The sequence below is a fragment of the Psittacula echo genome (assembly GCF_963264785.1).
Source record: "Psittacula echo genome assembly, chromosome: 1".
Taxonomy (NCBI): domain Eukaryota; kingdom Metazoa; phylum Chordata; class Aves; order Psittaciformes; family Psittacidae; genus Psittacula; species Psittacula echo.
In genome coordinates, this window is record NC_137735.1 from 84,359,228 (window position 1) to 84,430,587 (window position 71,360).

The window sequence follows — 71,360 nt, forward strand, 5'->3', positions numbered from 1 at the left end:
CGAAAGCTATGTGATGAGGAACTTCTGTTCTAGATAGCAAGGACTAGAAGAGATTACACACAAGAGAGAGCTTTAGGGCTATAGGCTGCAAAAATAGGTGGTTTCTGTTGTAAGAGCATCTCATCCTCTATGGGAATAGCAACAGAAGAATAGACAGGCATGCAGGCAGAGTATGGAAGAAAATAGTAAAGTCTTTTAAGATACCAAGATGCTAATACGTGACGGCGTGCTGGTCTGGTGACTGAGTAAAGGCTGTCACAGGTTCTGTGACGAGTCTGTTGGCTTTGTTTTCAAATGTGCAGATCACCAAAAATGCTTCCTGTATGTGTGATGTGTTTTTAAAACTCAGGCTTTCATGTGCTTCGAGTCTCACTCCTTCTGTAAAATGAGTGGCAAACTACTTTGGAAATTCCCTATCATCAACTTGGATAGGATTTATTTGAATGTTAGAAAAAGTCTCTTTTGCACAGGGCTGTTTTCTGATCTGAGCTGGTGATGACATTCCTCATTCAGGGCTGTGTTGTCACTCAACTGGCCCATACTCATTAGTGGTAATGTACTTTTGCTCTACAGCAGGCTGTGTACAAGGGCAGAGAGTACATCTACGTATCCTGTTGGTATGCTTTCCCATTTAGTGGCCAAAAGCAGCTATGGAAAGAAGAAAATAAGAGCAGGGCAGTCATACACTGATACTACCTGTGGTCCTACCACCCAACTCTTGGCAATCTATTAATTAGTGACTTTACATATCAAGATTTGCATATCCCTGTCTACTAATCCTCCAGGGAATTTCACTTTACTGAATTCTCTTGTGTAGATGTAAGTTTTGCGGTTGTACAACATCCTGTGACTATGTGTTTGACAATTTAGTTTAACAACACTGAAAAATCCCCTGCTTTTGTTTATTTTGGCCCTGCCACCTTCTGAATTCATATACACTAGATCTGCTAACCAGAAATGTCCCTTACTATCCCTGTAAGACAAGTGTGTTTAGACTGGTATCTTGCTGGTCTAAACTAGTTGGCCACTGCTAGTTCAGAGCTGATCAATCCGTATCTGTATGATTGTTTTTCTTGATGTGCATCTGTGCATTTTTAAATAAAGAATACATGCTGGTTGATTGTCTTACTGTTTCTTAACTCTTCACAGTCTGCTTTTGGTGTTATGGTCCTAAGCAATTCAGTATCAGTAGATTTTTCATCCTCACCTGTACCCACTTTTCAAGAGCATTCACAAACAGATAAAACACAACAGGCTATAGCCAAGTTCCTTTTAGGACATAAATAGTCATCTTCATCCTTTGTGAAAGTGAACAATTTTTTTCTCCTCTTTATTTCTTATTCTTAACTAGACAATAATACAGAAAACTACTATTTTAGGTCATTTATCTTTTCCTTGGGATACTCCAAGGGATTTCCTTGTAAGCATTTGAAGACATCCAGAAGTACTATGTGAACCAGATCACCCTTACCTATACAGAGTTCCAGCACATTGATGAACCATGATTGCCCTTGTTAAAAGCTATGTTTGCTCTTCTCCTTATATCGTACTAAAATCTCATCAACTAATGTCGCGGAAATGGACTCAGTCGGAGATCAATGTGATCAGACAATGCCATTTATTATAGAAAACTAACTCTTCATATACTATTTCTTAGTTGTTTTCACTAACTTGGCCCATTGTGATTGGATACATATCTGTGAGGCCCTTAACAACTAACATATAATTGGTTAAGCACAGGTGTGAGAAGCTGACCTTCAAAGTTTTCCAACAGTCCTCAATTTATCAACTCAGTAAATTCCAGCTCCTTCTTATCTTGCTGGGATTCTCACTCCCAGTGCCTCGCTCCCATCCTCCTTCACCTTTTGTTGTTCCTTGGTTCATGTCAAACTCCACATAGGTACTTGCTGATCTGGGCAAACTAATATTTCAGTTTGAGACAGGTCTTCTGCTGCACCCCAGTTGTGATATTCCAACCTTCTCCACAATACAGGCTTAGAGTTCCTTTTTTTTATTTTTGCCACACTTTTGCCTTTTTTTTTTTTTTACGTTTCTTTAAAGAAGCGTTATTAATTGGCCTCACAGCACCTCAGGGAGGGTTCCTTACTCTTCAAACTGAAAGAAAATCTTCAGTTAATTTCATAGAATCATGGAGTGGTTTGGGTTGGAAAGGACCTTAAGATCACCCTGTTACAACTGCCTGCCATGGGCAGGGACACTTCACCCTAGACCAGGTTGCTCAAAACCCTATCCAACATTTGAACCCTGCCAGGGATGGAGCATTCACCACTTCTTCGGGCAGCCTGTGCCAGTGCCTCACCACCCTCACAGTAAAGAACTTCTTCCTTATGTCTAACCTGTTGAAGTTTAAACCCATTACCCCATGGGGAAGGTTTTTGTGAATTCTCCCCCCTCCGTATTTTATTTGTGGTTTTCTAACCTATTTGCCACAGTATAAATTCTTTTTTTACTTTGTTTGCTTGGACATCTTTTTAACTGTTTTCAGGATTGCTTATTACCATAAATAGTAATGTTGCTTATTTCTACTTTACTGGGGTGCTTGGCCTCCCATAGTCTAGAAAGGAAAAAATTAGGTGAGAACCTTCTTGAAATACGTTCCTTAAGCCTTGCCCTGATTGCTTTGTAAAACAGTGGCCATGCTGCTTTTGAAGTATTTGATCACTTTAGTTGATGGTATTGATTTCACTGTAGCTCTTTTTATGCAGTTTTTCCTGAAAGTGAACACCAACGTAGCAGATTTTGGAAAGAACGCCGAGTTTGTGTACACCATGGTCATTATTCCAGAGCATCTTCCGGAAGCTGAACTGCAAACTGTGAAGATTTTTCAGCAGCTGTTGCTGTGTTAAGGCCCAGTTGCTGCTGCCCTCCACTGGCTGAAACCTCGCATAAATACTGAGGCTCCTTACTGTGCTTGCAAAGAAACTGAATGCTCCACTTTCAGTACAAGAACAGAAGTGAGGGTGTTTTTCAGAGACAGCCCTTAGCTCTTGTCATCTGCTGTCCAGCTGAATGTTTTAAAGCATATACTGAAAAAAGTGCTTTTAGGTACAGCAAACCCTTTTCCTCATTGCTAATGTGAGCATGTGAGAAGTATAGTTCAGGTTAGTAAAGATGCATTTGAGCTGTAAGACCACTAAAGGCTTTTTGGTACAGGCCAGTAATGGCTTGGGGTTATTTTAAAGAAATTTAGACTGTTTTCAACTCTCAGTTTTCAGTTCCTCTCTGGCATTCCTTTGGCTGTGAAGCAGTAACCCTCACTTTATGCTTGATTAAACAGGTATCTAATGTACAGAAGAAAAACACAATATACTGTGTCTTTGTCTGTCAAAAAAAACCCCAAACAAACAACAAACAAAAAAGCTGTATAAAAACCAGGCCAAATTCCCCTCAACTCCTGAGAGAAGTGACTGAGTAGCAAATGGTTCTATAATCATTTGGAGCAAAAGAGAGTTTCTAGTGACTATAAAGCTGTCATCTTGTTTGCTGGTATTGCATGAGTTCATTCACAACATCATGTAAACAAGCAACTTGGAAAATGTTCTTTAAATTCAGAGTTTTTTAATAGTTTGGGAGTTTTGTTGTCTTGCTTTGGTTTTGGTTGTGGGGTGGGGTTTTTTTTTCTCTCTATAGCTATATTTCAAATGAGCATCTTATTAATTTCCTGTGAAGCTTAAGAGGACAAACTGATCTCCAGAGCATTCTCATATAGCTCCTTCTGGACTGTGCAACTATGCATTGCAAGTAAGGTTTCACTCACACTGTGTAGTGGGCATTTGCATAGCACTTGTGGTCTCCTCCTCATTCTCCACCATCTCCGCAGAACATGGTTGAACTTTTCAGAGAGGAAGTAGGAGCGCTGTGGAAGAAGCAAGGATGGAAAGGTGGACAGAGTCCTGAGGTGAGAAGCCTCTCAAATGCCACATGTAGTTTTGCCACCTAAAGGGATTCATCTGGGAGACCTGTGAGGAAGGCCACGTGGGTGTCCTCTGTGGAGCTATAAAGAAGGCCAAAACACAGGCTTTGGTGCTGCAGCCAGGAGGTCTGTTGTTAAAGTGATCACAAGGTGAAGAACATCAAGAAATGCTGATGACCTGGACTGAACCTCTTTAACCAGTAATTCATGGTTTTGCTTCCCAAAAGATTATCATTTCAGAATAAGGGTAAATGAAGGGAAACAGATTCTTGCTGGTTGGTTTTGCATCCATTCTTTTATGCTGTTGTTATCTCATGAAAGAAAGCACATGTGAAGCAAAAAACATGTCTGATTGCTTGGAGTTTTAAGTAGACTATTTCTAGCTGGCCTCAACAGTGAAATGTCTGGATGGCTTCTCAGTGATAAGAGGTATGGCTGCATCCAATGAGCCTCTTCATTTCCAGGGAAAAAAAGTGTTAAAACTGAAAATAATACGGGGAATCATTCCCAAGGAGATGACTTCTAATGTGATCTTCTCATAAGAGCATCTCTTCTCATTTCAATTCATTACTCTAATTTGGACCGCCAGATGGAATTGATACTCAGCAGTCTTCTGTCTGAGAAGTGCCATTTTACAAGGTAGGTCTGATCCTGCTTCAGCCAGTGGCACTTTTGTATATGTCAGGGTGGTGGCATGTGAAGTGAGAAGGGTGGTAAGCAATATGTTTGACCTGACTCTAGTTTCTATATTTCTCCTGGGTTCTAAGAAGCAGGAGTCAGTGAAGACAAAAGAAAGAAGCTGAGCAGTAATAGATTAGGGAAAAAAATGGAAGTGAAAAAGACCAATTGCACTTTATCTTCAGCTGGCACAGCAGTGTAGTCAGTGGTGACCTCTAAACATATCAAACATGAGTCATGAGAAAACCTGGGAGTAGGGTTTTACTTAGCCCATAATTAAATTTATTAGGTTTCTCTGAAGCCCTACAGGAATTAAGTACTAATCTCATTGGATTATCTCTGAAGTATTCCCAGGCAAAGAATTTATGAACTGAGGGTGAAGGATCCATGTTAAGAGAAAATTTTCCTAAGACTCACAGGACTCATCCAAGTCCAGAAGCTTGGATGGACTAGATTGTAGGGTTGGAGCGTTTGGGAAGGTTTAATCTAGGATGTGGAAGGTTTGGTAGCTAGGAAAGTGGATCAGCAGGATGACAAGTGGTACAAGTAATTCCTTTTCTTCTGGGTGCATCACTTAACACATTGCAGACTCACAACTTGATTTCACTTCTTATTGTAATTACTTTTCTTCTGGGTGCATCACTTAACACATTGCAGACACAACTTTTTAATTTCACCTCTTATTGTAAGCTGCCTGTTGCAGAAGGGTCTAACTGGTTTTGCTTGTTTCTTCCTTTACCTGAGAGAAAAAAACCTTATGTCATCAAAAATCCTAGCTAGAAAGTTAGTAGAAATATGGCCCAGTAGAAGTATCGCTCAGTAGAGAGAGATCATAGTTGCTAGAAAGTATATGAAATGGGATTTAGTGCAAGGCTGGGATGTTCAGAGACCACTTGAAAAGATGATCTGTCACAAAGAAGATGACCAGGGAGCAAAACAGTCAATTATTTTTTATACATATTTGCTGATGACACCAAGCTGTGTGGTTCAGTTGATACCCTGGAGGGAAGGGATGCCATCCAGAGGGACCTTAACACGCTTGTGAGGTGGGCTGATGCCAACCTTATGAAATTCAGCAAATCAAGTGCAAGGTCCTACATGTGGGTTGGGGCAATCCCAGGCACAGCTACAGGTTGGGCAGAGAAAAGATTCAGAGCAGCCCTGCAGAGAAGGACTTGGGGGTACTGGTCAATGCCAAACTGAACATGAGCCGGCTTCAGTATGTGCTCACAGCACAGAAACCAGCCATGTGCTGCGCTGTATCAAAAGGAGCATGACCAGCAGGCCGAAGGAGGTGATCCTGCCCCTCTACTCTTGTGAGACCTCACTTGCAGTATTGTGTGCAGTTCTGGTGTCCTCAACATAAAAAGGACATGGAACTGTTGGAACAAGTCCAGAGGAGGGCCACGAGGATGATCAGGGGACTGGAGCACCTCCCATATGAAGATAGGCTGAGAAAGTTGGGCCTGTTCAGCCTGGAGAAGAGAAGGGTGCGTGGAGACCTCACAGCAGCCTTCCAGTATCTGAAGAGGGCCTATAAGGATGCTGGGGATGGACTATTCATTAGGGACTGTAGTGACAGGACAAGGGGTAACGGGTTCAAACTTAAACAGGGGAAGTTTAGATTGGATATAAGGAAGAAGTTATTTACTGTAAGGGTGGTGAGGCACTGGAATGGGTTGCCCAGGGAGGTTGTGAGTGCTCCATCCCTGGTGGTGTTCAAGGTCAAGTTGGACAGAGCCTTGGGTGACATGGTTTAGTGTGAGGTGTCCCTGCCCATGTCAGGGGGGTTGGAACTAGATGATCTTAAGGTCCTTTCCAACCTTAACTATTCTATGATTCTGTGACTCTATGATTCTATAATTTCCTGTGTATACATGGAGGCTGTAGTTGCTCAAAGAGAATATGCGAATGACCACATAAAACAAGCTATATAACAGTGATAGCAGGTACTACCAGCTAATGGTCACAGAAAGAAATAAGAGTTAAAAGGATTTATCATTGGAAGCTATTCTGTAGCAGTTTCTTTGGTGACAAAAAGGATGCCATCAGCCAAAGAAGCCAAACAAAACTCACAAGCAAAATGGTATCTCAGGGAATATGATTCCATTGAACCAACTCTGCTCAATTCTGACACTTGGGAACATCAGGCTGGGCAATTTATGGTGTATAGACTGTGGTAGGAAACCCACCACCATCGGTGGTTTCTTTAAATGTGAATGAATCAGGAGGAAACTACTCTGCCCTGTCAGACCTGGCAGAGGGAAGACAGTTTGAATATGATTTTACCGAATGTGAGATACTTTTGCCAAATCATTTTCAAGCTCTGTGAGATATATTTTATTTCCTCTCAGCCCAATTGCTGTTCCTAGTACTTTGGTGCAGCCAGGGCAGACTCTCAGTACCTGAACCTGAATTTACTGCCGTGACCTGTTGTTGCTCTGGTTTAAGGCTGTATTGCTTGAGCCACAGAAGTCCACCTCTTCCAGATAATAACAGTATCATTCACACTGACTGTTGTAATTTTAAGAACATTTGAGCATGTCCTAATTATCTAAGGAGCTGGAGGATAATAAAACTGTGCTGTGATGACAAGGTACATGCATGTCATTGGGTCTTGTTAAGAGGAAAGCTTGTTATGCTGCTTTCATGCTTTAAAGCACTGTTGCATTATAGGCAGAACAGTGGGTCTGGAGATAAAGCATGAGTATGGGTGGATATTTTGCCTGGTGGTTCATAAGCGTGTGTCAGAAGCTGAGTACTGGGATGAGTCAGCACAGAAGTGTCATCAGACAAAAATAGCTCTAGGACATAGCAGGGTGTGGTAGTTACCAAACAGATCATTGCACAGCACTCACATGCAGGAAAGTTCTTCTGCCATTTCTACTCTTCCCTTCCCCTCTGGTTTCCAGACTTCTCATTTTCCCTCTACCTCCTACCTGCCCTAGGTCTTCAGCTCAGGTACAAGGGTCTGGGTTGTGGCTGCAGCAAAGGGTTTGACACCCCAGAGCAGTTACTGGGGTTCCTGTAGATACCTCAGCTCTGGAGCAATAAATGCCCAGGCTCATAGCCCAGCTCCCAGACTTCTAGGCGGACATCTGAACCCCATGGTGGCCAGAGACAGCGCAATGGTCAGGTGGCTGGCTGCAGTGTACTGCCTGGTTGAAGCCAGCCAGAGGCTAGAAGCAGCAATAGAGCCTGGCAGAAAGCCTTCTGGGGACTGGATAACTGCCTAATTGTTCATTTCTGAAATAAGCTAACTTGGTCCTGAACACCTTCTCCTGATGGAACGGAAAAGCCATTCAGTACAGAGTTTACTGGTAGGATGCCTAAACATGAACATCTAGAGCCATCTTATATCACCTAGGTCTTCCTTCTAGCCTCCAGAAGTACCTCCAGAAGGGAGAAGGTCTCCTGTAAATCCTGTGTAATGTCTGCCAATCCCTTGGAGTTGTGTCAGAAACAGTAAGTCATCCCAAATTAAAGTATATGCCTCTGTTCAAGCAATTGAACCTATCCTTACAGCTCTTCATGGGATTCCCATGTCATCTTTTCAGAGAGAACATTTAGAAACCACTTTTTCTAGACTTTTTCCAAGTGAAAGCCTAAATCTTGGTGAAAATATCATGATGTAATAAATTCATACGGAGACTTGCCCCCTCAGGAGAGCAACATCCTTCCCAAAGGTCTGTAGGATTTGTGAAGGAAAGCCAAGGAGCACCTGGCTAAAGCTGGTCATCAAAGGCTGTTTCACCAGCTCACACTCTGCCTGCTGGAGCTCACTAAAGGAACAGCCTTGCTACCCATGAATTGTGTCCTGGCAATGCTGGATGCTGGGAGATGGTGCTGTACCCCTGGGTAAAGATTTTCCTCACCCATAAGAATGCAATGCCTTGCTGCTCAATGCAGAGAAGCACTAAAGTAAAAACAAGGAAAATAAGCGTTTACTATATTCAGATGCTAACAACACATTTACTGTGTGCACTGGAGCAGCAGTAGCCAAGGCCCTTTGCTTGCTGCATCATGGCTTGCTACTGCTGCTGTACTTGAGGGTCGGCTTGGGAACTGATCCCAGAGGATTGTGCCAGTGGGAAGCAGATGCCACCCTCTTCAGGGAATAGAAGGATGAGAATATCCAACCCTGCTGCGCTCTCTCCTCGACCTCTCCATTCCAGCTCTGCTCCTTGTCTTCTGCATTCCACTTTCCAAGTCAGGAACAATCTAACCTTACCATGGGACCACAGAAACGACTAGCTGCAGAGCTCAGAAGACTTGAATGGCTCTGTGTGTACAGAAATTGAAGAAGTGTGTTTATTCAGCTTACATATAAATGTAGATCAAACCAGAAGGTTTTCATATCCTTTCCCAGCAGCTGTCCAGCCACTTATACAACCTTAAGGCTACACTTTTCCACTGAATTAAAATCCTTGTCCCAGCACTGTCAAGTTATCCCCAGGCAGATCCAATTCAAATGCAATCCTTGCAGCCCAACTCCAGAAGAGATTCCTGTGATTCATACCTTAATCTGGTATTCACTTTTAACATTCCTCCAGAGAACTGAAGATCCCCGAAGTTAACTTCAGAAAGCACCTGGTAAGGTAAAGTCACTTTCCCACCAGACAACAAACAGAAACTGGTAACAGCCGTCATGGCATTAAACAGCAGACAAGTCACTACTGGCATTAAATACCTGTCTGGGTATCTCAGTGCATTACTGCTTTATACAATGCAATCTATGTTTTACATAAGCATGATGCAAAATGATAGTCATACTTTATATATACCATATGTGCAGCTGACACTGCTTCTTTATAGTCTGTAACAGGGGCCACACAACTCTGTTAATAACACTGCGTCAGTGAACGCCTTCAGCTCTCACTTAAAAAATTGCCATGACAAAGTTTCTTTGCCATTCCATGTGCTTTTCTGTTGTCCTAGTTACAGGATTTTATTAGATTTCCTAGCTCTACAAGAACATCTGAGTGACTTTATCAAACTTTGAAGTCAGCTCTGCTCTAAGCGGGGAGCAGGACTAGATGACCTCCTTCCCACGTAAAGTTTTCTGTGATTCTAAAATGGTGACGGTTGTGAAAAGCAGAACAAAAGGAACAACAGTACATTTCAAGGGCAAATCCAAACAAATTGGGATTTACCAGAGGGCCTTGTTGAAGAGTCTTCAGGGAACACATATCCCTCTAGGGTATCGGGCAGAAGCCACTAAACTAAGTTGAGCCTCAGACAATGTGTGTGAGGTTAGTTTAATTTAAACCCTCCTAGGGCCATGACACGAGAGACTCCACACTGTCAGCAGGGCAGGCCCAGAATATAAAGTCCAGGAGCCCCTGTGGCTGCTGGTGACCCAGTGGAGGATGCTATTTCCTCCAGGTGTTACATATAGCTTGTGATTAAGCAGCTGTCTCCTGAGAAGACTTTTCAGTGGAATTAATGCTTCGGTTTTCATTGCAAAGGTTTCTTTGAAAAGTTTTATCTGCTGAAAAAGTTTTAGATTTTGAGAACTGTGAGTTCATTTTTCACTTGTCAGAAGCCATTTTCCATGAGCAGTGTCAATCTGCTTCCAATGTGAACTAAATACAATGTTTGTATTTAGACTTCTTAAGGAATTTAAGTTGGAATAATTGCATCAATTCTATATTTTACATATTATATAATACAAAATACGATTATATTCATTGAATATATAGAACTACGGTATGTGTCATTGCTAGAGCAAAGTGCAGCCTATGGGATACTACAGGTGATAATCAGAGGACATTTATGGGAGCGAAAAGGAGAACAAACTAGTTTTGGGATGGAGCTTGATATATTTCCTAAGGATATAATGTGATGATGATGCAGAGCCAGGGTGATGATGCAGAGCCTAGGACTCTCTGCAGACTTGTGCTCCCATGTTGCACCCCTCTCAGCGTGACAGATGAGAGTCATAGCCCCTAATGCCCAGGTGGGAATCACAGAATCATAGAATGGTTTGGGCTGGAAGGGACCTTAAAGATCACCTCTTTTCAAGTGCTCAGTTGTTGCAGGGTGGCATCACAACTAGTACAGACCACAGTGCCGAGTGTTTCATTCAGCTCACATAATGCAGGACTGCACAGTATTCTGCTGTACAAGGTTTTGCTTTGTATTAAAGTGCACAGTCTGAGTTTTGATCACTACACTCAGTGAAGGTCCTCAGATGGTTTTTCTTTGCCATATTCAATTTGCTAATCCAAATGCTGACCAGACGTTACTGTGGACAAATGAGCTCTTGGTTACTTCAGCTGCCTATCTGTATGTCAGCTGCCTGTTGTCTTCCCTTTCTTCATGAGCTGTTGTGGATCATACCCACCAGTGCCTTCAGTGAGAGGGAGCTGACTTTCAGCAGCTTGGGTGCTGAATGCAAAATGATAGTCATACTTTATCCTACCAACAAAACAGACATTTTGCTTTCAACTCTTCTCCAGGGGAACTTATTTGAGAGGTTAAATCCTGAAATCATAAATTTACTGTGCAGATACATTGGCATTTCCTGCGTGTCCACAGAACCTACGGAGAAAAGCATGAGGCATAAGAAAAGAAAGGCTCTCCAAGAAACCATACCTTCCTACCTGCAAACAAAGTATGGTACCAGGTTAGTGAAGTCTGTGCACTGAAATGAGAACCTGCCTGCTGTTCCAAAGTTCCACGTTTAATCTTCCTTATTCCCCACCTTTTACTGCCATCTGCTGTCTCTGACTGAATGGCTTCATTGTTGGACCTTGAATAATACCTGTTTTACTCTGCTTAGTTAAAAGCTACAAGTTTTGATAAAACCAGTATTTATGCTGGTCTTAGAGGGTTTGTCTTCCTTTCCATTTTAAATCTCTTTGACTCCCTGTTAGCACTTCAGCACAGACAAATCATATTGAGTTACCACTAGTTTTTTGGATCAAAAGGTGGAGGTGGAGGCAATGTAGCAGCCTTTCTGCATGTGACAATGGTCCTGTCAGGATTCTTGTCTGAGTTTGGATATTCCTGGGAAGAAGCAAGGAAAAGGGTTTAGGGCAGGGGAACAGGATTTGTTTTCATAGGAACTGGTTCGCATTTTACCACCTCAGACAATGCCGAATACATCATGTTTTCAGAGGAAAGTAAATCCATCACTGCCTCACATCTTCTTGTAGCAGTGGGGTGGAGTGAAGGGGGTATGTCCCTCATGTTCATAAGGATGGCTGCATTCACCCCCAAAAGGTTATAATCACAAACCGTCAGAGGTTAGGGCAGGAGATCTGAGTTGCTTCTGTTGGCAGGGACCCTCATGAGACATGTAGCACTTCATATGGAGTGTAACAGCAGTGCCGCAGAGAGCGCTTTGGGGATGGATTAACTGAGAAACATAGTGCTTGTGTAACAGCAAGCTTGGGCCGTACTGAAGGAGAAGCCATGGCTAAAGAAATGAGAAGATAATCAGCAAAAGCCAAGTATTGCTTTTCAGCATCTTGAAAACAAAGGGAGTTGATTATGTTATTTTGAAGCAAGGCTTTTTTTAAAAAACAGTCAAACAAACAAAAACCCCACAACCCTCCCAAAGTCTAATTTAAAATAGGGCTTTATAAAAGGGGCCAAAATAACCTCTTGAGAGTTGGTCTCAGAGCATAACAGTTTTGTTACCTGCAGCCAGGACTAGCAAAATGACTCCAAGAAGCACCTCGATGCCCTCTCAGATGAAGGAAAGCAACTGCCTTGTTGGACAACAGCATCCTGCAGTGTGTCTCTCTTTATATGTGCTGTCAGGCAATCACATTATTTGGGTATTGGCTATTTTCATTACTCCAGGAAACTGCAGGTAATGTTCAAACTCTGCAGTCTCTTGTAAATTGTCAGATAGGCATTAAGTCAGGCAGAAATCATTCAGAAAAGGTTAATGCTTTGATTTTTGCTGATCATAAAGGGAGGCAAGATTGGATGGACTTTTATTATGGTCGGCCTTTGATGGGTTTCTTCTTCTCCTCTCTTACCTGCAACCATTAGGTAAGCCCACCTGAACACACTGGCGCTCCCAGTGTCAGAACAAAAAGGCAAGCAGGCTACAAATCCAGTCTCTTCCATGCTGATGCAACACAACCTCCAAGAAAAGCAGTCTTGCTATCTTGGGCTGCCTGTCCACTGGGAGCTGTTGTGAGTCCTACAACCTTTAGCTCAGGCTGCAACATATGCATTTCACAGGGTCCCATAAATGCCTACTGAAAAGGCACTGTAGCAGATCATACTTTAGACACTTCCCTTCTTGGCAGAGCAGGATTCTTCTCTGCAATCTATTATTTGAAGCTCTGGTTTGCTTTAATGCAATTTAGCTTTAAATTAAATGGGATTTTTGCCACCCCACAGAGTCTCACGCTTGCTTCTATGAACAAAGTATTGAACCACTTAGCTAGCAGCATGATTCCTTCTGGCAAGCACAGAGTTACCACCTGCCTGCAGATACCCATCCCACAGGCCAGGATAATTTTCCTTTATTCCAGTGCTTTCTCTCCTAATTATAAACCTTTTGCACTGGCTCAGACAATTCCCCTCTTCACTTGCCACTTTTAACTTTTAAAAATCTTTAATTACTTGAGGTAAAACCTTGAACTGACTATCTTCACTGTCTCACAACCCATTTTCCTTGTAGGCATGTGCTGTCATATGCTACATCACAGCTAATGGGAGCAGGCTCCTAGAAAAAGGAGAAAGCTTGTTTCAGAAAAGGAAGGCCCAGACTTAAGAATTGAATCACAGTGTCCAAGTCTGCTTTGACACATATTTTTTCCATGAAACACCCTGAGGACAAGAAACAAAAAAAGCTGATGGCATACTTTGGAGCAGAGAAAGAATTTATTAATTCTGCAGTTTTCCTTTGCCTTCAGAGGCAAAAGGAGAACCCAGCACTATAGGTGGATGTCATAGCACTCTTCATCTTGGTATAGCACTTACATATAATGCACTTTCTAAAAGCGCATGGGTAGATACTCCTCACATGGGCAGACTCATTCCTCTGCATCCATTATTTTCTTCTTATTATTCATAATGTTGGTATAGTACTTATGTAACTTGCTTTCTACAAAGTAGAAGATACTCCTCAGCAACGTGCGTCTCTGAGTGTGTTATTTACTCTGTGTCATAGGCTAGTTTACATTCCTTTTACACTTTTCCACTCGTACTCCCACAAACTTTACTGCAATTGTACTCTCCATAGTGATAGGAAGATTATCACTTTAGAAAAGATTACTATGGCAGTCAATGATCATGACTTCAGAAATAACCCTGAAATGCAAGGGAAAGACCATTTCCAAGAGAGATGCTGGAGAACACAAGATTGTTCTCATGTCCCCTAGGGAGTGCAGCGTGTTCTGCACCTCTCCATTACATTCTCACCTCAATCCTTCTCACTGCTGTACTGAGCTGAGCTGCTTACACTGAGCCCCTGCCTGGGGTTTGAGAGCAGATCCCCACTTTAGTATGATCAAGGCTCAACAGAGGTATCTTGTGGCTGCTGCCTTGTCTTACTTGACCAAGCAGGGAGGCGACAAGGTGTTCTGCCAATCTGAGTTGTTTTGTAATGCAGGAAAATGCACCTTCACCTGTGACCTAAGAAAGGATGTGTTGTATAGTTCTCTCTGTGTGTAGTCTCTGTGTTATATGTACAGTTGAATTTCTGAATGTGTGGTTTGTGGTGTGGTGTTTGTGGCTGAGGCATGGATTTCTGAGTTGAAATTTAGGTCCCACGTTGTATACTTGTTTGCAACTATAACACAAATTACAACTTGTAATGTCCTTTGCAAATGTAGACATCTTGTTCCTTTGCCTTCTTACAGAGCCAACAGCTGGCTGTCATCCAGTCTTTTTTATGGTAAATAAACAAAGATCCGGAAGCAAGCCAGTTTAACTGTCACTACACAATTCGGTGCCTCAGTGAGCTAATTCCTTATCTTGATAAGGTCCTTCCAGCTATACTTCATACTCTGTTAGAATAACAGCATCTATTGTGCATGTGTGTTATGTCACCTTAACCCCTAAGGCACCACAATAAGCCTTGGTTGGAGCAACAATATGAAGGAGCATCCAGAAAATAGGAATGAAGAGGGCTGACCCACTTCTGCCACATAACAAGAAGCAGGACACTGAGCCCAAGAACAGCTCTGGCAAGCACATGCTTAACTCCTTCCTCAGTTTCTTCATTAAAAGTCATATTTGCACAGTAGTACAGTAATATATTTAAGCCTAGTCAGCTACCCAGTTTTTGACACACTTGGGATCTGATGAAAACTTCATAGATGTCAGTCCACCAACAGAAATTCATAGAATGGTTTGGGTTGGAAAGGGCCTTAAGATCATCCAGTTCCAATCCCCCTGCCATGGGCAGGGACACCTCACCCTAGACCATGTCACCCAAGGCTCTGTCCAACCTGGCCTTGAACACTGCCAGGGGTGGAGCATTCACAACCTCCCTGGGCAACCCATTCCAGTGCCTCACCACCCTCACAGTAAAGAACTTCTTCCTTATATCTAACCTAAACTTCCCCTGTTTAAGTTCGAACCCATCACCCCTTGTTCTATTGCTACAGTCCCTGGTGAAGAGTCCCTCTTGGGAATCCCCAGAAGCCAGGAACATAAAATAGCCCCATAAAATAGCTCCCATGCCACATGTCCCAGGCTCATGCAAGTGTCCCATATCCTACCCAACTTGTAAAAACAGCAGGTTTTCTGGAAAAGAAGTGCATGTGTGTTCAAGGCAACTATCCAGAATGAGCAGATACTTGAAAGGAGTAGTTCTCTTTCTGCTTTTGTTCCCCATTCCCAGAATGCAGATGATAATCCCAGCTCTTTGCACATGATGCTGGATAAAACACATTCGTCGGTATTTGTGATCCATGGGTACATAGAGGTAAAAGCCCCACAGGATCCTGAAGAAAGAAGGGAATTAATAATTATGCATTTAGTCTGAGGGTTATGTAACATGCATTAATAAATAATAGCTTGAGCTGCACATCAAGTGAGGAGGATGAAAGGGACTATTGAAAACCAGCTCATTTGCTGAAAAATGGCAGGATCCTGTGGGAAGATGAATATGAATATCATCTAATTAAGAAATACATAATTGTGCCTATGCTTAAGGGGGCTGAACTTCAAGATCACAAGTAACCTCATTCCTAGTGGTTCTTACCTTTTCCTTGACTAGCTTTGCATCTTTACTGTCTTTTGTTGTTGAGTTTCAGTTCTCTTCCAAAAGTAAAACAGCAACAAACCCCATTCTGGGGAATAGCACTTTGGTCCCATTTGCCACTCTAACTAACCTGAGGGAGAAACAGGTCTAGCTCTCCAGGGCTTCAGCTTGAATATCTTCCACTTGGGTTGAAGCAGCAAAAGGCAAAGCACATGGAGTACGTATCAGAGGGGGATAAACACCCATCACCAGGCCTTCCTGCTCTCTTTCAGCCACCGTTTTCTCCTGGCTTCTGCCTTCAGTATTTAGAATCATAGAATCAACTAGCCTAGAAAAGATCTTCAAGATCATCAAGTCCAACTGTTACCCCACTAAACCATGTCACTGAGAGCCTCATCTACATGGATTTTGAACACTTCCAGGGATGGTGGTTCCACTGCTCCCTGGACAGCCTGTTCCAATGCCTCTCCCCTTCTGACAAGTATCTTCACCCTGGATGTTTCAGTCCCTGGTCTTGCCTTCGGTGTAGCTCATGCTCCTCAGCCATACTCTGCTTCCTGCCCTTGTTACAACTTGGGCAGCAGGAAGCATACAGAAGAGCACCAACAGGATAGTCCTCTCCAAACACTGGTGACTGATGCCACAGTCACACAGAGGAATTTCAGTTGCAAAGCTGACCTGCTTGGCTGTCCCCAGCTGGAGTGTCTCGTGGTGCTTGTGCCAGAGAGACAGACATGGGGCTCAAGCAGCAAGGAAGGACTGAAGCATGCTTGGCCCACCTCCAGATGGCACCTTCAGATCATTTCTCTATTGACCATGTACTAAAGATATCTTTTCAGAAGTTCGTTACTTGGTGAAATTTGATTTCTAGTAGTTTTGAGGGGTTCTTTTTTGTGCACCTACCAATAGGAACTGTAAAACATGTACCTCTATCACAGCTAAATTTCAACTTTCCACTCAAAAGCACAGTCACTGTAACTCATAAAGACAAGTCCTAAACCAAATTCAAATGAGGGAAGTGTCACTGTCAGGACTGAGCATCTTTAGCTGAACTTTTCAAACAAGAAGTACAAATTTCAGTCCAAGCTATCACTTTGACTAAGTTATGAGCAACTTAGTGTATTAGATTGCTATTTCCTGCATTCCTGCAATGTCAGAATGATGTGGTTTCCCCTCAACCCTGCTGGTGAGGGGAAAGGAGGTGAGGAGGAAGAGGAGACAACTCTGTGTCAACTGGTTGAGGAGCTGGTGTTGGCAAAAGGGTTTTGGTTTCTATGACAGAAGACCTCGTTTGAGGATCGGCATCTGCTTGGGAGGGATGGGATCCACTTCATTTAAGCAAGACAAAGGCATCCTTGCCAGCAGGATGGCTGACCAGGTAAATAACGGCTTTATAGTAAGAATGATGTGGGAAGGAGAGTCACCAGCAGCCACCAGGAAGGGCTCATTGGGAACATGAAGGTTGAAAGCAGCCTTTGCTGCAGTAACCATGAGATCCTGACAGGAGGGAGCAGGACAAAATGTAAGCTCCCAACTCCAGAGAGACCAGACTCTGGCCTCTTCAAAGGTTTGCCCAAGAGAGACCTATGGGATACAGCTCTGTAGGAGGGAAGATAGGCCCAAGAAAGCTGATCAATATTCAGCAATCAATTCCTCCAAGCTCAAGTGTTCTCCATCCTGATGAGCAGGAAATCAGGCAGAAGCAACTCCTGGCCCACAAAAAGGAAAGTCCATTCAAGCTTAAAAAGGAAGTATACAGAGGGTGGAAGCAAGGATGCCTAACTTGGGAAGAATACAGACACCCTGTTCAAGCACACAGAGATGAGGTTAGGAAAGCCAAAGCCCAAGTGGAACTGAATCTGGTGAGGGGTGTCAAAGGCAACAAAAAGGGTTTCTGCAAGTAATAGGTGACAAAAGGAAGACTAGGGAAAATGTGAGCCTACTGCTGAATAAGACCAGAGATCTGAACGTGGTGGCAAGGGATGTGGAAAAGGCTGAGGTGCTGAATCTACCTTTGCTTCAGTCTTTACTAGCAAGACCAGCCTTCAGGAATCCCAGGTCCCTGGAAAGTTCTGGAGCAAAGAAAATGTACCCTTGGTGGAAGAGGATTAGGTCAGGGAATACAAGACCAGAGGCAACGGATACAAACTGGAACACAAAATGTTCACTGTGAACATCAGAGCAAACTCACAGTAAAGAGAGGGTTTGGAGTCTCCATCCTTGGAGATACTCAAAAGCTGTCTGGACATGGTCCTGGGCAACCAGCTGTAGGTGGGCCTGCTTGAGCAGGGGGGTCGGACCCAGATGGCCTCAAGAGGTCCAATCCAATCTCAACCAATCTGTGACTCTGTACTGTTCTAAACTGTATAAAATAGTTATTTACAAGTAGTTGCTAGGAAGTATTCAGCAAATGTAGAGATGCAGAAATTAATCTTCACATGCAACATTTACATGCTTTTATTACCCAAGTTGGCGGCTTAATTTTTTCCAACATAATTTTTGAGAAGAGTTTGAAAGGAAATGTATTACCAATTGTCAGCAAGAAAAGGAAAAATGAAACTACTTTCTAATTCTTACATTTTCTCATTATTAAAATCATTGGCAAAAAAACCCCCAACAAAACCCAAGAGGAGAACATTGCCAATTTTCTACAAAGGAATGGAATCAAACACTGTACATTTCAATGGCTTGTACACTGTAGGTTTTTTTTTGAACGGGCTTTTCAGTAAAAGTCTAAAATTAGCTTGAGGAAGAAAAATTAATTAACAATGCCATTGAAAATGAATTTGATGTCCTAACTGCATGCCAGTGTCTGAATTTTGATAACACATTTGACTCAGCATAATAAAACTTCCTCTCAAAATTCATTCAAATCAGCATCCTCTAGAAATGTTCACATACCCTGCAAATGTAAGAGGACACAAAGTGACAAAAGCTTAAAATAAGAAAATTAGCATAGTATTCATATTAGTAACAGTAATGTAAATAATCTTTAATAGTGGTTTGCATGTGTCCAGTGCAATGTGATGAGGAGAACTGTAATAGTAATTTCCATCCAGGGTTTAGGAAATGGTGTAAGTAAATGAACTGGGAGCAGTGATGCCTGTGTGGGTAGAAATACTTCTGAATGCTCCAAAAGCATTTTGAATTCCAGAATTTCTGGTCCATTATCAGTCTAGAAAGTAGCTAAGCCATAGCTTGTGCACAGTTGTGTGAGGGTCCACTTTACAGCTTTGTAGCATCTTTTTCTTTTGGCTCTGATACTGAGCAGCCTGGTCTAGTTCCAACCTGTGGCTGGGGACTTGGAACTAGATGATCTTTAAGGTTTCTTCCAACCTAAACCATTCTGTGATGCTATGAGTTATCAACCCCAGGTTCAAAGTTTCTGAGGAGCTCCAGCAGGTGAGACCTTATGCCGTTTAAATCATATCCTAAGGAGTGCTTTCCCATTGAACACTTCATCTGGGGCTGCTTTGGAGCTGATGTTGGCATTGCTACCTGAGCAATGTTCAGCAAGAGATGCCCTCCAAAGACCTTTATTCTTCTTGTGAGAACTATTGAGGAACTGCCAAGACAAGGAGATTAGGAGGGGTACAAAGTGAAAAACAAACAGAATCATGCTCCTGGAGTGCTCAGGTATACAGAGAAGCAAAGCAAAACTTTGAGGAAGTAGAGAAGATTGGGTGCATGAAGCTTCAGTTCAGGCATCCACCTCGTATGGAAACATGGATGCAAGGCAGAGGCAATTAGGAAAAGTGATGTGGTAGTAGTGTGGAAGAAGGATGGGTGTTAGTGTGCAGACTGCAAAAGGGCACAGAAACATTGCCAAAGAAAAACACACAGGGAGGCTGTACAAAAACTGAGGAAAGGACAGGAAAAAGCAAGAAGAGTTAGGAAGGCAGGTGAGGGATGTGTGAGGGCAGTGTCAAGGAAATGAGGCAGCAGTGAGATGGCAGGGGTGAAAACCAGGCGTTGAGGGGGGGATACAAACCGGAGGGTGCTACAGTAAAGAAACTGTGAACATGGAAAAGGTGACAAGGAAAGAATCATAGAATCAACGAGGCTGGAAAAGATCTGTAAGATAAAGTGGAACTGTTGCCCCAAGACTGCAAGACCATCACTAAACCATATCACTAGAGGCCTCGTCTACATGGTTTGTGAACACTTCCAGGGACAGTGATTCCACCACTGCCCTGGGCAGCCTGTTCCAATGCCTGACCACCCTTCCAGTGAAGGAATTGTTCCTAATATCCAGTCTGAACCTCCCTGGTGCAGCTTGAGGCTGTTTCCTCTTATCATATCGCTTATTGCTTGGGAGCAGAGACCAGGCACCTCCTGCCTCCATCCTCCTTTCAGGTAGTTGTAGAGAGTGATAAGGTTCCCCCAGAGCCTTCTCTTCTCCAGACTAAACACACACACACACACACACACACACACACCCCCACACACACACACCAGGTCCCTCAGCCGTTCCCCATCACACTTGTGCTCCAGACCCTTCACCAGCTCCGTTGCCCTTCTCTGGACCCGCTCCAGCACCTCAATATCTCTCTTGTAGTGAGGGACCCAGAACTGAACACAGGATTCGAGGTGCGGCCTCACCAGTGCCCAGTACGGGGGGATGATCAGTGCCCTGCGCAGCAGTGACGCTGCCAATGCATCCCCGCTCACCAGCACGCGTCTGTCCCCCACAAGACGCTCACTGCTGCACCCACCCCACCCGGCTGCTTGTCCCCGCGCACCAACATCATCGCCCGGCCCCGCAGCTCCACGTATGTGCGGGCCCGACCGAGAGCTCGGCCGCTCCGAGCCCCCTGTGCGCACGGCGGCAGGGGCACGCCAGTGTGTGCCCACGGGCGGGCAGGCGCGGAGCTCGGTTCCACTCCGTCCCCACGCACGTCCACTCAATCTTGTGTACACAGGCGGCCACGTATATACCCGCAGAGACACTCACCTATCTATTGCCATGCCATGCCATGCCATGCCATGCCATGCCATGCCGTGCCATGCCGTGCCATGCCGTGCCATGCCGTGCCATGCCGTGCCATGCCGTGCCGTGCCATGCCATGCCGCGCGTCCCGCTCGCTGTCGGCGCGGTCCCTTTAAATGCTAATGAGGCGGTGCGAGTGCCGGCGCCAGCCCCCGCTGACTGTGTTAAAACTTCGGCGGGGCCATTTTGGGGGCAGTAAGACCCAGCGCGGGCCTGAGGGACGCCGACCGGCCCGCCGCGCACCCGCCTGCCATACACCGCCCGCCTGTCAGCCACCATGAGCGAGGCGGCGGAGACCAGCACCGCCAGCACGGCACCCGCCACGGCCACCACCACGACTGCAGCCGCCGCTCCTCCGGCCGGAGCCCCTGCGCCGCCGTCGCCCGCCGCCCCGGACGTCAAGCCCAAGAGCCCAGTCAGCACCGCCGCGCCGGGCGCGGCTGTTGGTGAGGCGGCCCCCGGCGCTGCTGCTGCTGCTGCTGCTGCTGCTGCTGCCGCCGCCGCTGCTGCCACCACAACTGCCGCGGCCGAGACGGAGAAGAAAGTGCTGGGTGAGTGACGGGCCGTGCTCCCAACTTCCCGGGGCACCTGCGGCAGGAGCGGGGGGGACATACGGCACATGGCTGCCTCCAGGGGCCCAGCCCGGCTTCCCCCCCGCCGGCTCCCCCCGCGGCTGTGAGTCAGGCAGCGCTCGGGGGAGGCGGCCGTGCCTCCTCCTCTTCCCACCCGGCCGGGGGGGCCGAGCGGCGCCTGTCCGGGACGCCAGCTCCAAGTTGGGCGGTAGCACCTGTGTGCAGCGGCGGCGGCGCACCCGGCCCGCCCGGCCCCGCGGAAGAGCCGGGGTCCGTCTCCCCGCCGATGCTCTGGTGCTGGGAGGGGATAGCGAGTGAAGTGCAGCCATGCTGATGGGCTCCCCGGCACCTGCTGCGGGCCCCGTGCCCTGCTGGGGCATCTCCCCGTGGACGGGGCTGCTGGCAAACTCTGTGTGACTCCCCTTCGGGCTTTGCACAACTTCTGTATGTGTCAAGAGTCCTGCTATAGTGATGCTTCTAGATTTAGTGGTTGGTTTGGGGGGGAAGGTATTGGTGGGGTTTTTTTCGTTTTTTGTTTTTCTCTCGGTTTTTACTTTATCAGTAAAGGGTAAGCCATAATGTCAAGTTGCCATCTCTGTGCTCAAGCCTAGTGCATAGCTAATGCAGTGGTTTTTCTCCATTGTGATTAAACAGGATCAACCTGTTGAAAGGAACAGTACTTCAATCTGCAGTGGAAATAGGGATTTAGTGTTGATAACTGTGTAAGACTTTAGTAAGAGCAAAGTTGAGGCTGACTACTAGTGCAGAGTCCTGAGCTTCATAAAGAAAGACAGCATCTTCCCTTCTGAAAGGAAAGACTGAGGTCTTACTGCAGCAGACAGAGGAGCCAGGTAAAGGATTTCTCTGCAGCTCAGGTAGGAGGGATTCAAGCAAAAGAGAAATTGGAGGTACAGTTCATGTTTTTCCCTGCTCTGTTATCAGATTTGTTGGTAATCAGTCAAGGCACATCCTGTCATATCTGTTAGTGTGTCTGTCTGCTTCTGGCCTTAACATGGCTTGTTCCACTCTTGGTAATGTTTTTATCTTGTTCACCTGTTGCTATTGCTTGGGGCTGGGGAGAAGCAGAGGCGCAAATGCCTTTCCTAGTCTGGCAGGGAAAAGAAAATTGCCATGGTGTTGGTTTTGCACGCTGGCCTTATGCTGGGCAAGCTTTCTATCAGGAGCTCTAAGGAAAATGATCATTGATAATGCTAATTAAAAATAAACTTATATTCAAGTCCACCTCAAATGTCAGTGTTAATGGTCTTGTAAGAAGAGACTTAAGTGAATATAATTACAAAGATTCCATTAGACACAAGGTCTAACTAATGCTTGCCCAGGGCATCCAAATGTCTGACTGAGGAATAAGGATAAAGGTTAGTCAACTTTCTACTCTCTTGGTCATAGGAAACTTTGGCTTTCTCTGTCAAAACTAATGAAAAGGCTATTTTGTCATGGATAGGTTGCTTCTCCTGATAGCATCAGAGTACAGCATTTTGTAGAAATATGTGGGCTTTCACTTGCTGGTGGGATAGGAGCGATCACATCACCTACCTTCTCTGACACGTGTGTAAAACTGGTTATGGCTTCCTCTAGGCTTGCCCTCCTCCTTTCCTCATCTCCCTGATATGACAACTCAGGTTTAACAATGTTAACAATGGCTACACCACGGCCACGTGGATGTTGGGTGCCATGCTGTTGTGTCTGATGTTCTTTTCCCCCTTAAGGTGATGCTTGAGGGAGACTAAGACTGGTGTGGGTAGGGAATGGTATCTCTCCAGAACACTGTTTTAGGGAATCTGTTGGACACTCCCCTGATATCTACCAGCCTGTGCAAAGGAGCAAGTGTTGCTTTGAAGCTGTGTGCATGGACATCTGCTTAGCAGCAGCCATCTGGCCACATAGTGTGAGTTTTATTTTCCCTTCTTCCAGCATTCTTACTCCTCTGAGGATTTTTGTCAGGCTTCCTAGGCTTCTTGCCCTCTTCCTAATCTGATTGAAACAGGCTAACAGATTCAATAGCTATTTAGTGGGGGAGGGAAAGGATGGTGGTGGGGGAATCAGTGGTATTAGCCTTGTTTCTTAAAGCAGGCTAAAACCTGAATGTGCCATTGGCACCTGTTTCTGGGCCTTCCCCCCTGCCTTTCCTCCCATGTTGAGCTTAGTGTGGTGAGCTCTTGCATGTAGCCTGTGTGGTAGCAATAAGTGGATGTAGTGATGTCCCCATTAAACTAAACATAAAAGCACAACTATATCTGTTGATGCTCAAGACTGTTGTGTGAAAAATCAGTGCTAGGCAGTGAATCTCTGTGAACAAGCAGTGTTGGGAATGGATGCTGTACTAGGTAGAGCCCTTTAGTAACTGTTTCAGTCTTAACATGATTTTGCTGATTCTCAATACAAACATTTTCTACTAAAAAAATGTATTGAAGATCAAAACCTTCACTTCTAAAAGTGCAGTGAGTAATGGCCTGTTATTAGCTTCAATAACAGCAACAGTACTACAATGGACTACTATCAGCAAACATTCCTGCTTTAGTTCTGTGTTTGGGGAAGGAGGAAGAGGTTGCTTTTCTTGTCTGTCAGAGGGCTACATATGAATGCCAAGGCTGCATGAGACCATGGTCTCACAGGAGATGACACACTCTCACTAGGAGATGACACAGTCTGGCTGTGTCATCTCCTAGTGGATGTGTAGGGAATAATGCAGGTGTAGAGCAGATGGTGGTACCTATTTGTAGTGTGTTTGAGGTTTTTTTTTTAACAAGACAAGCAGTCATCTGTAGGTGACTAGACCCTTTTCAAATAAGTACTGTGTAGATTACTTAGTTGTGATCATGCTGTGTGATAAGTAACATCTATTAAGTCTAAGACCCAAAAGTCTCCCTTTCCTACAGGTTTGAAAAGTACAAGTTTGTGGTCTCCACCCAGTTGCTGAGAGGGAAGGAGAGGTTGAACCACCTCCATCGCTGTTGAGTTCCTCCCACATGTTCCTGTATTTTGGAGGAACAGGTTTCGCCAGGTCCTGTAAGACACTGCAGTCTGGTTTCTAAGCAAGATGCTGTTTTGGTGTTGAGACAGGAGCTTGTCTTGATCCTAGAAGCCTTGGAACATAAAGTTGGTCAGTTTGTAACTGGTAAATCACAGAAGATCTCTAAAAGTAGAAATATTAAACACACATACACACACAAAAAAAAAAAAAAAAAAAGCCCCCAAAACACCACAAACAAAAATAAGCTTGCCCCAGAAACTTCTTATGGGGTCTTGTTTAGTTAGAGTGATGTTGGCCAGTTCTGGTTTCTAAGGAAGAAAGAAAAAGTAACTGAGTCAAAGAGAGGACTTTTAAACAACTGTCTATTTAATGACTAGCTACTAAGCTAAAGAGAACTGATGATTTTCAGCATCCGTGCCCATTTCTGGCGTAAGAAATGAAAAAAGGAGATGGATGCCCAATTCTGAAAATGGAACTGGACTTCATTCTAGATGTTGTGTGGTAAACTCTTGGCTGAAGAACAGCATATTAAAACAATCTTGTGTTAGTATAAACTGAAGTGGGAGATAAAGGCAGGCTTTGAGTGTTAAGGTAACAGGCTAGGTCTGGTTTTGACTTCAGGAGCACATATGAAAGTATTTTTGTAACATTCTTGTACTTTCTTATGTTTTAGAGTAACTTCTTTAACTTTTTCTTTCCAGCCACCAAAGTTCTTGGCACAGTCAAGTGGTTCAATGTCAGAAATGGATACGGCTTTATCAACAGGTAAGTTTAGATTATGATAGTACAGTATAAATATGACTAAGAGTCATGGTACAGATAATATGCCATGCTTTTAATAATTGCAGCAGAGACCTGAAGACCCGACTACAACAAGTTCATGCTGTTGATAACCAGGTTTGGCCAGGCATTCAGTTGACTCTGTCTCAGGGACCCCCCCTGCTTCCCTGTCAGAGGTTGTGTGTCTCAGGAGAAAACAGAGGGTCAAACCCATTACAGATTTGGTCTGTTACTTGTTTCTCATTATTAATTGTACTACACCTTTAATGACTGTATGCTTTTCGTGACTGCCTGTCTTTTTTTAAAGGTGCAAGAAAAGTTGTAGGATGAGGGAAATACTTTTTGGATAGAAGTTCAACTGTTAACTGATTGGTCAAAATACCTACTGTAAATACACATTGAGATTCTCTAATACCATCTAACTGAAGATGTTCCATGTCTGGATTCACAGAAATTGTCTTTTGGTTTTTTGTCCTTCTCTGATCACAAATGAAACTCTGAATGGCATCAATAAATAGCTATTAGTGATACTGACCACACTCCAACCTTAGATGCACAAGACCCATACTTCCAAGTTACTGGAGGAAACTCTGGCTTTTAAGGCTGGAATCTCTGTGGGTTTGCGAAGCTTTAAAATGTCTTGTGTGCTTTATGAAAAATGAAGCTACTGTATGGGGAATGCTTGTCTTGCAAAAGACATACCTGGTTGAGTTATTTTATCCTACAAGTCCTTGAACCTACTTACACAGCAGATAGGTTTTGGTGAGTTGGACAGTGTAGAAGGGGGCAGAAGAGCCTGTTTCATGGATTTGAAGCCAGTTCTGGTACAGTATTAATGCCGGTCTCTAGAGACTACTCTCCAGTGTTATGTAAGCTTAAAGAAAAGCGTGAATGACAAAGTACTCTTTAAGTCTTTTGTAGCAGTTGATGTGAGAGTCTTCAGCTGGATATGGTGTAATAATCTATTAGCTTTCTTCCTAAACCGAACTCTGCTGTTAGTTCAGTCCAGTGCAACAAGTTTTGGATTATGCATTATTTTCAAAAACTCTTTAACCCTTTTGTGCCCTCTGCAGAGAAGGAGTTGAGAGAACAAGTGATGGGGTCTTTCTGTTGCATGGGAACACGGAATTGAGGTCTTAGACCTATGTTCATGTTTTGCATGTGGAAGCTTGAACTGGCTGGCCTAATCCTGACAACCTCACATTCATGTCTGGGTCCCCCTTCAATGGACTCTCCTGACATCTCTTGTGCATGGTTACTTTGCGTAGCACTGAAAGGAGAGCTCTTTTGACAGCTGTGGCCAGTCCTGTTGATAGTCTTGCTTGACCTCTGGGATAACAGCTCATATTGCAGCCCCTGTGGAAGTTTTTTTTTGGGGGGTGGAATATAGTTAAAAGTGAGCAGTCCAGTCATTAACTCCATCCAGTGTCAAAACAAAATACTGAGTGCTTGCCAGGTTACAGAGAACCTCCCTGTCCCCTCACCCTTCTGAAGGCTGGGGAGACCTTTCTGCTGCCAAGCATATGACCCTGAAAAATCAGAGCGGGGTCTTGGTAGTGTAGACTTAACAGAACGTATGGCATCCAGGAGATGTACTACAGGGTGGGGGAAGGAGGACTTCACTTGTGGAGTCAGGGATTTCTATTTAAGTCTCTCAGTCTAAACTCTTACAATTTCTCACTTTCTGTTCACAGAAATGATACCAAAGAAGATGTGTTTGTTCATCAGGTAAGACAGCAGTAATTGTACTCAGATGTGTGCTGTGATAGGTTTTTCAGGCAGCTTCCTGGAACAGCTGCACAACCTTGCTGAACATGCGTTTTGAAGTTTTCAGGGAGGAATATTAGGGTATGTTTTCTTCTCTCTAGAGTTATAATTGAAGGAGTAGGTATTATAACTTCATGGTTTTTGTCTGCACTTATTTAAACACTAGAGGGTTTGGTTTTTGGAGGGTTTTTGTTTTGGTGTCGTTTTGTTTGGTTGTCCCTCCCCTGGGGAAATGACTCCTGTTTTGTAAATACGTTGTTACTTGTTGTCTGTGTCCCATCCCTCCCTCTCCATTTCCTCATGTTCCTCGTCTTCTGTTTCTTCCTACCCTTAGTTTGCAGGTCTGTTGTCTGCCCTCTGTGGTATTGGAGAGAAAGTGATCTAGTCTGGCTCTTGACCAGCCTGGGTTGCCATCAGCTGTTGCTGCACAAGGCAGCTGCTTTTAGGAAGAGGAGGAGGAAGGCTGTGTGCCAAAGTGTGTCAGTTTAGAGGGAGGTTGCTCAGCAGCTTGTCATTGGTTAACTTCCCTTGAGCTGTCAGTAGGCTGTTCTGTGTTTATCCTGTCAGCTTGCATGCGACTAGTGAAAAGACAGAGGATGCTGTTTCTCTGCTGATGTAAACTGGCTAGTTGGCGTAGATCTAGTTTTGCGTCTGAGACTTTTACTTCGCCAGTACATGAAATGCTGCCCCTGGAGCTTGTCCCATATGAAATATATGCAGACCTGTGTGATCCTTAAAAGAATGAGCTTTCCTTTAAGGTGTATGTGGCAGTATTTCCATCAGATGTAACCAGGAATCTTGCACTCGTAGTTGGTCACAAAGCATGAGGGTATGTTTGATGCATATGCTGGTCAGCACTGAGAGTTAGTTTAGTTCCTGTGGGATCATGACTAAATAGCCTGTGATAACCTTCTCTGGGTCAGGGACTGTATAGCATATATGTACTATATATTATCCAAAACTAGATGAAGCTGGAAGGGATTAAGTCTAGTGCCTTAATGAGTAAAGATGGTATTGGAAAATATGTGCAAGTACGTATTCCTGGTTCAGTTGGTGGACTTGGGATCAAGAGTTCTCAATGCATGCACTGATCTCTAATGGGCTCTCTACTTCCCTGATAGCTGTGTGCGTGGCAGTACTGCTGCTGCATCTGTGCACTGATGGGAACATGTCCAGAGGAGGGTGAGGAAAGTTCTAGTAACAGAAACATGTTCTGGGTAGGCAGCACCGTGAAACTAACTTGAAAACAAACAAGATCTCCTTCAGACCTGTGGAAAGATATCCTGGAAAATGGCTGTTGTGCTTATGACACAGGCAACATGGATCAGTGTTATTCTGCTTGGGAAGACTGCCTGCAGAGACCCAAACAGTGGAGGTCAGCAGCAGGCTAGTACTACCTGTACTGTTTTGTCCTTCAGCGGTAGAAATTATCCACCTAAATGTAAACTGGTCTGTGTGGGGAAAGGAGGGATGATGACTCGTTTCCCCATCTCCTGTGGATGAAATCCTCTTGGAGTGAGCGCTGAGCAAAACTGGCTTGACATTTCGGAAATACCACATTACATGCAAGCCTGCATCTGATTAACTCTCTTGGTGGGCTCCTTATGGCAAAGTAGATGCTTCCAGCTCTGGCCTGGGTTGGCTGCAATGGGATTTTCCTCAGCTCTTCCATATCGAGCTGCTCCTTTATGTGAATGTGCTCATAGCTAGAGTTTCTGATTGTGGCTGTTTGCTTATGCCATGGATTTGCCTCTCTCACCAAAGGTCCTGCTGCTTTGAGCTCCCTTGCCAGGGTTAGTGCTGGTTTTGCCCCTCCTCCCCACACTCTTCCCAGGAGGGGCTGGATTACATACCTAATCCCTTCAGAATAAGGCTGACCTAGTTGAATGGATCCAGCCTCCTCCCTGCCTCCCCTGCACACATCCGCAGTGGTAGAGAACAGGCTGATCTCATGATTGGAATGGGGGGTTAACGCTCAGTGTCTGGCTATTGGATGCTATTTATAAACCTAGTACAGATTAAAATGCTTTTCTCTTTAGGGCATGCATGGATTGCTTTGAATTAACCCTTTGTCTTGCGGGGGACCCAAGCAGTGTTTTGGGGAAGGGCAGTTCTTCACCTTCTCTGTCCTGCTTGCACCCTTGTCTGATTGGTCTGTGCAAGGTGCTGTGCAGGGCACTCTGTCAGTTAGAGGTGCTCTGAGCAGTAGGGATCAGTTCACCTGGTGGGGTGGCTTGTGTCTAAGGGAGAGGAGGATCTTGCAGTTTAACACCATTAAAAGTGTCAGTAGCCAGAGAAGTCCAACTTAAGTAGGCATAGTTTTAATCAACAAGCAGTGAGGAGGAATAATGTCTTCTGCTGCACAGAATTCACTGGATTGTATTTGTCACGCACAGTAACTGGTGTAACAAATGTTGGCTATTGCTGTGGCAATGCTGGATGTGCACATGATATGGGGGTAGGAGGATATGGAAAGAACTCTTCTAAGCAAAATACTGAACTAGCTCTGAAGGCTTTCATGGCTGTTCATCAGTGTTCCCTTGGGAAGGGAAAGGCTTTGTCTTAATTGTTGAGGTCTGTCTGTGTTAACACAAGACATCTGTCTTTTGAATCAAAGAACTAGGAGCCTGCAGGAAACAGTAATGGGGAGAATAGGGTTCTCTCCCTTCTGGATATACAGAGTAAAAGTCTTCTCATCAAGCTTAGAGCTTGGGCTTATTAGAGGCTTATTTCAGCAATGTTTACCTGCAGCTGAAGTAGTAAGCAGTAAAGCTGTATAGTTTCTGTTCTGAAGTCTAGGATTTACTCAAAATTGGTTTTGTTTGCCTTTATGAAACAAACCGCAGCCTGCTGTGTAGCAGCCTCTATCTCTGGCTGGCAGGTTAGTCAGTTGCAAACCTGAATTTCTGAAGTTTCCATCCATAAACTTGGAATGGAATGTGTGGAATCCTATTGAATTCATCTTCTGTTACCCTTCTTGGAGGATGTTTGAGAAGCTTCATTAGTCTGAAGTACACCCTCTGTTGAATAATCTGCTAGTCCTTTTTTCCTCTGCACTTAGAAGGAAGGCGAAGGAGTTCTGAAATACAGGTTGTTGACATCTATCATGTGCAGAGCACAAGTCTTAAGAATTTGAGGCAGTTTCTTAGTGCAAGTGGTAGTGAAAGAATAGAACCCTTACTCTACAGTGAAGATAATCACTATTAGTATACAGCAGTTATGGAAAAGGCATCAATTCCAGCTGATTTTTAGACATGGGGCAGTTACACTGGTAGGTCAGCAGAAAGCAGACAAAGCTGTCTCAGCTGATGGTGGGAGTCTCTGCTTGCTAAAGTAGTGCCCAAAAGAACTCGCTTGAGCAGCTCATTCTCGTATCAACAACACACCCTCACCCCCATCCCAAACCAACAATCTCATGGGTTATTCTTGCTTTGATAGCAATAATATGTATGCGCTTGCATTCTTCCTTAAGCCTTTTAGAGACACTGCGGGATACAGGGAAAGGTGTGACTGGATGTAGGGCTGGAAGAGCATGCTGGCCTGTTGCTGAATAGTCCCCCTTTGTGCAACAATGAGAATACTTTTCCTAAACTGGTCAAGCTCAACTTCAAACTGATTAGAATTTTTTTTCCTTCAGTGGGAAAACATTTTTGGGCTGTTGTTGACTCAATAAATATAGTTGCCATGCACAGACAACAGTTAGGCTGGTCTTCATTCTGCCTGTTTTCGTTGAACTGCAAACAGATGTGACAATTCTGTTTCTGCTCTGCATCCAGTTTCTTAAAACAGAGGAAATGTATTGTCATATGCTTCTAGGTACTAGATCTGCATCTGCCTCCTTTATGCTAACAAAGGATACTTAGGTTATTAAAGACCAGCTCGCTTTAAGAGAACTTTAGTAAAAAGCAGGCTGCTAGATTAGCTTCCGTGTGTGTGGTTTGTTTTTTTTGTTTGGGTTTCTTCTCCCCGGCCTCTTCCAGTTTGTGTACCCTTATCTAACAAACAGATAGTAGGCTTGTCCTTCTAACTGCCTTCTGTGGAATCCTAGAAATACTCCTCAGAGTGAAAAGCATCTGTAGTTGACAGACTGAAAATTACTTCAGGAGGTTTGAGTGTTCCTGGGATTTTGAGGAGGTTTTCAACCATTTTACTATTAGTAACATTGGCTTTGGATTATTTTGGAGTTTGTCATGGTGACTCTGTCTTCTTGTACTATTCCTGTGTTCTTCAGGGACTTGCCTAATTTTTGGGGGTCTCTCTTGCAGTGCCTAGGTAAAACTCTTATTTATGTTACACTAAAGTTACAGTAATTCTACTCTAGTTTATGAGTTGCCCTGATACCTTACAGTTAATGGCATCATCTACAAAAATGCTCCTGCTCTTAAGTTTTCTATAGATGGTGTACAGGTCTCCTAGTGATAATGAAGGCATGGGACACACTGCTAGAGCTGCCTTGGTACAGGCAGTTGGAGATCAGGCACTGCATGTGAACATTGTTCATACAGAAATATGTGCTGATCTGGATCTTTAGTGGGGCTGAAAAAGGGGATCCTGAGGCAACAGCCAGTTTGTAAACTTGTATGTGTTGAGAAAGGAGTAAACCTTGACTGTGTATCAGAAGGCCTGTGGAATAAAGGAGACATCTCTCAGAGTCACAAAATGGTTTACATTGGAAGGGACCTTAAAGCTCATCCAGTTCCAAACCCCTGCCCAGGTTGCTCCAAGCCCTGTCCAGCCTGGTCTTGGAACACTGCCAGGGATGGGGCAGCCACAGTTTCTCAGGGCAGCCTGTATCAGTGGCTCACCACCATCACAGGGAGGAACTTCCAAAGATCTAATCTAAATCTATCCTCTGTCAGTTTAAAGCCATTTACCCTTGTCCTGTGCCTACATACCTTTGCAAAAAGCCCCTCTCCAGATTTCCTGTAGGCCTCTTTTAAGTATTGAGAGCTGCTCTAAGGCCTGCCTTCTGAGCCTTCTCTTCCCCAGGCTGAACACTCTAAGCCTGTCTTCATAGGAGAGGTGCTCCAGCCCTCTGACCATCTTTGATCATACTCAACTAGCAGACTGTATCTAATAATTTCATAAGTTTCATGTTTCTCATTAAATCTGTATCTAGTAAAGCTTATGTAAGAAGATCAGTAGCATTTATATGTTTAAAATATCTTGGTGTGGTGACTGATTTGATGCATAGAGTTGCGACTGTAGCGAAAGAATACTGCCCTTCCCTCATTTAGAGGGCTACGAACGTGTAGGATAAGATGAAATAGTACCTTTTTCTCTATCTTCTTTCTTTAAAGACAGCAATAAAGAAAAACAACCCACGGAAATACCTGCGTAGTGTTGGGGATGGAGAGACTGTAGAATTTGATGTGGTTGAAGGAGAGAAGGTAAGAGATAATGGGGACTTTGTGGTGTAGTCCAACAGAGGTAACATCACTGTAGTAAAGAGTTACACAGTTATGATTCTGTGTATCTGGTGGGTTTTTTTGTCTAATGCGTTAATCCCTGGGGTGGGTGGCATTCATATAGCTTTTCTGTGGAAGATCCGTATTTAAAGGCTTCATTAAGCAATGCTTTTAGATATGTATCAAAAATTCTTTATAATATGCTAGGGCTTCTAGAATCTGTAATTTTCATTTCATAGAACATTTGAAGCTTGCAGCCTGCCCAGTAAACATTAACTAAGGAATATATTACCCTGAAGAATTTGTCTTGGTATCTGGTAGCTTAATAACTGTAAGAACCTTAAAGGTTTTTGTGTTTCTACTTTCTCAAATGCTTTTTGAGTTTTCTGTTTTGGGTTGTTTGTTTTTTTTTTGTTTGTTTTTTTTTTTTTTTTTTTTTTTTTGAGTGGTTAGTTTTCCTTTTGGTTTGCTTGTTTGCTTTTAAGTTCTTTATTTTTCTTCTTAATTCAGCCTGCCTGATAAGGTCTTAATTCTGATAACTCTTGGTTACGGGTTGAGGATAACAAACTTGCTTTTGCCCTGTGTGGAAGGAAGGAATCTCTGATGCTTGGAACTGTTTCATCTTCTCCCTGTAGCTGGCTCTTATTTTCTCACACCATCTTGATTGACTTTCTTTTGGCCTTTCAGGGTGCAGAGGCAGCTAATGTCACTGGTCCAGATGGAGTCCCTGTAGAAGGCAGCCGCTATGCTGCAGACCGACGCCGCTATCGCCGTGGCTATTTTGGCCGACGCCGTGGACCACCTCGAAGTGTAAGTCTAATTTCTGCAGTGGTGGTCATCCCACCTCCTCAGTAGTCTTGCTACAGGTTCAGCACTGCCATATAGTAAACAGTTAATGTTTAAGAAAGTTGTGAGTTTTCTGAGGTAGTAATCTGGGTTCCTCCTTTGTTGATGCTGATAATGATATTTTCTACTTTTGGGTATCCTGTAGGCCTTTCCTTGGCATATCTTTGTAAAATTGTGCTAAAAGCATTCCTTTGGGTGTCAAAGTGTCTGTTTGTGTTGAAGAATAAACACAAAGGAGTAAGACACAGAAGTGGTTCACCATGCCCTTTACCTGCAGCAAAGAAAAGTATTTATATTACTCTTAAGTAGTATAACCATAACTTGGAAAGGGCTACTTGGAAAATGGGATTTGTTTAAAAGCTTGTCACTTTTGTATAATGTGGTAGTAGTCTGACCATCTAGTTGAAACCTTCATGTATCATCCCTTTATAGACTTATGCCTACAGTGTAAAGATAAAGCCTTTTATTTTTTCTTCAGACTAGCTACACCACTATTCATAACATCTGCAACTCTCCCAGAAGCAGCTTCCCTTCAGGTTTTTGCAGAGGGAGAAGTATGAGCTCTACACAGCTGTAGTTCTAGCAGTTACTACTCCTATGCACATTATGCTTATGCTAAATTTGTGTCTGGAACAATCCAACAAACTGGAACATACCCCAGGCTTGATTATCTGTTCTTTAATAGTTGAGTCTGTGATCATCACTTGCAGAAATAGGTGACTGATCCAATAGGAAAGCCCTGGTGGAAGTCTGCCCAAGCAACACAACCATCTTCTTATCTTGCTCTGCAGAGTTGACAGTAAGGGAGCAAATGGAACAAACGTTGTCATAGAATCAGAGAATAGAATCAGCTTGGTTGGAAAAGACCTTTAAGATCCTCAAGTCCAACTGTTCCCCAGCACTGCCAAGGCCACCACTAAACAATACCTCTGAAGGCCTCATCTCCACAGTTTGTGAACACTTCCAGAGATGGTGACTACACCACTGCCCTGGGCAGCCTGTTCCAATGCCTGAGCACCCTCTCAGTGAAGAAATTGTTCCTCATATCCAGTCTAAACCTCCTCTGGTGCAGCTTGAGGCCATTTCTTCTTGTCCTATTGCTTGTTATCTGAGAGAAGATACTGATCTACCTTTCAGGTAGTTGTAGAGTGTGATAAGGTCTCCCTTAAGCCTTCTCTTCTCCAGAATAAACACCCCCAGTTCCCTCAGCTGTTCCTCATCAGACTTGTGCTCCAGACCCTTCACCAGCTCTGTTGCTCTTCTCTGGACCTGCTCCAGCACCTCAATGTCTCTCTTGTAGTGAGGGGCCCAGAACTCAACATAGGATTTGAGGTGCAGCCTCACCAGTGCTCAGTACAGGGGGATGATCACTGCCCTGGTCCTGCTGGCCACACTTTTTGTTTCTGTTTCCTTTTGATCTACTGAGATTAAAATTTCCCTCAGCTGTCTTTATTGAGGGACTATAGCAGGGACTGTGAAGGGCTGGGCAGGAGCTATCCCTGAAATTGTCCTAGTGTAGGTGAGTGAAACCACTCAAACTTGTGCAGATATTTTTGTTATCCTCTGTGTGCTTGCTTTGGTAGATCAGCTGAGAGTAGAATGAATCCTCATCTCAGGCTAGCAGTACTTCCTTTCAGAGGTCTTTCATTTGCACCAGTTTAACACATTCTTCATATTGAAGCTGTGTGTCTACTGTATCTAGAAAGATGCTTCTTTCCGATAACCTTTTAACAAGGTCTTCTCTTTCCCCTGCCATTCCCATGTGTGTAAAGGGGGAAAAGAGGTAGCAATGTCTGTGAGCCACAGCAGTATGTGTACACTGTTCTGTATGGTCACATTAGTACACGCATTAAGGGTTGTACCCCTCTACTTGAGGAGGTTTTTCTGGCTAACTGTCCTGCTGGATACTTCTGAGGCAAGTTTGAGTTGCTGATGGTATGGTATTCTTGGGCTGTGTTTGAAAGGGTATTTACTTACCTGTAGGTGGCTCTTGCTGCATATCTGAAGGAAAAGGTTTCCATGTACCCAAGCCTGCTGTGCTTAAAGGTCTTCTAGGCTGCAGAGGTGAAAGGTTTTCCTAGAGCTCAGCTGCCCACATCATCAGTCCCGTATTTACTAACAAAAAAAAAAAGTTGAATTTATTGACGTGGCTTTTTGACATGGTGGCCTTCTAGATTTCAAGAACTTTCAATTGATGTCAGCTGGCAAATCCAGTCCAACTTTGTGTAACGCAGTAAGAGTTGTTTTCTCCTTCCTTCCTTCATTACTGGCATGGTTTGAGGTAAACTAATGATGCTATCCTTTGTTTGCCATGCTAGTTCACATGTGCCTATACTTTGTGACTTACGGAGTCTGGTTTTGACCATACTGTGTGATTTTCTCAAGAATGAAGAGAATCCTGGGGAATCCGAGGTATTCACTTGGCTCTAGTGGGAACTGCTTCTGGATTGCTTGGGAAGTTCTGTGCAGAGTAAAGTACTTGTTCATATCAAAAACTTCTTTTCTGTAGTGGATACAATCAAGAGGCTGTGCTCTTCACTAACAACATAGACATTGTGTGGAGTTGTAGTCAGAATGTTAGAACAGAGAATGAATCATGGAATAACCTTGAGAACTAGTAGTACCCTCATGTACATGTTGTGTGTATGACTAATAGAAGAAGCCTCTATACCAATGAGTCAGAAAATAAGCTAAATAGTTTAAAAGTTGTTTTATAGGCTGATGCTGTTTCTTGTAGAGAGGAGACCCAAAAGCATTAATTGTGTTATACAAAACTAGACTGAAGAGATGCAAGAACAAAGAAAGAAATTTGGGGAAGCAGATGCGTAAAAAGCTCATTGTGCTTTAATTAAACAGTTAATGCTTAAAGAAACTTGTATTTGGGGGACAGCAATAAAATTTTGTACCTTTTTAGGTGTTCTCTAACCTTTTTAGGGTTGCTTTGTTAGAAAGAACTTCACTGAGTTGGAAGGTTCCTGTGAAGGAGATTGAGCGAACAGGATTATATGTGTGCTAGATGTGATGTGTGATGCTTTTTTAGGAGTACAGATGTAGCTTTCCTAATAAATAAATCTAAGTTTACTGATAGTAAGTGTAAGATCTCAATGCTCAGGTTCTGTTCTGCATCCATTCTGGTGACTTCTGACAGCATAGTTTTATCCTGGAGCCATACTTCACTTCTGAACAATAGACCTAGGTCAATTGACAGTGTAATGTAATGTGTCAAGTGAGTTTTTGTGCTACTATAGAAGATGTAGAAAACTGCCAGGACTTACAGGCTAAGCAATTCAGTTGCTTTACTGTTTTGTTTTCAACTGATTGTTTAAACCAAACCAATTTAAAATATTGACATAGCAACATTCTGTTCAAGGTAAATAGAAAAAAGTTTGCGTTGGTTTTGAGTAATGCTTCACCAGGTCTAGAGATAGTCCTTTTTATCTGAGATTCCAATGTGGCCCTTTGTAGGGAGGAATGGACTTGAACTTCTGCATGTTTTTAATAGCACAGTCCAATACTGCCTTTTAAAGAGCTCTGCATGTGATGCTGAGTGTCAAGTGCTACAGGAGAGCTTTGGCTGGTAAAAAAAACACTGTTGTATGCCCCTCCCTACAATTAGGTTGGTTGCTGCTTTACTAGCTTCTGGCACGTTGTCCCTCAGAGGAGACCTAGTAGGTATTTGGTTCTGGATTTCTGGCATTGCAGAGCTAGAACTGAGCACTGATGTCTTGTGCTTGCTCAGAAATTCTGGAGAAGAGAAATGGCAACTATGCTGGAACATATTCAGGGTTGTTTTTGTTTTCTGCCCTCTCTTCCCTTTATATCTTGCTGTTCTGTTTTCCTGTTTCCATGCTTTGACAGTCCTCACATGACTAAGAGAGTGAGAGCAGGAGCAGCATTAGTTTCTTGCTTCACAAAAGACAAATCCCAAGACATCTGAATCATGGTTGTCACATACAGTACTGGTAGTGCTATTTGTCATCTTGCTGTTTGCGACACTTCTAACCATCCATCACAGGTCTATTAAATTGTAAAATTACTTAGTACAAAGGGTGCTGATAGAAACAGGACAGATTGGTATTCCAAAGTAGATAGAAGTAGTATAATGCTGTTGTAAGCTTAGAAGTGTGACTTTTGTTTCAGGTTGTGAGTGTCTCTATACTTTTCAACTTCTGTCAGGTGCTGCCTGTTATTATTACGTACTTAGTTGGTGGGAGTTCCTGTGAATATTTAGTTATCCTACTCTTATCTTTGTCCAAATTTAAGCCTTTTGAATATCAGCTGCTTCTTTTTACTTGATCTGTTGGTGCTTTTGTACTGAAACTGGTTTTGTGTTCAGATTCAGATCTTTGGGCTTTATGGTTAATATACTGCCCATGAAGTAAGATAACGCTTCATTTTTGACTGTCTTCTGTTTTCTTTTGGTTATAGGGTGGTGAGGGAGAAATCAAGGATGGGGTCACAGAAGGAGGACAGCTTCATCAACAAGTCCATAGGAATCCTACCTATCGTCCCCGCTATCGCAGGTTTGTACAGTTTCCTTTGCTCATCATTCCTTGGATGCTTTGTGATCTACACAGGCTAATACCTCTGTGGATGCAGCCCAGGCTCTGTTTTGCATTTGATTCGTGTTTGAGTTTTGCTGACTTGGGTTGTTAGGTCCATACAGCAGATAGTGGAAGATTTTTGCCATGGGATGTTGGGGATGATAAAAACTTGGATGAGCTTGGGAGAGACTGGTTGAATACCAGAGAAGAATGCCATTGTAAAGACTGTGAACTCCATCTGGCTCAGGAAATCTCCAGCATGGAAATTAATTGGAGATTTGGATGCTATTTGGGAAGTAGGTTTCCTTGTCCTTATTTTTCCCTGGGGATCCATAGAACTGGCATAAATGGGCACTTAAAGACCCACTAGGCCACTCTTAAGTTCTTAGTTAAGATCTCTTGGAGTTCACATGAACACTGATGTTTTCCAGTGGGAAATACAAAGGAAGTTGCTAAGTCATCTGTTAGTCATACCTTAAACTGGCCAGCGTAGGATTGTTTTCTTTGTTTTCCAGCCTTAGTTCTGACATGACCACTCCAGCTTCCAGCCTCTACACTGAGGGAGCAATTTCACAGCTGAGGAGTTCTGTGCAGTTAAAAAAACTAATGATATCAGTGTGAAATAGTCAACATCTGACTGTCATAGCTTTTTGAGATATTGCCTCACTTGTGGGTTTTCTTCTTGGTGGTTTTGTCTGTTTGGTTTTGTGTGGGTTTTTGTTTTGTTTTGGGTTTTTTGGGGGTTTTTGGGGTTTTGTTTTTTTTTTTTTGTTTAACTGAATTCCTTTAAGTGAAAAAGCTCATTCACTTTCTTCTTGTGACTTGTCACTCATTCTCTGTGATAAAACAAGTCAGATTATTTTTACTGGTGTTGTTCATGAAACATTGTAGCAGGGGCCCCTGCAACATCCTTTTGTCTGGGAGATCTATGGATTTGATGGGTGGACTCTTCAGTGGATGAGGAATGGGTTGGATGGTCACATCCAGAGGGTAGTGGCCAACAACACAGTGTCCTGGTGGAGATTGAATGATGTCAGTACTGATACCAGGACTATTTAATATTTTCATCAACAACATGGACAGTGGGATTGATGCACCCTCAGTAAATTTGCAGATGACACCAAGCTGAGTGGTACAGCTGACATGCCTGAGGGATGGCATGCCATCCAGAGGGATTTGGACAAGCTCAAGTATTGGACCCGTGTGAACCTCATGAGGTTTGACAAGGTCAAGTACAAGATCCTGCATCTGATTTGTGGCAACCCCTAGTATCAGTACAGGCTAGGGGATGAAGGGATTGAAAGCAGCCCTGCTGCGAAGGACTTCGGAGTGCTGATGGGTGAAAAGCTAGGTATGACCCAGCAGTGTGCACTTGCAGTCCAGAAAACCAAATGTATCCTGGGCCACATCAAAAGAAATGTGGCCACCAGGTCGAGGGAAGTGTTTGTGCCCCTCTATTCCACTGTGACAAGACCTCATCTGGAGCACTCTGTACAGTTATGAAGTCCTTAGTATAGGAAAGACATGGGCCACAAAAATGATCAGCTGGATGGCGCACCCCTCCTTATGAGGACAGGCTGAGAGAGTTGTAGTGATTCAGACTGCAGAAGAGAAGCCTCCAGAAAGACCTTATTTTGGCCTTTCAGTGCTTAAAAGAGGCCTATACGAAAGGTGGGGTACTTTTCTGGTAGGGCCTGTAGTGATAGGACACAAGGGGAGATGGTTTTATAGTAAAAGTGGGTAGATTTAGACTAGATTTAGGGAAAATATTTTTTACAATGAGGGTAGTGAAACACCGGGTTGCCCAGAGAGGTGGTAACATTCAAGGTCAGGTTGGGTGTGACTGAGCAATATGGTCCAGTTGAAGGTGTCCCTGCTCATTGAAGGGGAGTTGGACTAGATGAGCTTTGAAGGTGCCTTTGAACTCAAATGAATCTATGATTCTGCTGTCAAGGAGCTGGTTTGTATTAGCCTGCCATTCACTCACTTGCTCCTCCTCATCTTGTCCTTGTTTTTCCATCAGTTAGCTTAAGAGGTTAAGTTCCAACACTGAATTTAGAGAGATGAACTGTGAAATGATGTAATCTTCATTTTTTCCATATGTACTTCTGTTTGAAAACAAAAAGCAAGAGGTAAATAACAGTGCAAGAGCAGCAACAAGCTGAATTTCATAGGAATAGCAAGACTATCCTTGATGGTAATGACTATCTGTTCCATGCATGGTGGATCCATCCTTCTGGATGCTGGGTCTAGAGCTATAAGCCTTCTGTTAAAGTTGTCCTTGTCTAGGATTGTGGGAAGTGGGGTAATACTCATGCTGCTGCTTGTAGGCATCTGAGCTGAATAAATCTGATTCCTCAAAAGCTTCATTAGCATTAGGTAGTCAGGAGTAGCACCATACCAAGCACAATGAGGCACTTGAGCTTTTACATGTTGTGAGTGAATCACAAGCTGGGTAATTTGCCTGTGGCTAATGGGAATTTATGCATTTCTGGTGCATTTTTTCCTGTAAGAGGTATACTATATGAGTAATGAAGGCTTCTGTTTGAGTTAATATAAGTGTTGCTTGTATTTACATGCATTAAATCCAGTAACACTAGTGCTTTTATATTGCATTTCTTTGGAAAAGCTAAACTGGCTTTTGGGACCAGGTAGCTGTGGATTAGCTAAGACAGGTAGTGGAAACTAGACAGTAGGCAGTGACTTTGTCATTCTTGGCTGTATTTTAACAGTTTATGGACATAGCTTGTGTATACTGGAAATGGGATTAAATATTCTTGCATTTCACCTGACTGAAATACATGCTACACTTCCTTACATGATCAAGAGGATCAACTTAAGGCAAAGAGCAAAGATCTAGGAACAGTTTACAGGAGGGATTGAGATTCTTGGGGATTGTACCATGAATAGGGCTGGGCTGGTGTATGGCTATGCCAAGGCTAATTTAGCAGAATCAGTCTGTGTGGCCACTACCGGCTTGTTTCTTCTCCTAGCCAGCAATTCAAGTGACTGAACTACATCTTTATTGTAGGATAGACAGAATATGCTGCTATAGTGTCAACAGTGAAGAAACACCCAGATTGCTTGTGTTTCCCTTCCAACTCTATGCCAGCAAAACTCCAAAGGATTGTTTTGCTATCATTCAAAACTGTTAAAGGTAGTGCTTGGTTAGAGAGGTTTTTTCCAGGCTAAAATCATGATAGTTTAACCTTCTTGAGCTTCTCTCATACTTGACACCTATTTCTCTCCCTGTTCAGAGGGCCCCCGCGTCCACGCCCTGCCCCAGTGGCTGGAGAGGCTGAGAACAAAGAGAACCATCATGAAGCCAATGCTATGAGTCAGCAGCCACTTCGTCGTGGATATAGACGCCCATACAACTACAGGCGTCGACCTCGTCCACCCAACGCTCCAGCTCAGGATGGGAAAGAGGTAAATACACTCCTGGCACAAAGTGGTAGAGACTGAGGTTTTAATGGGGCGAGTGCTCAAGACCTGTCCTGTGGGAGCTGGTGTGCTAAAGGAGTCTGGTCAAGTCTAAAGTGTTGGTAACTGAAGGTATCTGGCCTGTTTCTTGTGATCTTCTTGGAGAATGAGTAGCTTACCTTAAATGGAGTCAGCAGTGGGATAGGGATTGCTTCTGAATAGTTCTTAATTTAGGTCAGACTGTAATAAATGTTTCTGAAGTGGAGAGAAACAGTTGTGTTTTCCAGCTCCCTCAAACCTTCAGTCTGTATGTAGTGCAAGATAGATTTGACAGGTCCAGATCCATTTCCTGAACAGCTTAAACCAGATTAGTTAAGGGAACTGTTGGCAAACACAAATTTTGCCTTAATGACAAGCGACTTTCTCATTCTGTACATACTTGAGGTAGTCCCCTGACAGAACCTGCTGTGTAATACTTAATACTTTCAGAGGATTTATCTTCCTTGATTATTTTCAAACCAGGGTTATGCTACCACTGAACAGAGGAAGCATCAGGAGGTCAGTCTGTGTCTATAATAAAGATTTATTGTGTCTCAGACAAAGGTAGCTGAAACACCTGCTGAAAAACCCGGTCCAGTGACTGAGCAGGGTGGTGCTGATTAAAGTCCGGCTCCCCAGGCACCTTTACCATTCCTCAGGTAAGGAATACAGATGGTTCCTGTTCTCCAGCTGAAGCAGCATGGTGTATACTTGTAGGACTTGGCCTCTGGCTACATCCCTTTATGTGTGATTAGATATTTGTGATAACTTCTGAGAATGCTGTATAGGCAAACCAAAAACAGTTGCTGCTTTTCTCTCCGTTTCCTTTGCCTCTGTAATTGTCACAAAGTACAAGGAAGATGTGTCTGGTCCATACAGCAACAGCATCTGCTGATGAGTTAGTAGTGTTTTGTTTTAGGAAGATACTGTACTCTCAGCTTATGGACAGGATATCCTAGTCATGCTTATCCTTTCTTTCTGTGATAATTCCTTCTCTACCTGACATCCCATCTGTTCACCAGGAAGAGGAAACTTAAACTGCACTGTTGTTTTCAATTTGGCTCTTCAACAGGTGTCCTAAAATACGACTCAAAAGTTACACCAAAGAAACACACAAAGCAATAAATTGTCAACAGTGATGACGAAAGCAAAGATTTGACCCGTTGGAACTTAAACATGTACCAGCAGCTGAGACCCAGGGAACACCTGTAAGAGATGCGTGAAGGAAGGACAAGAGAGCAAGATCTAGACAGAGCACCCTCCCCAGTTTCAGTAACAACCCTGGGTTTTGGTGGTTTTGTTTTAAATTTCACTGTTTCGCTAGTATTGAATTTTTCAATTATTCTTTTGGTATCAAACTGAAAAGGGGAAAGAGGGGAAAAAAAAAAACCCCAACCAAAGAACTGAAATTGAGATAAAAGCTGCTTTTTTTTTTTTTTTTTTTTTAATTGGATGCTGGTGCTGAACCTCCCAGGTGTGATGAGGTTTTTCTTTTTTCTGTGCCAGTCCTGATCACTGCAGGACAGGGGGAGGAGAAACTTGCGCTTTCCTTTGTAAGATCTATTTGAAACTGTACAGCATGGGTGACGTTCCTCACAAATAAAAGTGACAACTACAGAACAGTCTGGGTTTAGTATGTTTTTCACATTTACTTTTGAAATAGTTTAATGATTTTAATCTTGCTGCTTCAGCCTTTCTATGTGAAAATGAGAGCTGCCTGTTTAGTGTGTGTTGATGAATCTTGTCTGAAACCATGCTGAAGGATACATGTGCAAGGACATGGCTAGGCTGCGTGGATCTACTTCAAGCCAAAACAACTTCTGCAGAGAATTTATGCAACAGAACTATACCCTATGCTGTCCTCTCTGCTTTTCTGGCTCAAATGGTGTTAATGGTTGGGTTTTTCTGTTACCATGTTGTGGCAGGAGTTTGGGGGCTTTGGAGTGGGTTGCTGGGATGTTGTTTTTCCCTATCTGTTTTCTAGGCTTTTTGTGTTCTTTAAACAGTGGAATACAATCTTTGAGACTCCTCTGCTCAGAAAGACAAAGTAGGCTTAGTAACTGCCACTCTATTCAAGCTTCTGTTCCAGATAATGACAATGTTTTACTAGCCTCTCGGCTTTTCCTTGTTTACAACTGGTAAAATCCTCTTTGTTAAGGAGCAAGGTACTTTAAAAATGTGTGTGGCTTTCTAATGTCCCTCCTGAAAACTTGGATGCCTTGCAAGTGTTATCAGTCTACTTCCAGCTGTTGAATACGGGTGTGTGTATTCAGCTATCTTGTTGTGTCCTTCAGTCTCTAGTCCACTGCTTCTCACGCTCCCATCTTGCAGTTGCTGTTATCCAAACCTTAGATAGTATATTTTTTCTTAAAACATCTTTGTGTTCTTAGCTATGCAATCTTTACCCAGCCTTTACTGAATAACACTTCATGTAAAACCCCTTGGGGCTGGAGCCACACTGTAACTGTGTGCATGTAGACAGGTACTTGCTGTCCTTGCCTCCTCTAGTTTGCCTGTTCTTGCATACTCTTAATAATGAAAAATTATACAGGGGTTCTCTAGAGACACACTTTTTCATGTTACTCCTCAGGAAGTGAGAAGTAGGGGGAGCTTAGTGCATAATTGAATTTCCAGCTCCTGGGAAGGTGAGGAATGGCCCTTGCACCCTGTTGCCTTTGCATAGGGGAAGGTTTAGTGATGCATGAGGGATTGGTTTTGCAATGAACTAGAAACCTTTCGAGATGCGAGTTGAAAGCTGCAGGCTTGCTTCAGGAAAGAGAATGCTTCTGACTCCCTTGAGTACATACGCATAGTTGTATATGCTACAAGCTTATGTAGTGCAACCTGCCATTGCAGCACTTACGCAGCAGTTCTGAAAAGACATTGATACGAGAGTTGCTGTAAGATGCGAGTTGCTGCACTGAGTCTGACAATCTGTAGGCTGGGAAAGATGTGGAGGTGGACACAGTGGTATTCTAATGCCTTCCCTTGGAAAATTAAGAATATGGTTGTTCTGACAATAAAGTTTAATAAGGTGAGGAAAACATAAGTAATATACCTTTTAAAATTTCTTAAGCAGGACAATCCTTAGTAGGCTTCAGTTTTGTTCAGTACTAAATCTATTTCAGGCAGACTGGGGTGAGCTTGGCAGTTTCATCCTAATATAAACAGATGTATAACAGTCATAAATACTGAAACATTACTGCAGAGCTAGTCATAAACTACTTGAGCTGCCTTCAGTTGTTCAAAGACTTTTTTCTTAAAGTGAGATTTGACAGGCAAAAGAGAATTTTCTTAATCTCTGCAAAAATGTAGTCACTATCAAGTCAATGGGATAGAAACACATAACTAGCTGGCTTTATTTTATGAAAGGAGAAAGTGAAGAAGAGATGCAAATAGTGCTCTAGTGTCTAGTTCTATTTCCGTTATTTCAGTCCTGCCTTTATGATAAGAAGAATCTTTGCATAAAACAGAAGCATGTGACTGATACTGCCTCCTTGATCCTTGAATTCCTGGTTATGAAAATACAGGCTCAGCTTGAGCAAGTGTAAAATAGTCACTGAAATTACATTTTGGCTGTCTGAGGCTGGGCATAAATTGTTTCCTTACCAGACCTCTTGTTCTCTTGTTAGCTGAGCTTTGGCTGAAAAAAATCTAAAACTGGTGCTCAGTGGTGAGGGATGGTTCTGTTGGCAACATTGGTGCTTCTCCAGGTAAATAAAGCTGTGGTTGTTTACCTTGAGCATGACTTTAGATGAGTGCTTAGTTTGTAGGTTTGGTTTGTTTTGAAGTCTTTTAGCTACAAGGATTTTGAATTTGCAGAGTAGTTAACATACTTTTATACCTACTTGGAGCCACTGCTTTTGTACTATGTTCATTCTTTCATTCCAGCATTCTTCCCTTTCCTAGGCATTTGTAATGGCTTACACTTCGAGCGGGTTATACTTTCACAGCGTCACCATTTTACAGTGTTTTCGTAATACTCTGCCTGCTTGACTGCACCCAGGCTTTTTGCTTTTGTGAAGGCTGCTGTCTGCTGTTACGTAGCTGCAAAAATATTCCCTGTGGCTTGTAGTCTTTTGAGGAGGATAAGGAAGGGAAGAAGACAGTGCTGTAGGCCTTTGTGCATTTTCACTTAAACATAAGTCTTGCAGTGATGAGACATAGATTCAGAGAAGTATGTATACTTTAAACTTCTGCATTGAAGAACAATATATCTGTGTGCAGCCCTTCCCACCCACTTCCATGGGAGGACAGTCCACAGGTACTGTGTTTCCCTTTCAAGCCATTCAGCAAATGCTTTGGAAGTGAAACAGACTTTATGCTGCAGCTCAGAAAGCTTTGGAAATGAAGTCTGTGCTACGTAGAATTTGATTTCAGAGCCCTTATGGCAAAGCTATGTGCATACTTGTTTCCTGCTGGGGCAATTGCTTGATTCTCCCCCACAGAACGCTATCATGAACTTGCATGTGATATGGGTAGCAAGAGTTGCAATGACGCAAGTAACTCTAGAACAGTGGTTTTCAAACTCTTCAGTTTGTATGTAGATCTATGGAAACTTCCAATGAAAGTGGAAAACTGCAAGTCTGACACTCATTTCTTACTACTTTTTAAAAAGGCTGCTTGTAGATACTGAGTTCAAAGTCACTGCCTTAGACATCTTTTCTGCTAGTTTGGCTTTCGGAGAACCAGCTAGTCTTCATTGCTGGGATTCTGGAAAAACCATGTTCTGAGGTGGTCAGACATAACTTGGAGGATGGGAATGGCTACACAAGCCAAGCAGCAGTGAGATCCTTGCTCAAGCATAGAGGAGATGAGAAAGCTTTGGAGGCCATGGCAAACAAGTGGCAGCTTGCACTCTTAGTTTGTGCTGTTGACAATAGTGGAGTGATGCAGCTGTCATTTGTAGCATTAGAGCTAGACTACAATGCACGGGACAGAAAATCAGTCGTGATAACTTATTACCACCATGGTGAGATGTATAATTACTTCTAATATCTCAAAGTTTTAAAATGTGATAGGAAAGATCTGCAGAATGTTGTCACTGAGTTCAGAGCTTCATCCTGTTTCCAATTATCAAAATGCATCAGTGCTTTAATTTTGACTTGTAAATAATGATTTTTGTGGGACCACACAGGTCCTTAGGTTTACTTAAGGATGATTGGCATTAGAGTATGTGTCTATAGTACAGAAAGATCTGCTCTCAAAAAAATCGAAGTATGGGTTAAATGTGTGCTTATCCCTGCAGTCAGATAAGCAGTTAGCAGCAGCCTAGAACCCAACTTTAGATGCACCTCAAGTTAAAATCCACCTTCCACTGTTGTAACATATTAGGTAGCAGCAGTTAGGTGGTAAGAGTTAAAATATGCTTTGTACAGTGTACCTGTAATAGGCTTGTTTTGCTTCCAGAGGCTTAAGAAGGTCTGTGTTCTGTGGTTACTGCTCTGTGTTGCTCTAGCTAATTATTTTCACTTGCATCACACAATATTCATAACTTTGTCCATGGCTTGCAGAATGCTGTTAACAGTTTTTAAGGGCCTCTAAATCTTGCCTTTGTTCTTCTAAAATCCTCTGTGCAATGTGGTGCTGGTGGATGTAACTAGCTGTATGTAAAATCCCAGCAATTTCATAATCTTGGGATGGCATCCCAAATGTGGCACAAAAGCTTTAACAGTCACTAAATGTACCTGCTCTAACTAGTGCCTCTACATGCCTTTATTTAGTCTGGCTTTCTGTAAAGGGGAAGATGCCATGTGGCCCTTTTATTCACCATTTGACTTTCTGAGGAGTCACCGATAGTTTTCCAATTAGCAGAACTCAATCCATGTGCAAAATTACATGGCATTTCAAACCCCTGTAGTCTTCCTGCCAATGTGCCTATTTCAATGATTCAGATCCAGAGCACCTACAGAAAACCAGGCAAGCAGTCAGTAGTTTATCAGAAACAAGAAAATGAGAAAATAATGTTTCTGTTGAAAAACTGTAAATACAGAAGCAGGGAGGAGGCAGAGCTCTAAAAAAGAAGTCAGTATTAATAGAATGAAAACAGAAAAGGTCCTGACACTTTTCCTGCTGTGATAGAGCCTAGGTAGTAAGGTCCTTGTTCTGGAGGAAAAGAACTGACTGAAGGAATGTTGTTCACCCCGTTTGTTCTCAATAAGCTCTTTGCTTCTCTGCTAAGGATGCCAGCAAAAAGAACACTATGTTGATACTAGCATGTGTAAATAGGCTGTTACAGGTTCAATCATCTCTTCATACGCATATCAGGGAAAAATTGCTGCAAGGATCTGGAGTGAGATTTTTAAACAATGCCAAGTAGAACAGCTAGTACAGATTCTCTTCTTGAGCCTGTCTGAGGTAACCTGAATTGGGGCTATAATAGTAAAGAATTGGAAAGCACTGGTACTAAATTATATTAATAATCTAACCAAAGCTGTAGGCCACAATCTGGCAAGGGTTGAGCTGTCTAAGTGAACATGTGAAATGCCTACAGCCCCTTTTCAGTTGTTTTACACTGGAGAGAAGGGAAGTTTCACCCATCAGAATTTTTTGGGAGGCTTTTAGCCATGTCTTATCTGCTTCTTGCTAAAAAGCTGTTAACAGGAACTCTAAAAAGTGTTGAGAATCCACATACCTCTGATGAGTGCAGTAGCACCTGAGCTGCTAGAAAAAAAGGGGCTGTAGAGGCACACAAGGTGTCCTATCTTAGAGGGAAGATAGCTGTTCACATGCAGAAGAGGAATGTGCTTTGAGCTATGTGGTCGCAGGCTGTTCAGACCAGACAGCTCAGTTTGGTGGTGGCTCAGTTTGATGGTTCTCAGACAGTTTGCTCTTAGGTGTAGACCCTCTCATCTTGCCCACAGGTTAAGTTCACAACTAAGATCAATAAATTTTGTTGTGATAATGACAGTAAAAGTGCTGCAGTGTTTAACACCAGAGCATCTGCAACCCTTAGTAGGTTTCTAAGAGTCGAGTCTGTAACCTCTTTGCTAAGCTTCACACACTCCTTGATGGAAATAAGACTTGGCCTATCAACTCATGAAAAATGAAGCAGGGTGAATACAGCTTCCAGAACCTGTCCAGGGGTCTGCATAACAAGAGGAAAAACTAACCAATCAAGCAACAGGACATTTTAGCTTATTCGTGACATGCTTATTAAGTGTTACTTAGCAGAGGCTAAGGAATGAATTACTAAGGAAACAGAGTCCCTTACTGCTGTATTTGGCATCCAAATTGACAGTGCACTGGTGCCAACTTCTCTTGCTTCTGTAGCAGTTTTGTAGAAAATGCTTTGCCTTAAATACAGTACAGAAAGCACCTGTGAGTAACTGCTGTGCAAGTTCAGGTCACGAAACTGGAGTTCACTTAGAGTGAACGTAAAGCCAAACTGCTGCTGACGCTTTTCATTACAGAAAGCTTTGGTGATTGGGGATTAAGACATGTCAACCTAGCAATCCGGATTACTGCTATAGTTGTGTGAGCACCAGATGGGGCTGTTGCTCCATATAGTTTTTACTGGAAATTAATATAAAACCCTGACTGAAACACCCCAATTTCATATGTGGGCTCTCTGTTTTCTCCTGTATCTAAAGCATCTAGCTGGGCTGAAATGTGGTAGATGGTGAGATGTGTGAAACAAAACTCACAATTCCCACAAGCAGATTTAAAAAAAAAAAAAAAAGCAACCAAAAATATGCACAAATTATTTCAGTAGTAATGGAAAAGTATAATCATCTTGGTGTATAGTTTTTCAAGGAATGTGCACTGTTCCTCCACTGGTGCATATCCCAAACTCTCCTCTGCTTATCATCATACAGCTGGGAAGGAACTGTTGGGGAGAAAGAAGCAGACCCAGCCTACTCAGCCAGCCATATTATCTTAGAATCATAGACTGGTTTGGGTTGGAAAGGACCTTAAGATCATCCTGTTACAACCCCCCTCCTGTGGGCAGGGACACCTAACACTAAACCATGTCACCCAAGGCTCTGTCCATCCTGGCCTTGAACACTGCTAGGGATTTACCACTTCTTTGGGCAGCCTGTTCCAGTGTCTCACCACCCTCACAGTAAAGAACTTATGTATATCTAACCTGAATTTCCTCTAAGTTTGAACCCATTACCCCTTGTCCTCTCGCTACAGTCCCTGACAAGAGTCCCTCTCCAGCATCCTTGTAGGCCCCCTTCAAATACTGGAAGGCTGTTGTGAGGTCTCCACACAGCTTCTCTTCTCCAGGCTGAACAGCCTCAACTTTCTTAGCCTGTCTTTACAGGTATACATAATACCCATGCTGCTAACTCACTCTTACTTCACAGCAGGGTGACATGGTACCTCAGTGTAAACACCTCTCCTTGAGACTGAGTTGATGCTCGATGGTTTACAGCCTATAATTTGTCTGCTTTTTTCTGAGGAGAAAGTTAAGGTGCTCTTAATGCCATCTGTTGTTGGTGCTGTAATGCCTTACTTCAAAACAGTATCCATTTTTAAGCATTTTCCAAACTTCAGAAAGGAAGTACTGTAATACGATGAGACTTGAGGACTGTAAAGAATGTTACCAGATGCCTCCTTTCCTTACAGCTACACTCTGACCCTTTGCTCTGGAGAAACAGTATTCTGACAGACTTATTGCAGCCTTCCAACCCTGGGAAATGGGATTCAGCATCACTACTGTCATAAAATTAAGAGACATTTTATGGAAGTGTTGCTTTTGAGCACTATTCTCAAATCAAAATGGGATTCCTGGATTCAAACAATTTGGTGTTTGTTTTTTTAAAACACTGGGTACTTGCTTTGAATGCCTGAATGAAAACTGAGCTTTCTGGAAAATCTCAAGTCAATCCAAGTGTGGCACTTTATGGCTGGAAAGTCACACAAAAATCACAAAATTCAGTAGATTCCTACACAAGCTGTTAAAGACAGTGCATTTTCAAAGACTTGGTTTTAATATAGAATTGAAGAGTGAAGACAATGTAGTCAAAGGTACCCAAGTGACAACATGCCATTAAAAATCCTCCAGAGATTAACTGAAATCTAAGTTATCTCATGCTGCTCTGCCATTTTGCCCTACCTTGGCTGGAATGAAGACCTATCCTCTGGAAAGTCAAGAGGTTTATGTTCTTTACCATTTGCACCTCTAGAAAAAAATGGTAGCTTTGGGGAAAAAAGTTAAATTACTTTTTTTTTGCTTCAATGAGGTAAATGTTCTGTCTTTGAATCAAGAATCCAGCCTAAACATCTTTTGACAGGTAATTTAGATGTGATTTAGATAATGAAATGCCTCTTCCAAGGGGATGGAGGTGCTCTCACTTGCTACATGGTGCTTATTTTCTAGTTAAAAGAGACTGATTTTAATGATAAGATCCTTCTCAAAGCTTGAACTGACTTCTTTCTCAGATACTCTGTTAATACATTAACTGCAAGCCACAAGCTGCTGCTCTCAATCCACACCTTGTCTGCAAAAGGAAACAACTTCTTTTCTTCCTTTTTTAGTATTGGGCAGTAGGAACATACAAGCATGTTATATAATGTGGTTAGTTTGGTTTCTGCAGCAATCCCACAAACTACACCACACACAGGGAAGTTTATAATAGTGAACAATTTTCTCCTAAATGAGATATGCTACCTACCTTCAGAGGGTTTGAGAAGAACAATCTTGCTGGGAAAGCCAGTCCAAAGAAATGGTTAAAAATCCAAGGAAGCAAAATGAAACAACCACAGATGAGCTATCTAAAAAATAAAATTCTTTAACTGAACATCTACATGGCAATCCTACATCGAATTAACTCTGTCTGTAGATCTAGAATTTCACCTGTTTTTCATTGGGAAATATAAGTAATTCTTCGGTTTTCCTGGAAGGCATGTGCTGTTGCAATATCACTAAGACAGTTCACTGCACCCTGTCTGCATACACACAACACACACCCTGTCATTTGTTCAGGTATCAAGGAATTCCATGGATATTGATGAGTATGATCTTCCAGGGAGAAAGACACAGAAGGCATGCAAGTTGTGTATGTGTACACACCACAAGGATTACTGATAAGCATGATAAAAATAGACACATTGTTACCTTTTACCTTCAACAATTATAAATACATGTATGTATAATCTTATTAAAATGCTTCCATAGATGTATACACGTAAGCATTCTTAGGAAGGTGAAAGCCAATCCATTTCCCACAGTATCTGTGAAACCTCCACAAATAAGACTGGAGTGATTTTCCAAGGGTTGGAGTTCTGTGAGCATGACTGAATTCAATTTACTCTTTTTTTTGCTCTTCACCTTTAAATTCCATTAGCACTTCTTGCCATTTCTTCTCTATCTCTTCTTTGCAACGCAGGAAGGCATCTTCCAAACGCTTCATGGAGTTGGCCAGGTCGAGGTTGGTACGCATGACCACCATGTCAAATGCCATCCAGGTTGCCCCCACTGCAAACCCAACAAATAAAGCTAAGCCAGGAATTTTTGGCTAAATAAAAGCAATAGCTGATTCAATAAATGAATAAAGAACATGAATTTTTATCAGTTCAGATCCTATGTCAGAGAAGGCTTGCTTTATAATAAAGTGGAAATTACCCACAGAAATACTCAAGATTAAATAAAAGACTGCTCAATATTACTGTTTTATAAATGTCTCAGAATGCTTCAGAATGCGAGTAATACTGATGTAAATTACAGAAGGGAGAGAGACATTTTACCTAAAAATTACAACAAAACAGGCAATCAAAAAGAAATGTTCAACAGACTGTTTTAAAATAAATGAACCAAAGAATCCTCTCTCCAGATCTCCAGACCAGTTATAGTCAGGAGGCTCACGTTAGGTGAGAAGGAGTAAGATCAAGGAGGCTGCAGCACAGAGAGAAAAGGTTTTAAAACCAACCTAAATAATGGAATTGATTTTTAAATAACAAGTATCTCATGAAGCAGAGCAAATAGTTTTAGCACTTATTTCATACTTTCCCTTTTGTTGTACTATAAATTGTAGTTTTCTCACTGGCACTCATGAATTGTGCTTCATGTAGTGCAAAATAGTTTAATGAACAGTTTCCATCTATTGTTAGTTGCACAGTGTCTGATAGAATGGTTGTAGAACATGCAGAATAATATTCAGTCCTTTCCATACATACAGGACTAAGATTAAATCTATAGAGGAGTCTTTATTCTAGCTAAGGAATTAAACGTGTCATGTGCTGACCCAAGATCATTATGTATCCCACCATTTTTCTGGCTTAAATCTCATCTTACATACTATGATTTAATAACTGTAAATTAAGTATCTTAGTATTATTTCTGTTTTCAACCACAACTCTGAACTGAGCATGAGATTTAATCACCTATAAATTTTCAGTTCTGAGCCACCTGAAACTTCTAGATTATTTGCATGCTTTCTCCCAGTTAAGAACATGAGGGCATTAGTTGATGGTGATTGTTTCCACTTACATTTCTGTCATATGGAAGTTTACAGCAATAAATATAAATAATGTATCTTCAATGTCTTTCCTCCAGTAGACAAATCCATATAATTCTTAATAAAGACCTGTACCTGTTAGTTTTTCCGTTTCATCCAGAAGTTTTTCTAAATCTCTTTTCAGTTCCTCCACCATCTCTACCATGTTATCATAGTTTCCTTCTTGAACTTCTGATTCGGCCATCTACAAGGAAACCAGGAATTTCATGCTTTATTTTACTTTAAAATGAATTGATTTTCACAGTTGAAAGTAACATTGCAATAAATTAAAAATAAAATCCAGTATGTATATAAATATTCAATTTACATGTGAATTCATTAAGGATCTGCCCTTGGAGTTACTGGTTATCACCTGTATGCTACATTCTACTTTCACTCCATTTTGAAGTGAATTGAAGTGGAAAGAATTACACTCAAATATGCTGTGTTTGCGCCAGATAAAGACTTTTGGTATGAATAATGACAAAGATCACTGTGTCAAATGCTTCATCAGAAAATTTTATCTGTTACCCTGTTCAGTTGCCTTCAGGCTTCTCTTCCAAATACTCTGACGCAGGTCAATTCCTGATTTCAAAGTTAGTTGCAAAATCCCCATTTGCATACAGTATTTCACACTTGCATGCTACAGCTGGGTAACTACATACACTAAGTTCTGTTACCATATAAGCATCCTGGCAGTGTTCAAGGCCAGGTTGGATAGGGCCTTGGGTGACATGGTCTAGTGTGAGGTGTCCCTGCCCACAGCAGGGGATTGGAACTGGATGATCTTAAGGTCCTTTCCAATCCAAACCATTCTGTGGTTCTATGATTCTGTAATATTAATTGAAAACATGACACACAGCCTTGCCTTTAATTTCCTTTCCTGAAAACCACTGGTGGATGGGATGAAGCTATGAGGAAGCCAGAAGAGCGTCACTGTAGTCACTGGACACCTCACGCAGCAGGCATGGCTTTTGTCTAATTTCTTTTTTTACATGCAATGTATCAAATTAGTATCCAGTTTCTGGGTTTTTTTTATTGATGGTAAATATAGAAGAAATGCACGTTTGTAACAATGCAATGGCGTTTTAAAGCAACACCAAGCCTTATCAATGTGCTGGGCTTTCAAGGGTCTCTTCACACAACCAGTTTCACGAGGTAACTGTGTGCCGGCAAACCCTTCACCCCAGAGACCTTAAGAAGCCCCAAGCCGTTTCCTGTACCACGGAGCGGGCACGCTGTAGTCTCCGACCGGCAACACCGTGTGGAACCGATGGCCCGGCCGAGCTCGAAGCCAACTCAAGGAGCCGGCCTTGTCAGAGGGCACCTCACCCCACCGCACCGCCAGAGGGCGCCCTTCAGGCCACCCCCACGTAGCTCCCGGGCTCGAGGGCCCAGCGGGCCCCGCCTTCCGGGCCCGAGGTCCGGTCGCCAGCGGGGGTGGCAACAGGAGCGAGCGGGAACGGGACACCAAAAAAAGCACCCGCTCTGCCCTGTCCGTCCTCTCGCCCGCTCGCCCCGTGAGCTCACGAACTCGATTAATTCTGTGTTTCACGAAAGCAACCATGTGGGCGAAGAGTTAGGTGGCCGAGGGACAGGAAGGGAAAGGCAAGGGCTTGCTCCCTCAGCGGGGAGGTGGCTCCTTGTCCTGCACCCCCCATCCTTCCAGCGCACCCGCAGCCGGCCCTCGGCAGCGGCACGGCAGCCCCTCAGCCGGCATTTCTGGCTCCGTGACTTCTGGGGCTGCTCGGGCCTCCTGCGCAGCGCCTCGCCCGCTGATTGTCGCGGTGCTGTAGTTGCACTTCCCCGGAGTCTGGACCGCAGGAGGTAACGGCTACCCGTGCTTGCGGCCCCATCGGCGTGTACTGAAGTTAGCAAGGCCTCCTCTCACCCTCCTTTGCTGCACGCCCCAAGTCACGGCCAGCAGCCGGCAACTGAAGCAGTGACAAGGGTGGTGTAACCAGATGGCCTGTCGTTTTGGGAGTTTTGCTGAAAGTAACCCAAAAGTTAACGGCTTGAGGCCAAAGCTTGAAAGTTTGTTGGTGCCTCTGCTTATTTTCTCTGGGGGTCCATCTCCTCACCTTCAGGATGGAGAGAAACTTCTGACCAGGGCCTGTAGTGACAGGACAAGGGGGAATGGCTTTAAACTGACAGCATTAGGGATTCAGATTAAATATTAGGAAGGAATTATTGCTGTGTGGGTGGTGAGGCACTGGAACAGGCTGCCCCGAGAAGCTGTGGATGCCCTTTCATTGGAAGTGGCCAGATTGCTCATGCCCCAAATCTTGCCTCATAACAGATCAATATCCACACCTTAAATGGGTTGGGGTGTTTCTTGTTCTCCTTTTCATCCACACAAACAAGAACTTAAGTCTTGTTTTTAAGTGGTTGAGTGTATCAGCATTCTCATTATGCATGAAAGTTATTAATCTTTAGCTATCACCACTCATTTCACTGCCAGCTGAGAAGCTGGTTTGAAGATGGCAGTCCATCTTCCAAACACGCTGAAGTGTTTGTTCACCCGAGTTTTATGAATGCTGCAGAATTTGTCACAGAGCAGTGTGATTTGTGTTGCTGAAGTTTTGTAGGGGTTCAAAAGCAGTTGAGCCAAATCCTTCAAGGCACATAAAAGAAAAACTTATGTTTGGCTAGATAAATCCATGAACCACAGATTGCTGGAGGCTGAGGAAATTGTTAAGGGAATATAATTTTATGTTGCTACAATTTTTCATATATATATGTATATATATATATAGTTTCCCTGAGCACTCCCTGCCAGCTGAGGCATGGTACTAGGCTGATGGACCCTTGGTTTGAGGTGGCACAGGCATTTCTTAGGTAACCTCAGATCCTAAATTCTGTGCCTTTAAGCCGCCTGCCAGATACTGCCTCCCTGCTGTACATGTGTATATGTGGTTAGGAGGCTGATTTTTGGGCTAGTGGCGTTGCTTTTTAATACGGCTTCATTATTCTGTGAAAATCTGGGCAGCAAAATATCATGTGTTTATGCATGTAACTCCAATAGCTTAGCAGCCACCTTGCAACTGCATAATAATAAATATGCTAGAACCCATTTCCAGTGACACTGCACACAGGAAGATATTTTGCTTCAACATATCTTGGTTTATTTGTGATTGTTCTCTACTATAATTAGGACATAGCAATGTTTTAGAGGGTAAATTACAGATGTAAAAATTATATTATTAAATGGAATAGTTCCTAAATGTATTTTTATGTTACAGTGTGACTCTTGGTGATATGTACTGTGTAGTTCTGAAGTCTCTGGGGGCATCCTTTCCAGAGGACACATGGATCCTCAGCTTCTTTATGTGTGGAGCCCTGCAATTTATTCCATCCTGAGACTGGATGTTTGGGTCACTAAAGGTCTGTTCACCAACTTCTAGGTTTTGCCAAGAGGAGCTGTTGAGTTCTCACAGGAAAATGTGAACAGTGTAAAAATGTGGTGCCAAAGAGCAGGAACTTAAAAGGAAAATGTATAACTTTGACAAAATGAATATAAGAAACTAAAAGAGAAAAGGTAAAAGTAACAGAATAGTATGTCCTCAGGATGTTGGTTGCTCAGGGCACTAGGAACTCAGGAACTAGACAGAATAGAACTAAATGTCTGTGATACATCCTGCACTTTACTTAAAGTCTAACAGTTCATCATATGGGAGAGGCTGTGGCCAAGCTACCGAGCTACGCTGCCCAAGAGCTCCTGTTCAGGGAAGTTACTTCTTTGGAGAAGAGGAAGACAATGGAATTTTGCACAAACATATGGCATCTAACTTCTGATATTTGTCCAAGACTTGTAAATCAGGAGCTTTGTACCCTTTGTATCTGTGACATTAATGCAGGGAGAGAGGATTTTATTACTTGAAATGCTTTACAGAAGTTCTTATGATCTTGTATTAACAATACAGAGAATCTAGGGCAGCTGTGACCCAACTTAGTTTTCACCTGTGTTGAATGAATCCCACCTTCTGGGCCTGGAAAATTTTCTGAAGAAACCAAAGGGGAAAACAGTACTGTAGCCTACTTACAGCATCTAACCAATCTTCAGGGGCTTTCCTGAGCATCTGGTTTGGGAAAGGAGGGATGTCCAGACCAATGATTGCATGAAATTGTGCAAATGAATTTTCCATTTAGAGTTAAGAGTTGGGAATCATAAAGTCTAATTTGGCAGGAAAGTGGAGCGAAAATACTGTTATTAGAAGTGCCTAACCCTAAATAGAGGAGGTGCCTGGAAAAAGGGAAATACAACCTCCATTTTTAAGAAGGGAAAAATGGATGACCTGGGGAATTACAGACCAGTCAGTCTCACCTCTGTGCCTGGCAAAATCTTGGAGCAGATTCTCCTGGAAGGCATGCTAAGGCACATGAAAAACAAGGAGGCGGTTGGTGACAGCCAGCATGGCTTCACTAAGGGGAAATCCTGCCTGACCAATTTGGTGGCCTTCTATGATGGGGCTACGGAACTGATGGACGGGGCAGAGCAGTTGACGTCATCTACCTGGACTTGTGCAAAGCCTTCAACACTGTCCCACACGATATCCTTGTCTCTAAATTGGAGAGACATCAATTTGATGGGTGGACCACTCGGTGGGTAAAGAACTGGCTGGATGGCTGCATGCAAAGAGTTGTGGTCAATGGCTCAGTGTCCTGCTGGAGACTGTTAACGAGTGGTGTCCCTCAGGGATCGGTGTTGGGACCGGTCTTGTTCAACATCTTTGTTGGTGACATGGACAGTGGGATTGAGTGCGCCCTCAGCAAGTTTGCTGATGACACCAAGCTGTGTGGTTCGGTTGATACGCCGGAGGGAAGGGATGCCATCCAGAGGGACCTTGACACACTTGTGAGGTGGGCTGATGCCAACCTGATGAAGTTTAACCATGCCAAGTGCAAGGTCCTACACCTGGGTCGGAGCAATCCCAGGCACAGCTACAGGTTGGGCAGAGAAGTGATTCAGAGCAGCCCTGCAGAGAAGGACTTGGGGGTGTTGGGCGATGAGAAAACGAACATGAGCCGGCAGTGTGTGCTTGCAGCCCAGAAAGCCAACCGTATCCTGGGCTGCATCAAGAGGAGTGTGACCAGCAGGTTGAAGGAGGTGATCCTGCCCCTCTACTCTGCTCTTGTGAGACCTCACTTGGAGTATTGTGTGCAGTTCTGGTGTCCTCAACATAAAAAGGACATGGAACTGTTGGAACAAGTCCAGAGGAGGGCCACGAGGATGATCAGGGCAGTGGAGCACCTCCTGTATGAAGACAGGCTGAGAAAGTTGGGGCTGTTCAGCCTGGAGAAGAGAAGGCTGCGTGGAGACCTCATAGCAGCCTTTCAGTATCTGAAGGGGGCCTACAAGGATGCTGGGGAGGGACTCTTCATCAGGGACTGTAGTGACAGGACAAGGGGTAACGGGTTCAAACTTAAACAGGGGAAGTTTAGACTGGATATAAGGAAGAAATTCTTTACTGTGAGGGTGGTGAGGCACTGGAATGAGTTGCACAGGGAGGTTGTGAGTGCTCCATCCTTGGCGGTGTTCAAGGCCAGGTTGGATGAGGCCTTGGGTGTCATGGTTTAGTGTGAGGTGTCCCTGCCCATGGCAGGGGGGTTGGAACTAGATGATCTTAAGGTCCTTTCCAACCCTAACTATTCTATGATTCTGTGATTCTAAATTACTTGACCTTCAACTGGCTGAAGAAGATTGATGCATAATCCTTCAGTCATTTAATTTTTCTAAGGCAAAGCTGGTTTTTTTTTTTTTTTAAATTCTCTATTTCTTTTCATATAATGCTCCCCTCTTCTAGCCTTTATTCCTTTGGAAGTTTTAAGGGATGAAACTGAAGGGATGAACTGAAAATCACACTAGAACCGCCATTTTAAAGAAAAATCTAAATAGGCAAATTAATTGTTCTTAAGCCAGAAGACCTGCCATCGTGAGAGGGAAAGCTTGTGAGGCAGAGCAGGGACTTGGAATAATGATGGGAAATCTCCTTTTACTTCTAGATCATCTGTGCTGATTTGGGGGTTTATAGCTGGCTTGCAGAAACAAAAGAAATGGTTCTGAGGCTTTCAACCTCTATGGGCTCAAGTTGACCCAAAGATCAGTTACAGTCGTCAGTTAGAGTTATCAGCTATAATTCTAGCTATTGGTTATAGTAATCAGCTATAAGCCACAAGTTTAAATCTTACATTATGATGTGAAAGTAAGTCAGAGACCTTGAAATTACTGCAGAAAAAGTGAATACTGCAGTGACATTTAAGAAGGGGATCTTTTTCTGGTCCAGCAGCAGTTATTTGGGGTATGCTTTCCTACTGAAAGCAGCACCCTTGTCAACAGTCCCAGCACATAGGACAAAGACTGAATAGTTTGTGGTTGAATTGGTGCTTAGTCCCAAAAACACATCTTGAGGCTACTGAGCAGCTATGTGTGGTTTGGGTGATTGCTCAGTATGCTATATCTGTCTTGGAGACTGAGAGGATGTTTTTGGTAGTAAGACTGCCAGTTACTGCCTTTCAGCATGCTTGATCATACTTGCCTGAGGAAGAAACAGAGAGGAGAGAGGCATTTAAACAGGCAGTGTTTTCTTTGTGGATGTGCATGCAATACAAAACTTAGAACAGGAAAAGTTTATTTTTCACAAGACAAAATGTCTCACTGAATGACTGCTGGAGGAGGGGCTTGTGGATCAGTGAGGAAGATTATATAGTCTGAGGGCTGAACTCTGAACTGATAAAATATCTTCTCCAACCAGTCAGACTGGGAGCACAGCAGAGACTGACTGGAGGAACTAAAAGCAGCAGTGGTTGCTACTTTTGCATACGCAGATCTTGAATATTAACCCTTTCCCTCCCCTTCTTTCCTCTACAGTTTGGAGACTGTAGAAAGTGTGAAGGAAGGCCCAAAAGGAGGAATATTTCCAATTATAATATTTTTAAATAGGAATCCAAATAGGTTCCCCAGGTACCCTTGGGGAAGGTGCCTGTGGAAAGTAACGCATTTCAGTAAAGAACTCATTTAAATGAGAAACTGTCCTTTGCATTTTAGCCACGTTTTAATGGGGAATGATGTATAGGACAGGTCCTCTGCTCCTTCAAGGAGAAAAATCTGCTGAAAGTCAGTGCAAGTTAGTACCAGAATAAGAGGAAAAGCCAGAACCAGTCTGAGCCTAAACTCTGCAACTGTTGTGATCTTTCTAACACAAGAAAATTCTCTATCTAGAAGATGCCTCTGCTGGATTCTCATGGGATGAAAGTCCACAGCACAGAGCTGTTTCACTAATGCTATTTTGCCTACTTCTGCCAGTCTCTGTAGGGAGATCAAGCAATGAATAACATCACTCCTAGTTTTCACAGTTTTGCACATATGGACAGTAAATGCTAGCTGAAAGAATAATCCCAGAGAGATGTTAAGGACATGTTAGTGTACAAATACATTGATATGTGGTCGCTTTTATGGATAAATTATGTTTCACTATCTAAATCTAGTGCCTCTACTGCGAGTAAGATTTTCCCACAACATAATATATGCAGCACCAAAGTGTTAACAGAAGTAGGTAAGTTTTGCTCAAAATCTTGGCAGAGAATGTATCATCTTCTTCAGCTTCCCAAAGCCACCTGCATTGTGGTGTTGACTGTGCAAAGTTTGTCTCTCAACAATGGGTCTCATTGTTTCCTATTGTAATACACCTGCCTCTCACTTGTATGAAGTAGGTAAGCAAATAATCTTGTGCAGACTCATATAACCAGGAGTCAGGAATCTGAAACTCTTAATTCAGTGATAGGGGAAAGCAGACCAGCAGCTGGGGCTTGCATTCACAGCTTGTGTGGGAAGAGAGTCCCCAGAAATAAAATGTTGAGGAACTGGGGTACAATGAAGACTACACCTCAGAGCTGCTGAGAACTGAGGGCACCAGCAGAGTGCAGTGGTCACCCTAATGACATCATAGCAGAAAAGGGCAGAAGGCAACTTCAAAAATATTATCCAGTGTGGTTAGGGAGCTCAGGAGGGGTTTTGTAAGTGAGGATCATTGCCAGGGCTGTGCGGGAGCTCCGGGCTGAACTGGTGGGAGGAAAGGGCAGGGGAGAGCTCACAGCAGGACTGGAAAATGCTGACAGAATGCATGGACAGACCAAGCTGGAGGAATTGAATGAGCAAGGCAGAATGTGAATCAAGCCTGTGTTGCTGCTGTCTGTTGTAGCATGATTTATATTATTATTATTTTCTCTTTTTCATCATCTGCAGATTGTGTTCCTGATAACACAGGACTCTGAAAGCTCTTCCAGTGTCTGGAGTTGTAGGGGTTTTGTACAGATTTGTGTTCCGAGAGACTTTTTTTTTTTTTTTCCTGAACATGACCCTGTAATGTGAAGTGTATGGTTTTTATTTATTATGTTAGCCTATCCCTCCTGCTCTGTGGTTGCTTGCTTTCAAACGACGCTCCAGGTCCCTGCCCTAGGACTCTTTGATTTGCCTGTCTCTGTCAGCAGCAGGTGAGCAGCAGGTGCCTGGAAGCCAGGCAGACCCGTTCTACAAGTGTGTGCCTACCTGCCCGCTAGCGTGTTGGACGTACACTCCAGCCATCTCCTCTGCCTGGGGAGACAGCTGAGAAGACCTTCTGAGGAGTAAACAATTGAAGCTGGGCAGGTCTGGGGTAGACAAATCAGTGGGAAGGAACTTAGTCATAAGAATTACAGCCCAACGAGGTAACCGGCAGCATTATCAGGAGTGGCCTCAGAGAAACGGAATCGGCAGCAGGTGAGCTTCAGGAAAAGGCTACCACAGGGCAAGAGAAGTGGTGTAATTCAGGTAAGTGAAGGAAAACACTGCTGGAAGATTAGCTAATCAGTATTTATTTTTTTAAAAAGACTTTCATTAACATAAATGTGACCTGAACTAGGATATAGCTGTACTGTAAAGTTTCTATGTCTGTATATGTATGTATATATACGTCTGTGCATGTACTTACTGATCACACTGAAGTTACTTACAGTAATAAATTTCTGTGATCGTAATGGTATTTGGGTTTGAAAAAAAAAAGGTATGTTCTCTGCACACAGGTTGATTTAAACAAAATAACTTTTAGGCACATTTTGAACAGGAAAAGAATAACAAAGGAAATAAGTTTCATATAAAATTAGTCTCAGTTCACTGAAACAATGCGGAGTGATGCTATGCATTGGAGTATAAATATCTACCAGTGTTTGGTTAAGTAATACATGCCTAAGGCTGGATTCAGAAGTAATTAGCATTTGACTTCCATTGCTGTTGCTTGACTGTAAGGAAGTTAAATGTAATCCAAAGCAGTGCAGATATCTAGATTTTTCTATGTGTTTACCTGTTTGCATATGTCTGTGTGTGTGTGTGTACAAACAAAATCCATGTTAAATGCACAAACCTCCAAAAGTTGGTAAATCGTGAAGCTAAAGCTTTGTGCTCAGTTCCCCTATGGCTATGCATTTCTGAAAGCAGATTCATGTTCTGTTTCCTTAGCCATTGTGCAGCAATGTAATATCATGCAGTATTTTTATCACACAGTGGTTTTTTACAGCAAGATCTGTATGTTTGCATGGTCCTTTGAAAAAATCCTTCATTTTTGTTGACGTCCTGTCCCAGCTTTTGCTGTCACAGTTTTTCAGAATATCTGCACTGAGTTTGTGCTAGGTTTTGATCCAGGCTTAGAACTGGCAGTTACCACCAAAATTAGAAGTCAGTAAGAAAGAGACAGAACAGCCTGTGTTTTCCAAAGCACTGTGTGATTTTGACAACAAAAAAGCAAGTCATAGATAAGAGTGGGCTATTGAGAGTTTGGCCTCTAGACTTTTCATATTGTCAAGAGCCTGCTCACTGAGGGCTTCAGGTTAATATATTCCTCACAAATTTTATAATTTTAACTTTTATTTGGCAGATTACTTGCGAGGAATTACGTTCCACAGCCTTAATTCAGGGGGAGCGTGGTCATGATACATGTTAATTTTTTGGAAACTATAGTAGTCCGTGTCTGCATTAAAAAAACATGTTTTGTCTTCATCACCATTCAGTTCCTGCACCATTCCATACTTCTGTACTCAGACTTCCTCATGCTGCACAGATAAATTAATTTTTATTAGATGATCTGAGCCTAAGCAGAACTTAGCACCATGAGAGCCTTCCTATCTCCACTGATACGGTGCCAGTTTGGACTAACCTTGTTAGGATGAAAGCACAGCAGTGCAGAGTCCTCCTGACTCGTATTTCTCAATGCAGCAGTGAGTGCTGACTTGGCCTGTTTTTAATGCTCCCTTGAAAAGGAGCCAAGTTTTCCCTAAGTAATTCACGTGCTCAAATAGCAGCACGGACCTCATTACTTGCTGTTTTCTCCAGGGTCTAGCTCTTCAGAAGGGATCAGCCTAATTTTGTTTCACTTCGTTAATATGCTTCAGTAGCAGCTAGCCTAGGTTTTATGTTCAGGTACAGCTTCTGATTTTGGGCCAAAAGAAAATACTGAGTCACTGTGCATTATTTTTTGAAATACTGTTTTCTTACAGGGTGTTACACCTACCAGCTCTTGCAAAAGTGAGTTAGAGTACCACATCTTTATAGCTGAGACAGTATTACAGCCAGTACAGCAAGCCACTGGATATTATCAGTAATCCTTGTTCAGGACAGAAGTGAGATGGCCTGGTATGTTACAACTGGTGTTGGCCAGTCAGAATTTCTCATTCTATGCAGTTGGAGGTGCTGCTTAGTAACCCCCAAGTGAGAGATGATACAACTCAGTGGGCCAAGGAAACTTTGCGAAGATGTCATGATCTGCCAGGCCGTTGGAAATAGTCAATAAGGTCTTCTGAAGGCAGAAAAGACAGGATAGCAGCTTTCCAATATCTGAAGGGGGCCTACAAGGATGCTGGAGAGGGACTCTTCATCAGGGACTCCAGTGATAGGACAAGGGATGATGGGTTTAAACTGAAACGGGAAGTTCAGGTTGCAGTTTTTTACTGTGAAGGTGGTGAGGCACTGGAACAGGCTCCCCAGAGAAGTGGTAAATGCTCCATGCCTGACAGTATTCAAGGCCAGGTTGGACGGAGCCTTGGGTGACATGGTCTAGGGTGAGGCATCCCTTCCTATTGCATGTTCCTTTTCAACCCACACCATTCTATGATTCTATGATATATAGTCTAACAAACACATAGCTTTTGCAGAAATAAGTTCTTATGGCATCAAGTTGTTAGGCTTGAAACCTGTGGGAGTTGTTTCTTACTTGTTTTGGATGCTGCTTTTAGTAACATGGTGGATATTACAGAGGAAGAAATGTCTGTTTTGCTGTTTGCTTTTCCATGGTGCTTTTCTTCTCCCTGTTGTCTCTCAGTATCCACAACTGCTTGACTGGTTTCATGGCTGTTTTGGTTCCAGCAATTCTTTGGTAGCTCTCCTCCTTTTCAGCTTTGCAGCCAGGGCAGGGCGCTTGTGCATTAACAGCTGCCTAAGCCTTGACTGGTGGCCATGTTCAAAGGTCATATAAAATACAACGAAAATAATAAAAGCAGTACAGAAATGGTCACAGGAAAAGCTTGAGAGTATGGTTCTGCCACTGTAAGAAATTAAGTAGAAGGTGTCATGGCTATAGGATTTATTTTGTCTTTTATCATCCAGGCAATACGCAGGACTGAAGTGAGTAATTCCTTAGCTGTTCTTTACATGCCTGTAGTCATATTACCGTTGGTCCTCACAATTAGTGCATGAAAAACGCTTGTAAGAATATTTTTATAATAAAGTGGTGTGACGTTAATGCAGGCTAGTAAGTCTGGAGAAATAGCTATGTTAATTGCATAGGAGCTCACAGCACAGTGTAAAAGATCCAGTGAAGATCCAAATGAACCTTAGCCTTTATTTTTAACATATTTAAGTCATTTAATCAGCAGTTTCTATAGACAGAATAGCTAGTTGGAACTCAAGGATTTACCTATTTGTACTGATGATAGGAACTAGTATTAGTTCCCAAGTCAGACATATTCACTGGCAAAACTGTGTATTTGCCATGAATATGTACAACATTTTATTTTCCTGAACATGGCAGGAGCAAGCAGAAGGCAGTTTCTGTTTGTGCAATTCTCAAGTTGTCTGTTCCCATATCTTCCATGGACATGTAAGACTATATTTCTCTTTCTTTTCAGTCTTCCCCACAATGTTTGTCACTCAGGCTTCTTGACTTTTGTCAAGTGTCCTGGCACTTTAAATAGCATAAATTGAGCCTGATGAGAAATATAAATCCATAAAATGTGAGAGAGGATTGATGATTTAGGCAGATCACCTTCCCAATTCAGTTTACCGTGATGCCATGTGAATGCTTGTGCTAGCACTAAGGGGACAGTATACATGTGGGAATGAATGGCAGGGGACTGGAAAAATCATAGTAGGGCTTCTACTGGCACACAGTAACTGTGGATCTGTGCTGACACAGGGAAGGAGTTCACAATACAGCTTTAGAAGAATTAGCCATTCACCACCCTGGGTGCTGAGAGACCCATTTTCACTGTTTCTCCTCCTGGATGTGTGCTCCTGCCACTTCATTGAGCCTGGCTAGCACATGTTGAATTGCTTGGTGAACTAATACCACTCACTAAAATGCCAGGAAATCACCATGACAAAAGAATGATGAGTTTTTCCTGCTGGGTTAGTGGTTTGCATCAGCTTACCATGCTATCAATTGCATAGCTGTGATGAAAACAAGGAGTGGGGAGACAGCAGAGAGAAGAGATACTCCTTTCTTTTGGTATTAGTGAGCACTTAATTCAGCTCAGCTGCATTCACAAAACCATATTCACATTCAGTACTGGGGCTTGCTGAACTGGTTTAAGCAGCCCCCACAACTGCCATCTTTCAGATGCTTATTTCTGGCCCTGTGTTGACCTCTGTGCTTTGTCTAAATTGCCAGGGCAGCAGAACAGCTTGGAAAACAAACACCACCTTTTCACCCAGTGTTCATCCTACTGGCAAATGTGCACAGAGGAGCTGTAATTGTGTAGGGCAGATATGGGGGACTGTCCCCATGCTATGGAACTGCCACACCACATGCAGTTCACCAAGTAGTCTGCTAGTGGCAGTTTGCAAATGCTGCTGACTGTAGGTTAGCTTCTGCTCAGGTTTTGCCTATCATTGTCAAAAGAGCAGCTGCTTCTGCTCTTTCTAGATACCATGGCCTTCACTGTATATTTAGCTTGAACATGGGGCTTTGGATTCAGGTATTAGTCAAAGAAAGGCTTGACTGCCATGGTTGTTGCAGTCTGCTTGGAACTATGTAGTATCTGAGCATTGTTAATTGAGCATAACTTTGAGCGTTGCCATCTAGGGCACTGTATCTGCATTGATGCTCATTTATTTCCCTCTGCCCCAGCAAAAGCTCCCAAATCTCTCAAAATCTGTTTAGTGGAAACCCTGTTCCCTCCTGAGCTCTATCCAGAAAAGACATCTTTTCAAAACTCATTTACAAAGACCTTCACAGCCCCTTGTTGCTGCCATTCATCAGGGACTTACAGGACAAGGGGTAATGGGTTTAAACATAAACGGGAGGTTCAGGTTAGATGTAAGTAAGAAGTTCTTTACTGTGAGGGTGGTGAGGCACTGGAGCAGGTTGCCCAAAGCAGTGGTAAATGCTCTATCCCTGATAGTTTTCAAGGCCAGGTTGGACAGAGCCTTGGGTGACATGGTCTAGTGTGAGGTGTTCCTGCCCACGGCAGGAGATTAGAACTAGGTAATCTTAAGGTCCTTTCCAACCCAAACCATTCTAGGATTCTATGATTCGGTCATTTTTACTGAGGACTTTTGTTATAGAAAAGCTCATTTGCTTTCTGGTCACTGTTGTCAAAGGGAAGTTGTCTTTCAGGAAGGCTTTGGAGTCTGAAACTGAGTGGAAACATACCACCCTTACCTTGAGCCTTGGCATTCTGAGGGAAGAAAGGCTTAGTACTATGGTCATTATGTATTGTGTTTGATTTTTGTGTTGCACTGCCAGCTGGTTTTCTTAAATAAGGTACTAAGTCACACTGTTGTGCTGCACAACAGAGAATGTGCTAAAAAAGGTGCATGTCCAAGAGAAAGGAAAGTTTCAGGTTTGTGTCAACAACGAAAATTATGAGTTTTAACTGGAGGAGGAGGAAATCAGGATAGATCTGAAAAGATTAGATAGGCTCAGGCAGGGAGAGCAGACTATTGAAGCAGGTATGATTTTGAAAGTAAACAATAAAGATAAATGAATTCCAGTGAGTGGATTTCAGTGTATGTAAAAGAGCAATAAAAAACCCAGTAGAATAACTAAGCTGACATTTACTTGTGATTGCACAAATTGTTCAATGCTAATTCTAAGTTGAAGTCATACAGGATATTTTCTCCTGTGCTCATGATATAGACAGCACTGGTCTTGGCACAACATAACACACAGACAAGGAAAATCATAACAATGAGGTATAGGTTTTGAACCTTATAAGGTACTTTTGTCTCCCTTATCCTGGCTTGGTACTGGAAAAACTGTCTTCATATAATAAAATAAGTAGTTGAGCGCTCCCAATATGCTTTCTGGTATGTGGTGAGTATGCACCTATACACTGAAGATGTTACTTCCACATAACCTCCATGTGTCCCCCCTGGTAAATTTAAAAAAATAAAAATAAAAATCAATATTTATTAAATATATAATGTGGATTTTTGAGTTACCACTCTGCTTGTGAGGATGGAAACATAAGAACTGCAATAAAGTTACTCTTAGACAAGTAAGATGCAGAAGGAGCTAAGTATGAGAATTTTGTCTGAAATTGGCCTCAGCCTGTAAAGTAGCACTGAAAGGCACTTCAGAATTACTTTTCTAAGTGGAACTTCTTTTCCTGCTTCCGGAGCTCTGCAAGAGGATAGAGGCATAGAATGTGAATAGACTTGTCTAATCAAACTTTTGCAGTTTGATTAGACTCCTCTGCAGCTCCATAAGCAACAGCAACAAATGGGAGTGCCAGTGCAAATAAAGCACCAGGGGTTGCCAATGTTTTTATTCCTGGATCCCATAGTTCTGCCCTGAGCACGGTTAGGAAACATGGGGTGCCACCCACTGGCATCCCTGGTGGGAGGTACATAAGGGAGGAGGTAGGAATAATTTTTTATGAACAGGGGACCAGTGTAGGCATTATTGCTGCATCAAAGCTTTCTACCATGGATCTTCCTGATTATATGAGCATGTTTCTGTGTAACTACAAGTTGGTACGTGTGTGCTTGTATCTGACTTGGGCATGCATGTCATTTAAATGTAAGTGTGCATTTCTACCAAACATCTGTAGAAAGCAAAGCCATTAGCTAGTGTTAAGATGGAGCTTGGACTGTTTATGACTCCGATTATACAACATGATTGCTGGCTAATGGTCCTGAAGTCTGCTTTCCTGTGCTGCTGTCATGTCTGTTCATATGTGTATTTCATATCTGAGAGTGAAGGAAGCTAGGACTTAACGGCTTTATGGTTAATCCTGTGTATTCTTGTGTAAGCGTGTGTATGTGTCATAGCCAAGTTAGGTTGATTTAGTGTGCTTGCTTTCAGAGTGCACCTGCAAAGCTTGATGTTATTGCTGTATTATTGCTGCTTTGGCTGGATTCATGTTGTAGCCACACTGTGAGTCCATGTGAATTTGCTAGCATACAAAGAATCAAAGGAAATAAGAAATGAAATACACCTTTTGTGATACCTTAAAGTGCAGGTATGTTCCATTTTCCTCTTTCTGCCACCTCTGTTGTGCAACTGATCAAGCATAATTTCACCGATCAATTTAGCATGAGAACAAACTGTTTAATATTTCATCCATCACTGGCTTCCGTAAAGCCATATTCATACCAGTAAGAATGCCATATATTATTATTAACATTTGCCATTGAGGTTAATTGCCTTGAACTCACAGCTGAAAATGCTTAAAAGGATAAGAGTTCAGATGCTTATAAAACATTCTAGATTATACTGTTTGGGAAGCTGTTAAACTTAATTTTTTGGTAATATTTATAAGTAGCAGTGACTAAATGTATGTGCCTTGCCTTTCTGTCAGTCATCACTATTGACCATATATTGATTTTTTTATTTTTTTTTTTTTTTTTAGTTTAGAACTAGTAGTCTGGGTCCTCTGCTGGTGTAAATCAGTGCAGCACCACAGAGCCTCTTCCAATCTTATTACTTCAGTCCTCAGTAAAGGTAGGATACTTCGTGTACCAGAGGGGCATCGTCCGAAATGCTTGTATGTTCTCCAGAGAATAAACAAAAACACACACCCCAATTTGAACTGAAATACAATTTTCTACAAGAATAATCTTCACCTGTAATGCAGAACAGCTAAAATTCTACAACAGGGATGTGTTTTGAGAGGTCTGCAGCTATCTGCAGTCCTGGAGCAACTCAAAGACACTGTCATACTCTGGTGAGTCTAGTCCTGTCTGAGGGGATTATACAAATGGCAAATGCACTTACACAATCAGAAGGGTTTGTAGGTGTATGATTGCACATGCTAAGGGATTAGTGATAGCAGAAATTACAGCTAGAAAGGTGTGTGCTTGCACAGGCTCTGGATTTTTAAGTACAAATGCAGAAGAGTTCCACATGTTGTGCTTCAGATTAGTTGTGGGCCTGGCAGTGTTAAAGGAGCCCTATGAATTTTTGAGCATATGCCAGCCTTTAGGCCTAGGCATACCTGTTTGCTTGTGAAGCACTCTAGAACAAGCTTAACCTTAAATTCTCTCTGGTCATGCAGTCTACCATTCATAGGATTTGATACTGGATGTCCTGTATCATTCTCTAAGCCTCGAAGTCCCAGTGGTGCTTCTTGACACAAGCACTGATCATAAGGAGTAGAAAGCTCCACATTCAGCTTACTTGTTGCTTCATAAATCATCCTTCCTTGCAATAAATTTCATTAATATTCTTTGTGTCTGTGCAGAAGACAGAAGTTGGAGACCCACTTGCTCTTAATTGAACATGGCAGGGGATATAAAAAGATTCACACGCATGCTGCTGGAATGCAACAGCGATGACAGGCTATGTGGTAAGATTCCCAGATTCCTTAAGTAATAACTTTCACTTGCTGAGCAGGAAGTCCAGCTTTACTAGAAAGTGGGCCAAACCCTTTCCACTCCTCCACCTGCATCCCAGCCCACAGAGAAAGATTTCACTGAACTTTCCTTGCATTGTATCTCAGGGGAGCAACTTTTAAAGGGATGCAGCCTTTGTGGTGGGATTCATCTCACATAATTTTAGCCATTTTAGAGTATTTCTGCCTTGAATAAGACATAGTCATTAAAGATTCCCTGCAGCTTCCCTAAGGACCAGTCTCATGAGATTTTGATTTCATGAGTTTCTGTCATCTTTGGGAACTGAAGCATGGTCTTGGCCTATGCAAAAATAGCATCATCTCCAAATCTGGGGACATAAGAGAGTTAGTTACTTGCAACATCCTTGTTAATTGTAATGTCCACACCTTGTTTTCTTTAAAATGTTTCCTGTAATTTTAATGGAAGGAGCTGAAGCTGTAATTGCACATGTATTTGTGATGGCATAGCAGTATTCAGCCCTTCCCATCTCTCTGCTGTCCCTTTGCCAGGAGCAGTTCTGTTGCACTAGTGGATGATACTTACACACAGCTACAATTTCCAGCCTCTCTATTACAGCATCTAGGTAAAAGACCTCAGGTGTGGGAGTCCCAGTGGATTTATGCAGTTTAGATACTCAGCACCTTTGAAAAATAGGGTGGCAGCACTAACAGCGTTCAGTTGCTGTTCCAAGAGGCAGAGGATAGATACACTTTGGGGATTGAAAGTTGCTGAAATACGTTGTTACTGTTCTGTTACACAGCACCAATGTGCATCAGGAAATGCTGCTTAGTCCTCATTTTCCCATTTTCGTTTTCTTTTGATAGTTGTGCGTGAATATCAGACTGAAGTGATTATTGTCCCAGTTCTCCTTGTGGGTGTTTTTGTCATCATGCTAACTGTGATCCTTTGGCTCCACTGCCGAGGCTTGCGAGCAAAGCAGGAGCAATCATCAGCATCTGGACACCAAGGTAAAAAACTTCTTTTCAACCACAGGAGCGAGTGTTCCTATCAGTGGCCAGAAGGCCATCCCATTTCCTTATTGCTTGAGCCATTAGGCAATAGCATTTATAGAATCATAGAATCAACTAAGTTGGAAAGACCTTTAAGATCATCAGTTCCAGCCATTCTCCAGCACTGCCAAGGCCACCACTAAACCATATCACTAAGGTATTTGTCTACACAGTTTGTGAACACTTTCAGAGATGGTGACTCCACCACTGCCCTGGGCAGCCTGTTCCAATGCCTGAGCATCCTCTCTGTAAAGAATTTTTTCCTAATATCCAGTTTAAACCTCCCCTTGGCACAGCTTGAGGCCATTTCCTCTTGTCCTGTCACTTGTTATCTGGAAGAAGAGACTGATCCCCACCTCACTACAACCTCCTTTCAGGTAGTTGTAGAGAGTGATAAGGTCCCTCCTAAGCCTTCTTTTCTCCAGACTAAACCCCTCAGTTCCTCAGCTGTTCCCCATCACACTTGTGCTTCAGACCCTTCACCAGCAATGTTGCCCTTCTCTGGACCTACTCCAGCACCTCAGCATCTCTCTTGCAGTGAGGGGCCCAGAACTGAACACAGGATTTGAGGTGCGGCCTCACCAGTGCCCAGTACAGGCAGATGATCACTGCCGTGGTCCTTCTGTCTATGCTATTGCTGATACAGGCCAGGATGCTGTTGGCCTTGTCGGCTG

The 71,360-nt window shown here is 42.9% G+C and overlaps 3 protein-coding genes across 3 annotated transcripts in view; 2 read left to right on the forward strand and 1 right to left on the reverse strand.

Annotated features, from left to right (window-relative positions):
- The first annotated feature begins 20,951 nt into the window (after positions 1–20,951).
- On the forward strand, positions 20,952–42,890 carry YBX3 (Y-box binding protein 3). Its single transcript, XM_080634326.1, has 9 exons — positions 20,952–21,332; positions 25,047–25,110; positions 26,820–26,853; positions 32,193–32,282; positions 32,988–33,110; positions 37,575–37,669; positions 40,948–41,119; positions 41,711–41,811; positions 42,225–42,890. The coding sequence occupies exons 1-8, from the start codon at positions 21,059–21,061 to the stop codon at positions 41,774–41,776; spliced, it is 918 nt and encodes a 305-aa protein (XP_080490452.1). The 5' UTR covers positions 20,952–21,058; the 3' UTR covers positions 41,777–41,811; positions 42,225–42,890.
- Positions 42,891–51,408: 8,518 nt separating this feature from the next.
- Positions 51,409–52,801, reverse strand: SYCE3 (synaptonemal complex central element protein 3; the record flags this gene model as incomplete). Its single annotated transcript, XM_080631689.1, has 2 exons — positions 51,409–51,578; positions 52,693–52,801. The coding sequence occupies 2 exons, from the start codon at positions 52,799–52,801 to the stop codon at positions 51,409–51,411; spliced, it is 279 nt and encodes a 92-aa protein (XP_080487815.1).
- Positions 52,802–68,074: 15,273 nt separating this feature from the next.
- Positions 68,075–71,360, forward strand: part of STYK1 (serine/threonine/tyrosine kinase 1) — a gene marked incomplete at its 3' end in the record, with an annotated part of 8,593 nt that continues 5,307 nt past the window's right edge. Inside the window, exons 1-3 of the mRNA XM_080620186.1 lie at positions 68,075–68,786; positions 69,526–69,630; positions 70,501–70,644. Coding sequence (XP_080476312.1) covers positions 69,564–69,630; positions 70,501–70,644 — 211 coding nt within the window. The 5' untranslated portion in view covers positions 68,075–68,786; positions 69,526–69,563. The remainder of the gene's footprint in view (positions 68,787–69,525; positions 69,631–70,500; positions 70,645–71,360) is intronic.

What these genes read in the sequence shown, in the direction of transcription:
- YBX3 (XM_080634326.1), top strand. Translation starts at nt 21,059, where the DNA reads ATGAGCGAGGCGGCGGAGACCAGCACCGCCAGCACGGCACCCGCCACG. An exon ending in AAGATGTGTTTGTTCATCAG is followed by an intron (nt 26,854 to 32,192) that starts GTAAGACAGCAG and finishes CTTTCTTTAAAG; the next exon opens with ACAGCAATAAAGAAAAACAA. An exon ending in GCCGTGGACCACCTCGAAGT is followed by an intron (nt 33,111 to 37,574) that starts GTAAGTCTAATT and finishes TTTTGGTTATAG; the next exon opens with GGTGGTGAGGGAGAAATCAA.